Below are 72,089 nucleotides of genomic sequence, written 5' to 3'. Positions count from 1 at the left end.
GAACACTGAGTTGGCGTAATAAATGACGTGGCGTAAAATCCCGCTTAAAATGCGTTTGCACGTCATCCGTCAATGCCGTGATTGATAGCCCGATGAGAAAATGTGGCGCTGTTAGAATTACCACAGCAGCCCAAGCACAATTAGTGCGACAAAGCTTTCTCGCAGCTTTTCCATTATTGATGTATGTAAAATCCGATAGGGACAATTGCACTGTGTTTGGACACCAGAACTCACTACAAAGGTAATTAAAGTTTAATGATTTTTCTTTTTTATATAAGCAAGCAAGTAGGTAAGAGGTCGGTCTTCTATTCGGAAGTTTGGGGGTTCGATACCGAGTAATCTTTAGCTTTTCGGAGTTATGTGCGTTTTAAGCAATTAAATATCACTTACCTAATATGATATCGTGTATAAAAATATGGTGAGGGAACTTTTTTACCTGAAAGTTAATGTTCTCTAAGGTGTGTGAAGTCTGCCTATCCACACTTGACTGACGTGGTGAACAATGTTCAGATTTTAAGATGGAAGTGGACTAACCTGGAAGGGATATGGTGGTTTTTATTAAACCCATACCCCTTTGGTTTTTACATGGCATCATACTGGATCGCTAAATCGCTTGGCGGCACGCCTTCGTCGGTAACCAGAACCAGAACTAAGATTTTCATCGTCAAGTTTTACACAATCGCACTGCAGGTCAAAAAGTTCTTGGGCATACTCCAAATCCGTGAAAAAGATGTGTCACGCCGATTGTGTTTGGCCTGCAATAATATAATTGGAGTGTACTTAATGGGTTTTCTTTTTTCAGGGAAAGGTTAAGGTCATAAAATCGTGGGAACGTCGCCTATGTGATGGATCGGCCAAATCAAATTGACCACAGACGGTCCCTAACACGAGTGTATAAAGATATCATGCAGGAGAGGGGAATAATCGTCATCATCACTATTCAATGCCTGGCTCACTACTGAGCACTTGAATTATAGCTAAGAACACTCTCGATGAAGCCACCTTTTAAACAAAAAAAACTAAATTAAAATCGGTTCATTAGTTTAGGAGCTACGATGCCACAGACAGATACACAGATAGACACGTCAAACTTATAATACCCCTCTTTTTGGGTCGGAGGTTAAAAACATATATCGCCGTTACATATGTATACATTTGTAAGTATATAAATATTTCACGAGACAAAACATTCCCCTTTAATGAAGCAGAACGACACAAAGACGACACTGGAGACAATGCAACAATACAACAAAACAACAATAACACTCGTTACTGAGTATAATTGTGTCCGAAATCGATACATTTATTGTCGTAACAACAATGCAAACTCGTATGTTGTATGACACCGTATAGCAGTTCTACATTGTACTTACTTGACTTTACTTACAGTGGGGCATCTAAGGCTGCTTTTCACCAGAGATGTGCTATGCAGCTCTGTGAGGAGTTCAAAACTAAACTATGAAACTATACACGTACATAACACTTCCTCGCGATCTTTTCCTTCGCCGTTAAAGCAAGGGATATTTAATTGCAGAAAAGTAAACCCCTTTTTTCTCTTATGTGCCCTATCCTTAAATTATACAGGGTGTAACCAGGACGCTAACAAAAACTTAGCGTTATCATTATTCATACTAGCTTAATACAATCCAATGCCAATAAAACAAGTTGCCTTATCTTGTAGTTTTGTTGATTTAGTATAGTTTTTCAAACCCGCATTGTATAGCGTGCAAAACTCGGGTCAATGCCCCACCTACGACGCGGCGTTGACTTCGAGTGACCTATCTACGGAACTTTCATTGATTTCTAGCGTTAGTCAGATCTTTTATTTGCAATATATTGTGAACTATTAAAACATACAGGATTTAAAAAAAAATTGTAGTTTTTTTATGGTACCTTATCAGTTTTCATCAGTACTATCACCTGTTTTCGTTTTTGCTAGTGTTCTGGTTATAGCCCTGTAGGTATATGTTCCTAGAGTATCAAAAGGGTTTATACACAGCCCCTTACTCACGTATCGGTTCAGGAAAACCCACCTCGTTTTAAATTCTGCTGATACGCTACAACGTGCCCGTATGCTAATTTTACGGCGGTGTTTCAACGCTTAGGAGAGGATGTAAATGACGTAGCTAAAAATTCGCATTAATATGCGTTCGCACGTCATCAATCATTGATAATAGGATTAAGAAAAAGCTTTAGTAGGTATTTTCAGTTTTTACTTTTAAACCCGGAAAAATTGAAATTTCATATTAAAGAGAGAGTAAGGTTTTTTTTTAATGAAAATAGCGAGCAAATCGCCTGATGTTAAGTGATTACCGCCACCCATGAACATATTTTGCGTACCAGAGGAACCGCTAATGCGTTGCCGACCTTGCAGGAATTTGTTGTCCGCCCCTTGAATAACCCCATGTTATTCAAGGGACGGGCAGATAGAATTTTTTTATTGAATATTCTTAGATTTCTAGATGGATCTTCACCGCACTTTCTTGCTCGGTCTGAATCCAGCAGCTCCCTCCAACTCTAAGTACCATAATCATCTATCATCATCCAAACCACACCACACACGAAAGCAGAAAATTCAGTTACCGATTTTGACGATATGACAACATAATATTACATGAGCTAGTCAAACTAGTAAAAGCTTTTAAACAATTTCTGTAAGTAAGCTACAATACTGTCGAATATAAACTACAAAGTTATATTATTTGCGTCAGATAAAACAGAACAATACGACTCCCGCATTCATTGCCAGTTTAATCAATACCTACATTTGCTGATGTAAGAACAATGCTATGCCGAATATTGACACCGATGAGTTCTGAAAATTGCGGGAAATGTGTAAAAGCTGGTATATTATACCAGCTTTTACACATTTACCGCAATTAAAAATAATTATAACGTTGAAACGTGGACACTGACAGTTGGCCTTGTCCACAACTTCAAAGTCACTCAGCGTGCTTGGAGCAAGATCATCTATCATCTATCTATCTATCTGTCATCCATAACGGGGAAATCCACAGAAGAACCAAAACCAAGTTTACGCTGGCGAAACATGAGTATCTTCTGTGTATATAAAAGGATAAGCTGACTGACTGACTGATCTATTAACGCACAGCTCAAACTACTGGACTGATCAGGCTGTTTGGCATGCAGATACGAGTACCTAGGCTATTATGACGAAGTCGTCCGCTAATAAAGGTTTTTTGAAAATTCCACCCCTAAAAGGGTAAAACAGGGGTTTGAAATTTGTGTAGTTCACGCAGACGATGTCGCGGGTATAAGATAGTTATTAATATGCGAATTAATTTTTCGTACAAAATTTGGCGCACGTCCGATCAATATGGAGCATTAATCAAAAAGTTTGGTGACATCCTTCTTATTAAATTCCCAAAAGTTATTATACCAAGAGGCGTATCGTGGTGTGTTGTGCTAAAGGCAGAGTAGCGTGCATCGCGAGGCCTTATTAGGGGGGGCTTATTCGTAGTGAGCTCCAAAGATACGTAGTTTGGCTCTGATTTGAATTTTAACCAATCAAACTCAATGAAATTTTGTATAGAAGCAGGCGTTACCTACTTTGCGGAAGTCCATGATCCAAGGAATCAAAAGCGTTATTTGTGGGGGTTGAACCGCCGATCTTCCGGTTCCAGTCCGCTCCGTAACCGTTGGGCTATTGAGGCTCTGGTTCATTACACTATGTATGTATGTTTGTATGTATGTATGTGAGTTTCTTTATTCCACCATAACTATCTCTGGTTTATTTCGTTTAGCTGTTTATAGCAAACTAAGCTTTAGGTTGCTTGTCAATGAAATTTAGCAGGTAGGTACGTTCTAGAAACTAATATTTAGGTTTACAGTTTTCCTGATTTCTCAACAATCTTCCTTTAGCTTACCGTCACGCGTCATGTGTTTTGTTTGTTTAATTTTTTTTTCCTTAGATTGTGTTGCGTGTTTTAAAGTTTCCACTTTATGCTATAATTTGTTGGGTTCGTTTCGCGTGGTCCGCAACACTATTCATTAATATGGAGATTTGAATCATATTAATAAGTTAATTAAACAGGTTCAGATACCTGGTAACAAGTTAATTAACAGGAGGCCTGCTTATTATCATGATGAGGGAGTACACTTATCAAAATCCATCTTAATATTGTACAACTGCTAATAACCGTGAATTTTGGCATTCTCATGTGGTCGACATGTTACTCGCACGAAACGTTTCTGATACGAACCGCTAAAGTGTGGAATGCCTTTCAGGCGTCCGTGTTTCTCGCAACGTATACTATAACCTAACTATTTTCAAGGCAAGAGTGAATAGGCATCTTCTAGGCAAGCGCGCTACAAACTAGATCTCATCATTGCTTTTTATCGGAGGATCCAAGATTTGATTCCGGGCACACCTAACTTTTCCGAGTTAGGTAGTTGTGCGTTTTAAACAATAAATAAAATATTATATCACTTTCTTTAACAGTGAAGGAAAATCCGAAAAAACCTGCATGCATGCCTCTCTATAATGTTTTGGTAGTGTGTGAAGTCTGTCAATCCGAACTTGGCCAGCGTGGTAGACTATGGCCCAACATTTCTCGTTCTGGGAGAAGTAGTTCTGAATAACATTCGCTAAATACAATGTATTGTAGGTTACAATAATGTATGCTGTAATGCCGTCAGTGCCCCGATCCGCAAATGTATTTCCCTTGTCGACTGTCAATAACAGCTGCAGTGCTACTTTGTGGTACTTTATATTACTCACCGCGCCAGTAGTTTACTGCCGAGTGCCAACTCTGCTGCATTTATACAAGTAAAACATTACCTACGTTTCTTCATGCTTCATTAGGTTTTAAACGCTCTCACTTAAATAAAGATTCGCTCGCCAAGAAAAAAAAAGCTCGCTGGTAAAGAAGGGTACTCAATTTCAACATGGGACTACTCAAGGGGCGGACCAACAAATTCCTGTAAAACCTTTACTTTACTTATTTAGTTTACTGCCGTGTGCCAACTCTGATGCATTTATACAATTAAGACATATACCTACACTTATTTTTTGTGTTATTACTTTTTAAAAGCTTTATTATATTATATTATGCTTTATTAATTTGACATGTGATATATTTAATGTAGTTTAATGAATTCAAAGAATAGTTTAAATAATGACTTTGTACAAATTTTGCATGCCTCATTATGTAAGGTGAAACATTTCTACTGGACAATATGTACTTAATAACATCTCACTGTAAAAAATGTTTCTGCAAATAAAAAAAATCTTGAATCTTGAATCTATACCAACTTCCCACGGTGCGTGATATTACGGACCAGCCCGCACCGACGCGACGTGCGTGTGCGTGTCCGTGGTAGCGCAGATACGTCGTCGTGGCAGTCCATGGCTGTCAGTCCTGCGTGATAATCCGTACAATCACGCACCATGGAAAACAGGTGTTAGTTTAACTTGTTCATATTATGTTGTAGTTCCGTCAAAATTGGTTATGGATTTTCCGCCTACTTCCTACTTTCGGCCAGAATTGAAGTATGGGTTATTAAACTGCCATACCCCTTCCAAGATAGTCCGCTTCGTTCTTAGACTGCATCATCATTTATCACCAGCATATTGATTCGCTGACTTAGTGTCTAACACTAAATGATAGTCACCGAGCCCATTTGACATTTATTTTTAATCCATTAAAGGTTTTCTACGAAAAATTAATTTAATATCACGCATGAAGCAGCAATGTAGAACCAATAAACATCAAATGCTCTCTGGCTCTGTGGCTATCACTCAGTGTTAGACACTGACACCTGGCAGATGAGATCGCAATCAGGGGGTAATGACATTTTTAAAATCCCACTCGAGCAAAACCGGCATGCGTCAGAAAGTCTCGTAATAATTACGTTAGAAGTAACGAGGCGCCGAGGCACGAGGCATCAAGCACAGATAAGTTCAATTTGCCAGTGTCACGTACGACATAGGGGACGTTTTAGAATATAGTATTAGAGCCGATTCACACCAATTGCTGAACTGACGACTGTTACGCGTAGTTACGCATAGCACAGAGCTGTGCGTGTTTGAAGTTTGAACTTTGAACCTGTTTGGTGTGACATCCAAAAGAAAATTACATTGAAAACAACGTCATCACTGCACGCGTTACGCAGCGGTTTGTCTCATGGGAGCTGCAATGCGTAACTGCACGCATTACGCCTACGTGTACGTTCACGCCACGCAAGCGGTGTACCATGTCTCATACAGTTCAATACATTACAACGCAATGGTACCCGCTACGTCTACGCCTACGCAGCCGGTGTGTTTTAGCTTTCATTATCAAGACTTCATAAAACGCTCTTCTTAATCGACTTCAAAAAGGAGGTTCTTTTTTTGGTGGTGTCACTCCATAGCTTCGCCAAATCTGAACCAATTTAAATTATTCTTTTTAGGGTATTTTGTGGGTTTACCCCAAAAGGAAATATAAGGAACCCTTATACGATCACTTTGTTTTACCTTTGCATTCTAAAACTTATTTCTATTTAATTTTATGCAAAATAGTTTTTTATTTATTGTGCAAAATGTCCAAAATAATCCGTTATAGAAAATATATATTTTAGCGGAACAATTAAACCAAACTCTATCATAGCCTTTTTAATATTAACTATAAACCTCTATAAAATAAGTTAACAAAGGAGATCCTATACCGTTTTACTTCTTCTGTAGTACGGAACCCTCGGCGCGCGAGTTCAACTCGCACTTGGCCGGTTTTTTAATTTGAAAGGACTATAAAATTTGAAAAAGAATGAACCTGAAAGTTACTGACAAACAGAACACCATAACTTAACCGAACCTAACTACATCTACGTGATAAGTGAAGCCTACAAAACTACGATCAAATTACTCGAGATTAGTTTATAACAAGACATTGGAGGGGTTTACTGCTTGAACAAGTTTGATCTAAATTATTACCGGTATTAAATTCATATAGTATTACCGCAAATTGAGTAAGTTTGATCTAATAAAAATTATTACCGGTATTAAATTTATATACCTACCTAATACTACCCCAAATTTAGTTCTTTCCTGGGTTCTTCGTTGATATCACTAACTGATACACCCCGACTTTGCTCGAGTTGAGTTTTTTAAAATCAATGAGGGGAATTTTTTAAAAACAATCTGAATCTGTATATACTTTACTAGCCGATGCCCGCGACTTCGTTCGCGTGGATGTAGTTTTTTAAAAATCCCGTGGGAACTCTTTGATTTTCCGGGATAAAAGTAGCCTATGTGCTAATCCAGAGTATAATCTATCTCCATTCTAAATTTCAGCCCAATCCGTCCAGTAGTTTTAGCGTGAAGGAGTAACAAACATACACACACACACACACACACACATACAAACTTTCGCCTTTATAATATTAGTGTGAAGTGTGATATTAGTGTGATTGCACCACAACACAAATGGCCGGTAACGAAAAAGAAAACTTAAAATGTAGGTACAAAAGAAATACGTAGGTTTTCATTTTTGCCCGTAAGCCCAAACCAATCATGTTTCATAGATATAACTTTAAAAACATTCATCCCACCCCGACCGTGTCGGTGAAATTTTTGAAATCCTGAAACAAATATTTTCTTCATTTTTAACAAAAACACGAATACCTTTCAATTTTCATGGATATCTATAAGTTGAAAAATGACGAAATTTCTTACAAACTTTCACTTTCACTCGAATTTCCAAAAATCCTTTATTAGTGGATACTTATAATTATGGTGCCTACGTTATACTCGTATGAAAGAAACCTACTGTCAAAATTTTAGGTGTGAGGTTTGTACGTTGATAGATCAGTCAGTTAGGGGTACAGTGCTCATCAAATAGTGCTGATAAAATAGTGCTTAGAGCCTCGATAGCTCAACGGTTAAGGAGCGGACTGAATTCCGAAATGTCGGCGGTTCAAACCCCACCCGTTGCACTATTATCGTACCCACTCCTGGCACAAGCTTTACGCTTAATTAGAGGGAAAGGAGAGTGTTAGTCATGATTAGCATGGCTAATATTCTTTAAAAAAAAGTGAACACAAAATCTTGTTCTTAGAAGAATAAGCAACAAAATGAATTCACGTAGCAAAATATTTGACTTATTTCACGTTGTTTAACAGGGCTCTCTCCGTCACTCATTTCATACAATCGTAGTTCCAATTTCATTTGAATATTAAGCAACCAAAGTCCATGAAATTTTGCAGACATATTCTAGAAACTAATATCTGTGTCTGTGGTGTTTTAGATTTTTCTAAAAATATGTAGTTTTAAAATTACAGAGGCTCAAAGATTTGTATGAAAATTTTTAAGACCGCGTAACTTTGAAACCGAATATTTTAACAGAAATCTGGAAAACCACAGACATAGATATTAGTTTCTAGAATATGTCTGCAAAATTTCATGGACTTTGGTTGCTTAATATTTAAATGAAAATGGAACTACGATTGTATGATACGAGTGACAGAGAGAGCCCTCTTGAAAGACAAAATCTTAATTATTTTGTTCACTTACAGAATGACTTCACTGGTGTTTACCGGATTTAATAACAACTAAGTAATGGAATGTAAGAAAGAACGTTTGCATTTTGCACTCTGTATGGCGCACTGTCGGAATAACTAATGTGCATACATTTAGACCAGCCAAGCAAATAGATACATCCTCTCAAAGGGAGAAGCTTTACGCCACAGTCTACCCTGCCAAAATGTACGACCACTGGGTCTAATCTGTGAGCAGTGGCGTGCATAGATTTGAAGATTGGGTAGGCATTTTGTAGGGACTTACTGGCAGGTCATAACGAAAAAAAGCATAGAGTTATTACAACTAGGATAAGCAGTGATTTTATGACTTGTAAAGTCTAATTGAATAAAAATATGTTGAATTTGAATTTGAATTTATGAGTTTATGACCTGTATGCCACTATGACATCCAGTGCGCTTTGAATATTACTTTCAGAATAATATTGAAACTGCTTTCCAAATTACTTTTAATGAATTTTAATTGAAACGATCTTCTTTTGTATGATTGCGAAGAAACTATCAACACGATTGTCTTTACAAATAGAAAAAGATCTTTATTCAAATAAACTTTTACAAGTGCTTTTGAATCATCAAGTGAATGTCTATGTCAACTTCTAGACGTGTTGGTTGACAATTTAAACCCAGTACTGAGAACTGCAGCTTCTTAAATGTAACTCGCGAGAAAACCTTCACTGCAAGAATTTCTATCTGATTCTATTTTTGGCTTTCCAACAAAAGTAGTTTCCCAGACAATTTCTTTTAGTAAAATAAAAACTCTCTACATTAATTTTGTACCTCTATATTACAAATGTGATATTGCGGTCGGAATTCTGTTCGAAAATATTAACTTAACGGGTTTTTCTTTTTATTTTAACTAATATACATTACTATCTAGGTACTTACCTACATGACTTAATCTTATAAACTGAATATTAGAAAAGAGCAGCCGCTGAGTTTTTGCTGGTTCTTCTCGGTAGTGCGAGCATTCCTAACCAGTGCGTGGTAGATTAACTTGGCCATTCAAAAGCACCTTTTAAACTTTAAGGGCGACTGACAGGGGGTTGCCACGACCCTAAGAGCTAATTCGCACGAGAGCTTTTTTAACGTCCGTTAAAAAAGCGTTTAAATGGAACTTCCCATTCCCAAGTATCTGTTCACACGTCAACGCTTTTTTAGCGCGCACTTTGTATTGTCAGCGCAACTTTTTATCGCTCGTGCGAACTAGAGCTAAGTCTCTGGCAATGCATGGCGTGATTTCTAATAGTATTTCTAAGAAAATATAAAAACTAAGACTTTATACTTTGACGTAAAATTTTTTACATCCTTATAACCTGTTATCTCCCAAAGCCACCATGATCCAAGGCTTCATAGTCGCTGATCGTTCCTCCCTGTGTTGGGAAAATACGCAGAGAAACTTTCAGCGTTTATAAAATAACGAAGGTCTGGCACGCGCTGGCTCTCTCTCTATAAAGTAAAACAGACAAGATAAATCGCCAAGCAAACACAATTCAGTGAGAAAGTTGTGTCAATTTTTAATCCGTTTAAAGTGAACCGTTGCCAGTACCCTCTGGACCGAGTGGCTGCATATTTCATTCCGCCCAGCATCCCGCATCCTTGATTCACTTTGAGCCATTTTGAGCTACGGTTTAAATATTAACACGAGCGTTCTAGCGTTGAGAAAGTACCTAATCTAGTTTGTTTTGGTGCGAATTATTATTTTCACAAAGTTTAAAATAGTGGATGAATAGTACAAGCGACTATGGCCGCCCCCCTGCTACTACACATACAGGAAAAGCAATCAAGCAAGCTAACAATATGCACCACTACCACGCGACAAGACACAAGCCCTCCAAAATACAATCTTAGAATGTATTGCTTTTGTACGAGTAAGACCTAATCGTACTTTTGACTTGACATTTTTTGAACATAAAGTTAAAATGGCACGTGAGAAGTCATTTTATTCACCCTCGACCCAAAAAGAGCGGTGTTATAAGTTTGACGTGTGTATCTGTGTATCTGTCTGTGGCATCGTAGCTCCTAAACTAATGAACCGATTTTAATTTAGTTTTTTTGTTTGAAAGGTGGCTTGATCGAGAGTGTTCTTAGCTATAATCCAAGAAAATCGGTTCAGCCGTTTGAAAGTTATCAGCTCTTTTCTAGTTACTGTAACCTTCACTTGTCGGGGGTGTTATAAATTTTTAATTTACACTTGTACCCTATAGACGGTTTTACAACTCGATGAAGTAGCCTCCTGCTGAGTTTTATTACAACACATTACACAACCTTCATTGTTCACACCACAGGAGGTTGTAATTATTCTCATGCTCTAATAAAACCCTCTTTTATTGCTCAACCTACGTTGGAACCACTTACTACGTCCTAAATTTCGTTCTTCTAGAATCTAGATCTATCGGTTTAAGCTGTGCGTTTGTCTGTGAGTCGGTTGTTAGTTTTATTGAGTGGATAATCCATCCTTCATACTAATATTATAATTACGAAAGTGTGTCTGTTTGTCTGCCTGTCTGTCTGTCTATCTGTCAGCTAGCTTTTCACAACTCAACAGTTTAACCGATTTTGATGAAAGGTACACAGTTAGCTTTCACCCCGGGAAAGGACATAGGCGGTTTTATATCCTGAGAAATGACAGTTACTTATCACAGGACTCTTAAAAGCCCATCCGTTTAAGTCCGAGGTAGGTAGCTTGTGTCCCGGAAATTGACATAGGCAACTTTTTATCCCGGAAAGCAGAGAGTCCCCACGGGATTTTTATCAACAAAGTTGTGGGCAGTGTGGGCATCATTTATCTAGTATTATTTATTAATTTACTTATAGTAAGGAGCATGGCAGCTTAATTTACCCAAAAAATTAGCACAGCTACGATCTTAAGGCAGGTTTGTAGAATAATTCCTCTCCCATTCATGAAATAGCTGAAACCCTGTCGCATAATTATTCGGCGCGGCCGGGAACGCTGTTTCTTGACGAAGGCACCGCATAATTCATTCTTCCGCCGAGTTCCACCCGCCGACGGACGGTCAACTACATCAAGTTATTTGCCGACCGTAAACTCTTAACTGAATTCTTGGCCCACTTTCAGCATTACATAATTAAAACTCGGAGATTAAAACAGGTTTGTACTTTTCGGTGTTTGTAAAAATATTTATTTTACTGTGTACGACGCTTGAGACTCTAGCTAAAACGTGTAAAGATTTCAAATCACGACATTTTTCGTCCATCAACAGAAGATTGACATTTTGTACACCAGTATACGGGCTAATCTTCGGAATGGCTAAACCTAAACCTACGGGGCTTTCACAGACAAGTATAGGATTAACCAAGGAGTAACATAGGCTACTTTTTAACCGACTTTGAAAAATGGAGTTGTGTTTTTCTACCTATGTACACTGATATCTCCGAGATTTCTGAACCGATTTGCGTAATTTTTTTTAATCGTCAAGGGAACTTAGCGACATTGTTTCATAAAAAATTTGGATTCCAACTCCTCAATCCTGATGCTGCAGGGGATCTGACCAATCCACGCGGGCGAAGCTGCGGGCATGATCTAGTAATTGCATAAAGAGTGATGTAATACTAGCTGTTGCTCGCGACTACGTCGTTTCGGTATCGTGCAGTGTCGTTGCAAGTCGCGACGACACGCTAGCGGAATTACCATTATATCGTGGATATAGTAAGATGGACTCGTCGCGATACTATTGCCCCTTAGAATAAAAACCCACCTAAGATGGCGCCTTAGTTACCGAAGAAAAATTGAGGAATGTGTAATGGCGAAGTAGAAAATAAAATTGTATCTTCAACATTTTAGAGTCACTTCTAAGTAGCTGGAAGTGCCCGCAAAGTGATATTACGTAGGTACTTCTCGCTGTTAACCGCCAACAAAGAACTTCCATTTGCCGTAAGTAGCTACGACTAACTGTAGCTATCTCCAAACTACTCTTTCAGGAAACACTTGAAATTTTCAGCATGTAAACAGTCTTGAAATGAACAAAACCCATCTATTGTTCATAATATCTATAGACAGGTCTGTGCGAGTGTGCGGAACGTCTCCCCGCCTCATATCCCATTGCCATCTCGACCTGGACCGACGCACTATATACATATAATAATATTATTATATCTGTCCTTATCCTGGACATCTTATTTTAAGTACTTATTTAACAATCTCAATATATCAGTAAACACTCTCTGGTAGCTCCAAAACAAAAATTAAAGGGGGCTTTATGCCACCATATTTGAAAACGTGCGGTCAAAATTATTTTTGATTTTAATGGACTGTATTAGCGGTTAATTGCCCCATAAAAACGTAGCATTCGACGAAGGAGAAAAAATGGGTGTGTCCAGGGAGTAAGTAGGTTAGGTAAATTTGGACTCACGTGGCTGGAATGGTTCAAAAGTCTGTTCCGAACTGCAGCTTTATCGTCACCACACTTCCACCATCCCTCATCCCTGGCCAGGGTTTTATGAAACACTGTTGCACTATTGCTTGCATCGATTACATTAGAAGGTTACCACATGGCGCGTCGGCGGTGATTTTGCGGTGGTTTATTATGCACGAAAAATAATGTCTCGCGCCAGCAATGGATTATCTTGCACTGACTTCGGCTTAGCGCCTTACACTTGCGTATGCTTGGAGTCCATGAGTGGGAAAAGGAAAGATATATAGGACAGAATGGGTGAGGAATACCCACATCCCTGTTATGCGATTAAAATGCCATTTGAAGTAGGTGGCGCCATCTATTGAGATTTACCACGCCCCTCAGCATGAAGGCTCTGCTTCATCAAATTATTAAGAAAAAAGGATATAAAGTAGCGTTAAACTTATAAATTAAACCCATATCGCAAGGGTGCGTAATATTGCAGATAACTTAAGACTAAGTAAACTACAACTTAAATATAAATTAAAACTACTGAGTTGGCAACGGACAAAGCTTAACTATAGGCCTGTCGTAAGTTCCAGACTTAGTTCGAACTTGTGCGACACGAACCACTCCGTCTCGGCCAGGCATCACCTTGGTAAGAATTCCAATTGGCCATTGGAGGGGTGGTGCGGTTTCAACAATAAAGAAAACTACAACTCTTTCCTTAACTGGATGCGAAGTGATTTTGAACTTTATGTGAACTCGCAATGAGTACAAGTGTTTAAATTTTAAATGTTTCCAGAAGGACTGAATTATAGTGTACAATAATAGAAACCTATTTAATAATAGCGAATATAATCTCGCATTTAGGTAGCCCTTTAGTAGAACTAGCACAAATGTAGCGGTTTTTAGATAAATAATTCGAACTAAAATTCTTTTATTCAAATCAATTACTGAATTATGTACAAAATCTTGAGCAGTGTTATATAAACCTTTAATCAAAGCGGTTGAAAACTTTTGTAAAGGAAATTCATCGTCGGGTAAATATGAATTATCGTGATGTGAGCGCTTGGTTAGAAGCCATTCTTCCGAAGGTACGGAAATCAATGAAGGACCCTCCAACCTAAGTGCGTATCCTGAGGACTGTGTGGGTATAAGACCACCAGATACACAGTTAGCAGGATTTTGAACCTCTGCGATATGATAAAAATTCACCTTAAGTGGCGACAAATGCGTATGAATTTGTGAAATGCGGTTAGCCACATAAGTATTAAATTTGTGCGGTGACGAGAGTGTCCAGAAGAGGGCGACTTCTGAATCTGAGAATGCGAGAGCTTTCTTTATTTTTACGCGAGAAGATATAAGATGAGTACGCAAAACAATTTCATTTTGGTCGACAATGTGTTGTGGTGGAGAATCATCCCATCCCATATTCAGAAGCCATAACTCTTTTATGATTAATTTAGCGAATAAAATGACTGGACCTACAAGGCCCAAAACATCATACAGGCGTGCGGTAGCTGAGAGGATAGCTCTATTTGTACAAGATGTAGGCGGTTGCGAAACTTTAAAAACAAAATTATCAAATGCGGAAAACCAATGTATATCTAGAAGCTTGAAAGCATGCTCATCTGCAAAAGATATACTCTCAGACTGCGGTATATATTGTATCAGTTCAGAGGGGTTGCTAGTCCGATTGACTAGATCAAATCCTCCAGACTTGAACATCTGGATTGGCTCGTTTGCTGTCGCAACTGCTTCCTCAGTGGAAGAAGCAGCGGGAGCAAGGTCACCCATACAGATGTCCCTTTCGAAAATTGCAGCGGCAAGAGGCCATCTTTCTCTCTCCTTCTTAGCAACTTCGCGCAGAGTGCAAAGAGCCAAAAGGGGAGAGGAGCGCTATTCGAAAGTGACGATTAAATGTATGTTTATAAGGCGGGTTATCACGATCAAATCTATATAAGATTATTTGATGTTTGCGGTGCGGGGAATTTATTTCGAAATATATGTACATTTGCCTCACGGTTTCAAAGAAAGCGATTCTACAAAACCTAACATTGAACAAAGTATTAAGAATCTCAGCGTGCAGGTTACAATATGAACGAAGAGTTCTGAAGAGAGTGGTCGACATAACATCATTAGATATGACAGAGTTATGTGACAATTTAAACCCAGACGCGGTACCTTTCTCAGGGGGAACCTCTGAAATAGAATCCTTCTCCGAACCCTTCTGAATAGCTTCACTGTCTCTTACGCGTAAGTCAGATTTGGAAATTTTAATATCAAGCATCAAATCATTCTCTTCACCTGCGATACAAGTATTGATTGTCTTTGCAGTGGTGTCCTTAGAAAGAATGTTAACAGCGAAACTATCGTCAGAGTTAAGATTAATTGTTGCGGTGTTAATATTTTTACAATCTGGCTGAGCAATGTTCAAGAATCCTATTTCAGGTTCTGTCAAGATCGGAAGGTTTTCTAAATTATTATTTTTATGAAGCGGTTCGCGAGCAAATGCACAAAAAACAGCGGTATGCGGGAGCTGAGGGACGACTGGTGCGTCACCCAGAATTATATAACCTAGCGTGGTTTCAACGGCGGAAGGCGAATTATCACCACCTGTCAATTTATTGAAAAGTAAGATTTCACAATAGCGATTTACTCCCAATAACACGTCAATAGTTCCTGGCTCCGAGAATTCATCGTCTGCGAGAGGTATATTTCGTATTAACGACTTCATAGCTGCTACGTCTACACGCGCATCGGGCAGCTGTGACGTAATCTGCTCGACCACAAGCGGGCGTATGTAATATTCTTTAGTATCATCAAAACGAGATTTGAATTTAAAGTCGGAAATCCCAAGTATCTTTTGAGAAGTGCCACCGATTCCCTGAACTTCAGAGAAGCGGCTTTGCGGGTGAACAGGTAATGATAATCTCTTGCAGCAAGTCATAGAAATATAATCACTTTGTGAGCCGGGGTCAATAAGACAACGCACAAAGTGAGAGCGATTGTACTTATCTAGTACTTTAATTTTAGCGGTGCCCAATAAGGCGGTTGTAGCGGTGCGGTCGTGATGTTCACGAGATATAGTACATAAAGAAGCGGCAATGTTAGCGGATGAATCATTGGACGATTCTGATACATTAATTTTTGCGGGAGAATTAGCGGACGTATAAGCGGACGTACTAGCGGACGTATGCGCAAACGTATGAGCGGGTAAATTACAAGACGTATGAGCGGGTTGATTAGCGGACGTATAAGCGGACGTCCGAGCGGACGTCAAAGCGGACGTCGGACAGGACGTCGGAGCTGACGCATGAGCGGGTTGAATTACATTATTTTCAGAGTGATTGCTCGGCACAGTGCGAGACATATCATCCGAATTAGCGGATTGCGACAGTGAACAATTATAAAGGTGCGGACAGATATGTGACGTTGGCGCATTGACAACGACACTACAGTTTGATTTACTAGATTTAGCGAAACACAAACTTGAATGGTGACGTTTAAGCGGAAAGCAATTTGAGCAGTTTTTAGTGCTGCTACAAGCGGAATATTTATGCGAGGTGCTTAAGCAGTTTGTACAGTATGAATTATTTTTAACAATTTCGTACCTTTGCCTAGGAGTTAATTTCATAAACTCAGCGCACTTGTATAAGTGGTCATGCTTTTCATTTTTACAGACGACACACTTATGATTTTCATGAGAACTACGAGCGCTTTCCGTATTGACAAAAGACTTAGTAGACTTAGTAGACCTCGTGACAGGTGTGGGTATGTGTTTAGAGCGAGCTTTATTTTGCAACTGTGCATTAATATTGCTCCCTCTAGACAGCACCTTGCTCTGTTCCTTCACAAAATCTATAAGACTTTTATATGTTGGAATTTGTTTTTTACGATTAATAAGCTCAAACATTTTAACGGTATCTTCATCTAATTTAAGCGTAGCCAAATGAAGGAATATAAAATCAGTCAAATCAATTTTTAACTGTTTAAGTGCTTCTACCGATGAATCAAAAGTGTTTATGAAATTATCTAGTGCGGTATCATTATTATTAGCAAGTGGCTTAAATTGCAACACTTGATTTAAATAAGCGGAAGCGAGCGAGCGGGGGTCGTCGTACTTCTGTATTAAGGCATCCCAGATGATATTATAATTTTCAGCTGTTGCTGGCAACCCTGAACAAACTGCGGCAGCCCTATCAGTTAATTTTCCGACTAGGTAAAATACCCTTTCACTATTATTTAAATTCGGGTTATCATGAATCATACTTTTAAACTGCTGATAAAACAACGGCCATTTAGTTAAATCACCATTAAATGAAATAAGATCAATAGGCGGAAGATGCGATTTTAATTTAGGGAACTTTGACAAAGACGCCATGTTAGATTCAGATTCTTTATTGCTGTTAGTCGCTAAGACTTGTTTGACATAACAAAATAATTCCTCGAATGACATCCATGATTGATAATTAATAGGATTTTTAGGATTTAATTTTAGCTGTATAGCGTTATATGAATCTAAAGTTTGCTCGAATTCCTTCCGTAAAGTGTCTAGGTTACCTGACTGGCATAAAAGATTAGGTAGTTTACTAGCATCAATTTCTACTTGCAAGGCGGCATCGTAGATTCGTTGCATTCGCGCAAACATCGCATCGCGTTTCGATTCTAAAATTAACATTTGACATTCGTCATGTGTACGCGGTAAATCTGAATCACCCTTTGTAGTCATTTTTAAAACTCAAAGTACCTAAATAAATCGAACACAACTTAATATGGTATTTAACTATGTTGGTTAAATATGTCAATTAAAAAATATCGATATTATGTAACCAATATAGTTTAGCGGTAATTATATACTATAAAATGCGTTGGTTATACTGTGAAAACACACAACTCCTATATTTAGGCGAGCGGTTAAATTATTGCGTTGCAAACGTAAAAATATTATTTACGGAACGCGTATTTGAGTGCATACAATAATCACAATGCTGGTTGAATACCTACTCCGCGCGCAATGGCTCGTACCTACATTAGTCTATTCATAAAATCGACAGCGGAACTTATGTAGGTACCTTATTTGCGTCTTATAAGTAACGACAACTTAAAATGTTAACTACTACGTACCTATAAGTATCGGCGCAATAATGAGACACGTAATTCATAGATCGAATGACGAGTAGAATTCTCAATGACGCATCGTACGTCGTCGACGTTTCCGAACCCCACCGCCACGATAGTATTTAAAAGCGAAGCGGTCCAGCGGAGCGGCATTCTATTATCGACAGTCGAAGTGATAACACGTTGAATTTGTCTACCTTTTTAATTTATTCGGTTTAGTTTGACAGTTAATTGTAACTTTGGTTTAAATGTTGAGTTTCTTAACTTCTTTCAAATTTGTTCGTTTAAGTTTGACGGTTAAATGTAATTTCGGTTAAAATATTGTAAATCGAATCTTATTGTAAATCAAATCTTTGAAAAGAGCAACCGCTGAGTTTCTTGCTGGTTCTTCTCGGCAGGAAAGGCGTTCCGAACCAGTGGTAGATTCATTTGATGATTCAAAAGTATTTGTAAAGGTTTATTTGGATAAAAGTAATATTAAAGATGGTTAAAAGTTTGATAATAAACTGTGATGAATAATAACAATGGCGCGAGTTTTATTGGAGCTAGTTCTCCTACTCTTACATCAGAAGTGGGATGAATCAACGCCAATTACCATCATCGCCTCGCTAATAGCAACGGCATTTCTGGATAATACTTTAGAGACATAGATTGAGAAATAATGAATAGATTTTAGCCGTTTATTTTCAAACTTCAACCCTGATGTGAAAGAAATGAATATGATTTAAAATACAACGAAGTGCGACTGAAAGCAGCTAGCGCTCATTTAGGAGCAGTAAAATCGTGGGAATGTTTGCTTAAAACCACGACACGGAGTACAGTACCAGTTTTAGAACAATCAATCCAAGGAGTATAACCTGAGTGAATTGGCATACGTATGATGTTGGATAAGTGAAATAATGGCTGAAGGTATCCAAAGTCTGGAACGTGATACAAACCTAAGATTTCAAAGATAGTTGCCGACAGAAGATGACGTGCCTGGCGTGGTGTGAGCTGTTTTATTTGTCATCATTTCATTTATTATTATCATAATCTTTATTTATTTTTCCAGTGGTAGGCCGCTATTAGAAGCAGATGTGTTTTGTAAAGCTTCACAGGTGTATTTCTTTGAAAACATTTACTTTACTATTTCGTGGTCCCAAGATGATAGTAGACGGGTTTAAGCAATTTATCGGACTCCTGTTGTGTTTCTGGATAGTTCCGTTTTTTTTTTGTCTTCAAAATCGTTTTTGATTATTCGTAGATTTCGCTGTTAATGGCGAACCGTTGAATATTCTTAAATTTCACAGCAGTCACTTTGAGAGGTCATAATAGCATAGTATTTTTGTTTTTTTTAAGTGATCCTTAATACCGTACTAGATCAAGGGCTTGTTTTATGGTGGGAGACACTGATCGGCAGTGTTCCTTCTTTTCAACGTTTTCTGTTTTATGGTGGAATACTATTACCAAGGACCAAGCTACTGACTGGATGTTGTGTCATATAGAATCGGTTGTTTTCTTCGTAATACAGGTTTATCGAATAACTTTGACAAACTCTGTGGTGAGCTGACGGGTCTGTGCGAGGTGACTCAACGGCTTTGGTGATTTGCTGATCATTTTCCATTTCCGTTAAAAGTATTGGCTCCGTTAGGAAGTGTTGTTGGGAAAACTAAATTGTCTTTCTTGGCCGTTGGTTATGAATATCTTTTGTAGGATTTAATCTCAGAGATTTTTAATTTTTTTTTTTAAGTTAATATTTTAATAGTTGTTCCGCGTGTTTCTCAGACCACTGCCGCATTTGGCGGATTAAACATTTGTGGGTACATGGATTGCTCGATTAGGTATTTGGAGCCCGAATCCAAGCTATCTTAAAGACTTACTGGAACATCTTCGTATTGGCCATTTCTTTCGAGTTTCTCGTTCGGTTCAGACTTATTCTAATTACAAGTTTCGCACTTAAACGTTTCCGTGTGTTGTGCGTGCCAATGCCAAATATCAACGATACGTAGAACCGGTATCCCAGTTTCCTTTTTGTCTTAAATGATAGTAGTGAATAAATTTTTAAGGTTTCATTTTTCAACCAAGATACGAGAAATTTGTTGAATGTTCATAAGTTTGGTTCATTAAGAAGGCCATTATTGTAAAGAATTACTTTAATAATAGAAGTAATTTACTTGGACGATTGACAGACAATTTAAATCAGTTTTAATAACACCATCCCATATTAAGATCAAGCTCAAGCTTTACGAGAAAGCTAAAAATGTCTAATCAAACCTTCAGTGGAATACATCAAATCACACCATAAAGCGATCCTAAAAGAGATGAAAGTACTGACTTAATCACGGCATATCTGAGGTACTTATTGTCTACTGACGAGAAAAGGTTGTCATGGGCAGAATGGCCGAACATGTTCTCAAATTATGTAATTCACCCAAGAAATCAATGAGACCACATCGGTGATGACTGACTGACAGACGTCACTTGTTCCTGAAGTGCAATCTAAATTTTAATTTCAAGGCGATCGACGTGGTTTCATAATTTAACTGTTTTGACGTGTTCCTATTATCAACTAATTATGAAATTCGCCCAATCGGCGATGAGTTGATGACTGACTAACAGACCTCGCTTGTTCCTGTAGTGCAATCCAAATTTTAATTTCAAGGTGTTGACGCGATTTTATAATTTAAGTGCTTCCATGTGTTCCTATTATCTACCAAATAGTACAGACCTCATAAAGAGATGTGTTTGCGAATTCACTTTTTCTCTTCTTATTGTTACAAATTTTTGGTACCAACCAAATACGAACAGATAATAACATTACAATTGTCGTGATTCGATTAAATTTACTGTTTAATAATTCCATAATTATTCAAAGTTTTGAGTAAATCGTGTTTGTCCATAGTCAATATTATTTTCAAGTGGCAACTTTAACAATATTGGCAATATCATTTTTTATGTTGGCAGTCTTGTGATATGTTTGAATCGACCAATAGCAAGTGGCGCGGGTATTTTTATGATAAAATGGCGTGAAGTGGTAGGGAGATTTTTGGGGTAGACACGCTAACCAGCGGCAGAGCGGCATTCATTACGTGTGGTGTTTCGACAGAGTGAAGTAGTGAAAGGACTTCTTGAGTCAGTACTGTGAAAGTGATTTTAAGTTGCAGTTGTAATTGGTGAGTTCGTTCCAATTTGTACAGATAATGTGAATTTACATACGTGTGGATATTGTTGGTTAGAAATGTTGATTAGACGGTTGAGATAGTAGTTACGATGGAGCCAATCTAGTGTAGGGTACCGTCGCCCAGTTACTTGTTGTTATTATAATCAGAGTTCTACAGGTCGGTGACACATATCAGATGTAGTTATAGAATCCCGTGGTGTTTTATGAATTCGTAACGCTGGGTGTTGTATATATCAAAACCGATTCATTATTCTGCGGCTCTGGTCAGAGACACTTCTCAGTAGACACGGTCTGTCGTACTTACTGTAGGTTTTAGAGTTGTGGTTACCTTATGTGGTTTCCGTTGAGGTCATAGTACTAGTTGTGGTAGCTAGGCTAGATGGTCGGTTTGGGACCGGTATAGGGGTGGAAGAGCCGGTCTAGGTAGAGTTGGGGTTTTGTATTTATCAAACAATGATACAAAAAAAAAAAAAAAAAACAATGGGATAGTAATGATAAAAAAAAAGAAGAGGATAAATATTTAAAAAAAAAGGGTAATACCGCAAAAAAAAAAAAAAAAAAAACAAACAAAAAGATAAACAATGCAAAAAAAAAAAAAAAAAGAAAGAAAAAAAAAAAAAACTGATAATAATATTGTATAAAATGTTAACGTAAAAGCTGAAGTAAGAATATCCTCTGAATATGAATATTACTGAACAATAGACGTGAACTTCATCGAAGTAAACCAATGGGACCAGAAGAAAAGTTTGCCACGATTAACGAACGTTTGGAAAGCGTACCAAAATTTGAAGTACAAAGTAATGTGGCCGTATCGGCTATGAGTAAACGTAATAGTACGGCAAAGTGAGGATTTGACGCGCAGACTGACGTGCTTTTATAAGTTAAGTACTTTTCCATTATTTAAGTGTAAACGGCAAGGCCAATATGAGCGCTGAGGCTCTGAGGCTGAACCAATATTAGCGCTGAGGCTTGAGGTTCCGCCGTCATCACTTTTTACTATCTTTCCGAAGGTGTAAACGTCAAGGCCAAAATGAGCGCTGAGGCTCTGAGGCTGAACCAAAATTAACGCTGAGGTTATGAGGTTCTGGCGTCATCACTTGGGGTTTCAATTATCCTTAAAGTCCATTTGATGTGTGAACCAAAATTAGCGCTGAGGCTATGAGGTTGTAACGTCATTTGTGCTTTAAGATAATTGAAATGTGAAAAAAAAAAAAAAAAAAAAAAAAAAAAGCAAAAAATGGTTACTGAACCGAAATTAGCGCTGAGGCTATGAGGTTCTGATGATCACTTATGTGTTTTCAATTGTCTTGTAATTCATGTGTCAACGTCAAGGCTAAAATGAGCGCCGAGGCTCTGAGGCTGAACCAAAATTAGCGCTGAGGCTATGAGGTTCTGACGTTATCACTTATGTGTTCCAAGATAATTGAAATGTGTTTACGTGAAGGCTATGAGTTAACGTGAAAGCTAATATGGGTGTCGAGGCCCTGAGGCTATGAGATTCTTAATGTGATAAAAGTGTTGAGGAACCATTTTTGATTTCGAAATTATAAGGGTTTATGTGTGTGTGATGTTGGTTTACTAATTTATGCACTATATTGCAGAGAAAAAGGACGAGAGTAGGCGCAGGGACGCGCCTATGATCAGTATGGCCGTATCGGCGCAATAATGAGACACGTAATTCATAGATCGAATGACGAGTAGAATTCTCAATGACGCATCGTACGTCGTCGACGTTTCCGAACCCCACCGCCACGATAGTATTTAAAAGCGAAGCGGTCCAGCGGAGCGGCATTCTATTATCGACAGTCGAAGTGATAACACGTTGAATTTGTCTACCTTTTTAATTTATTCGGTTTAGTTTGACAGTTAATTGTAACTTTGGTTTAAATGTTGAGTTTCTTAACTTCTTTCAAATTTGTTCGTTTAAGTTTGACGGTTAAATGTAATTTCGGTTAAAATATTGTAAATCGAATCTTATTGTAAATCAAATCTTTGAAAAGAGCAACCGCTGAGTTTCTTGCTGGTTCTTCTCGGCAGGAAAGGCGTTCCGAACCAGTGGTAGATTCATTTGATGATTCAAAAGTATTTGTAAAGGTTTATTTGGATAAAAGTAATATTAAAGATGGTTAAAAGTTTGATAATAAACTGTGATGAATAATAACAATGGCGCGAGTTTTATTGGAGCTAGTTCTCCTACTCTTACATAAGTAGATCTATACGTTTTATTTTCCAGGTTTGCGGGATTATATCATGGTTAAATCTTATACCGAAATAATAAAGGTGTGCGGGTAAATATGAAATTTTATAAAAAATACTTTATTACTTCTAACCTAGAATATCAAACGATAGAATTACGTAGGTATATCGTAGGCCGTACTTATAATCTAATAATTCTGCAATATTACGACACAATGCAACATTAGGTATCCATAAATCGTGAATGCTACTTGAAATAATTCAAACTTATTGACTCGACGTAGGTAGGCGGTACTAAAAATTATATTACTATAATTTAATTTAACTAAAGAATCGAGTCAATTTTATTATGAAATCGGATGGATAAGCCCATAAAATCCGATTCAAAGATTATGAAATCCGGTTCGAAGGACCATAAAATATGGTAGCTCCAAAACAAAAATTAAAGGGGGCTTTATGCCACCATATTTGAAAACGTGCGGTCAAAATTATTTTTGATTTTAATGGACTGTATTAGCGGTTAATTGCCCCATAAAAACGTAGCATTCGACGAAGGAGAAAAAATGGGTGTGTCCAGGGAGTAAGTAGGTTAGGTAAATTTGGACTCACGTGGCTGGAATGGTTCAAAAGTCTGTTCCGAACTGCAGCTTTATCGTCACCACACTTCCACCATCCCTCATCCCTGGCCAGGGTTTTATGAAACACTGTTGCACTATTGCTTGCATCGATTACATTAGAAGGTTACCACATGGCGCGTCGGCGGTGATTTTGCGGTGGTTTATTATGCACGAAAAATAATGTCTCGCGCCAGCAATGGATTATCTTGCACTGACTTCGGCTTAGCGCCTTACACTTGCGTATGCTTGGAGTCCATGAGTGGGAAAAGGAAAGATATATAGGACAGAATGGGTGAGGAATACCCACATCCCTGTTATGCGATTAAAATGCCATTTGAAGTAGGTGGCGCCATCTATTGAGATTTACCACTCTCATAGAAAATCAAAAATTACTACTTAACCCATTATGGAGGCGAAAATACGTAGCTGTTAGGCAATAAAAGAAAAACATTAGTCATTACACTCTCACAAACAATAATTTGAAACAACGGAACGGGATGGCAACATGGCCGCTTCACCTGTCAGCTGACGTCATCCATCATGGCGGCGCGCGCCAAAATGAAATCCGCTTTGTTACATATTACTTTCATTTGTGCGCTCCGAACAATCTTTGTTTCTAAAATATTTTAATTGTGTAACAAATCTAACATACCTATGTTTCAATTTTATATTTAAAAGTTTTTGAAAATCTGCGCTTTTCGGTTTCCTTTGAGGAAATGGAAAACCCCAAGTGAAGCTAAGTTCCTTTACGAAGATAAATGGATTTGCAGTAAATTACTAGAAGATGCCACAAATGATGGTAATATTTCAAGATGTTGAGCAATAAAAAAGAATTATGCCCATTCGCAGTTCCATAAACATAATTTCCACAAAACAACTGAAGGAATGGCAACATGGCCGCTTCACCTGTCAGCTGACGTCATCCATCATGGCGGCGCGCGCCAAAATGAAATACGCTTTGTTGACATTGCTTTGCTTTGTGCTCTGCAAGCAGTACTTGTTTCTAAAATGTACAATTGTATAACCAATCTAACATAACACTAAAAACTTTCATTTTTTTATATTTTTTGAAAATAGGTAAGTTTCTTCTTTCCTTTGGGGAAACCCTAAGTGAAGCTAAGTCCTTTCACTAATGTATTTGAAGTATGTTTCCAGAGGATTCCACAAATTATGGTAATATTTTATTTAAGGTGTTAAGCAATATAAAAGAAACATTCATCGCAGCTCCACAAACATAATTTCTACAAAACAACAGAACGGATGGCAACATGGCTGCTTCACCTGTCAGCTGACGTCATCCATCATGGCGGTGCGCGCCAAAATGAAATCCGTTTTGTTACATCGTTACATTGCTCTGCTTTGTGCGCTGGAAACGGTCCTTGTTTCTAAAATGTACAATTGTGTAACAAGACTTTTTTTTTTTTTTATTCACTATAGGCAAGCGCTTGACCACAATCACACCTGATGGAAAGTGATGATGTGGTCTAAGATGGGACGCGTTTACCTAGAAGGTGCCTATTCACTCTTGTTTTAAAGATACCCGGATTGTAATTGGTAGGAAACACAGATCGCGGGAGAGTATTCCAAACCTTAGCCATGCGTATGAGGAATGAAGACGCAAAACGTTTCGTGCGTGTAGATGGAATGTCGACGACATAAGGATAAGATTAACATATTTACCTAAAAATGCTTTTATTTTTGAACGTTTTTGAAAATCGGTGTTTCTTTTTTTCTCTAGGGAAAACCCTTAGTAAACCCCCAACGCCTGGTCTCCTCTGGTCGAACTAGATCGAATAGTATGTACCTACACACTTGCGACAAAATAGTCTCAGTAATAGAGACTGCGCACAGGTAAGACTAACCTGTGCGCAGCCTCAAGTGACTAAAGTGTAACGGGTTCGCCCGTAATGGAATCGCAGAGTTTGATAGTTTCAGAGTTTCAGACATAGTTGTTGTTCACAGTTGCGTCCTATCGGCCCGTACCACTTTTATCTCGATTGCTATCATTTGGGCAAATTGGGCGATTCTCATACTGCTACGTTTTCTATGTTCTATCATCGTCAACCTGTCGGTTACTGGATATAGGTATCTTGTAGGAACTTTCTCACGCCATGGTACTGCTGTCTTGCGCCGCCTAAATCCAGCGGCTCTAGTGATATCGTCTCACGTCTATCCACCTAATTAAGGGTCTGCTTCTCTGCCATCAATATGCTTTCCCGTGCAAGGTTGCCATTCTAATATCTTGGGATGTCCATCTATCAGCTTTTTAACCCCCGTTCAAAAAAGAGGGTTGTTATAAGTTTGACGTGTGTATATTGTGTGTGTGTATTTTCTTGCAATGACAGCACATATTTAATTGCCTAACTAGTTCATTTTGAACCTTGTTTGTTAACCCCCGACCCAAAAAGAGGAGTGTTATAAGTTTGACGTGTGTATCTGTGTATCTGTCTGTGGCATCGTAGCTCCTAAACTGATGAACCGATTTTAATTTAGTTTTTTTTGTTTGAAAGGTGAGTTGGTCGAGAGTGTTCTTAGCTATAATCTGAAAAAATCAATTCAGCTGTTTGAAAGTTATCAGCTCTTTTCTAGTTACTGTAACCTTCACTTGTCGGGGGTGTTATAAATTTTTAATTTTTAAACTAATTTTTTACTACGTTATTTTTTAATTAGGTACCTAAACCGATTCCTGAATCTGTTAAGGAAATTCGTAGTAAGGGATGAGCTTTAGCAAAGCCATCGCTTCGCCTTCATCGAAACAAACTTATACACGTTGTTCTAAATGGAGTAAAATTTGAGATTGCCTTGGAGAATCAACCGTTAGTATGGTTGTTACTTACTATCTGTTGGCGGTTAAACTGTGAACTTTGCTGGGGACATTGTATTGAAGGTAACGTTAAAGTGTATGACTGTAGTTTTCTTAATAACAAGTATAAAAAAATATATAACACTCCCGACAAGTGAAGGTTACAGTAACTAGAAAAGAGCTGAAAATTTCAAACGGCTGAACCGATTTTCTTGGATTATAGCTAAGAACACTCGATCAAGCCACCTTTCAAACAAAAAAAAAATTAAAATCGGTTCATTAGTTTAGGAGCTACGATGCCACAGACAGATACACAGAGACTCAGATACACAGATACACACGTCAAACTTATAACACCCCTCTTTTTGGGTCGGGGGTTAAAAAGTCAATTACAGTCAGTAATAATGTATTTATGGCTCTTATCTATCTTACAAAAATGTAACTTCTCCCAAAAATAATTGGTTTTGATTTTTTAATTCCTACTTAAAAACTAGTTATCTTATAGGTATATAGTTAGGCAAGCATATTTAGAAATCTTACCCTATTGCTTTTTTAATTCCTACTTAAATTATTATACTAGTTATCTTATAGGTATATTATAGTAAGCATATTTAGAAATCTTATCCTATAGATCTATACCTAACTATAGCTTATGCCCGCAACGCGTAGACTACACAAATTTCAAGGGATGGAATTTTCCAAAAATCCTTTCTTAGCGGATGTCTACATCATAATAGCTATCCAAATTGCCTTTCAGCCCGATCCGTCCAGTGGTTTGAGCTGTGCGTTGATAAATCAGTCAGTCAGTCGCCTTTTCCTTTTATATATTATCTAGATTCCTGAAATAATTTCTGACATGGAAATCGCATAATTGAGGAAGATAATCCACGAACCTAATCTCAGGAAGACGTTATCAGTGTTATCACAACCGAAAAAATGGGAAACCCGCCGCGATATCAGGATGAGAAAATAACCAAATCGCTTAGCAAAGTGGCGCGTCAAATTAAATGACGGCCAGGGGTGTCACTCATAGGTTTTTACTAGAAAAGCCTCTATAGCGCAATGGTTAAGAAGTGGACTAAAACACAAAAGGTCTCAAACCTAGGCCAGGACCAGTTGCAATTCTGTCATACCTACTCGTTTTTTTGGGTTCCGTACCTCAAAAGGAAAAAGGGACCCTTATAGAATCGCTTCGTTGTCTATCTGTCTGTCTGTCTGTCCGTCTGTCCGTCTGTACGAAACGCTAAATCGTGGACGGCATGGCTTTGCCGGTAGGGGGCCCACCCACAGCCAGAGCCTCTAACCAGACCAGATAGAAAAATATAAAAATTCTAAGCTTCTACCGGGAATGGAACCCGAGACCTCCCACTGATAAAACCGTAGCGCTTACCACTGCATCAGGTAAGTCGTCGAAATAAGACGTAAGGTAATGATTCGGGCGCTGTGGTCTTTGTTTTTGTGAAAGTGAGAAGTCCTGGGTTCGATTCCCGACAGGAGCAATTCGGGAATTTATATTTTCTAAATTTTCTCTGGTCTGATCTGGTGAGGGCTTTGGCCGTGGTTAGTTACCAGCCTAGCGGAAAAGCTGTGCCGCCAACGATTTAGCGTTTCGGTACAATGCCGTGTAGAGACCGATAAGGGGTTTAACAAAAAAACTGCCACATTTCTTCCAAGTTAGCCCGCTTCCATCTTAGACTGCATCATCACTTACCACCAAGTGAGATTGCAGTCAAGGACTAACTTGTATATGAATTTCAAAAAAAAAGCGTCGCTGTAGTGAGGTAAAGGTGACAGCCCTAAATGAGGGCCGTTTAAGGCCGCATGGGGCGCGCAAACTCAATATCGTCCCCTTTCATTTTCCAGGTAGATGCGCTAAAGGTGATTGCCACGTTACTGATTAATAGCTATCTGCTGAACTTAACTACATCAACAATCAGCATACATATACACACGACAGGTCGAGGTGGCAACCGGGGTATGAGGCTGGGGGACGCCCCGCACACCAGCATGTCACCCGCGCAGTATCCCGCACTGGGAGGCTGTGTGGGTATTCGGTGGGTCTCTACTCCGATTGCCATCTCGACCTGTCATGTACTATACATACAATACTATTTTTAGAGTTCCGTACCGCAAAAGGAAAAATGGAACCCTTATAAGATTTATTTTATTTTATTGCAAGATAGGTTGGCACGTGACAACACTTTATTATGATGTATGAATGAGGTAGTCAATGGAGGAAGAAAAATAACTGCCCAAGTGCGAGTCAGACTCTCGCACCGAGGGTTCCGTACTCGGGTATTTTTTCCGATATTTTGCACGATAAATCAAAATCTATTATGCATAAAAATTAATGAAAATTGGTTTTGGAATGTACAGGTAAAGCCCTTTCATATGATAGGCACCTTACGGTTTTCGGATTTTTCCTTTACTTCTGCTATAAGACACCTACCTGCCTTTCCTTTCTAGGTCAACGGGAAGTACCTAAGATGTTTTCTTGACAGACACGACGGGCAGACGGACAGACAGACACAGACAGACAGACAACAAAGTGATCTTATAACGGTTCCTTTTTTCCTTTTGAGGTACGAAAACCTAAAAACAGTCGTTTATTTCTTTGTCATTTAATCATCCTTGTCCAATAACTGCTTCATACATCGTGAGCAATATTTCAGTGATTGACTCGCGCGGTGAGCCAGATTTCATTTGTCGTTATGATTGATGACTGCAGGGCTGAAGCCTCTAGTCCACGTTGGCCTAGCGCCTTTGGCGAAATCATATCACTATAATAGCTATTATAATATTTCTAATATCTCTTTAAGATTGAACTTATGAGATTTTCGAGAGAGGTTTACTAATGAGATTTGAAATCTCACCAATGCTACACTGGACGTACAAGGAGCTATGATGCCACAGACAGCTACACAGTTACACAGATATACCGATACACACGTCAAACTTATAACACCCCTCTTTTTGGGTTCTTTAATAATGACAATTCAATATAGCAGATTTGGGGTTTTAAAAATCGCGTTTGAACTGTTTGATTTTCTGAGATAAAAAATATCCTATGTGTTGACCAGCGTGGCGGACAATAGCCTAAACCATTCTTATTCTGAGAAAAGACCTGAGCTCAGCGTATAGGGGCCGGGCCGGCGCGGTGCAATTTTACTTTGAAGGTTTGGTCTCTTCATAAAACCACCCTCACCCTGGACTACCAGTGGGACCACGCCCCTTGGTGGTAAACCGTAGACTCACCAGAGGGCCGAACCCGACACCCTCATACAGTACAGGAAAAGGAAGCAATCAAGTAAAAATATTTGTGAAGGAAAACCGTGAAAATCCTGCTTATTAATTAAGCTGTCGTCAAGATGAATTAGCCGGTCGAGTAAGCAAATCGCTCTTCCCAAGGTAAACACTGTAAGTGGCCGACACCCATCCGTCTTATGAGGGAATTATGTTTTTAGACCTTCCTAGCCGATCCAGGCTTAGTCAAATCCATACTAATATTATAAATGCAGAAGTTTGTCTGCCTGTTTGTATGTCTGTCTATCTGCTGGCTTTTCACGTCCCACTCCCAACAGTTTAACCGATTTAAATGAAATTACAGTTCAGAATTAGCTTACATACCGGGGCATACCGGGGCAAGGAATTCTAAATTCTATAGACTACTTTTATCCCGGAAAACCAAAGAGTACCCACGGGGTTCTTAAAGGCCCATCCGTTTAACCGATTTATATGAAAGGTACAGTGATAGCTTGAATCCCGGAAATTGATGTAGGCAACTTTTTATCCCGGGAAATCAAAGAGTTCCTAAAACACCGAAATCCACACACAGGCATTATCTAGTTTAAAATAATATTGAATAGTTGATGCCCGCGACTTCGTCCACGTGGATTTAGGTTTTAGAAATCCCGTGGGAACTTCAAGGTGTTCTATGGCTACGGCCAAACCCTTCTCATTCTGAGAGGAGACCAGTAAGTAGATCGTGACATTGTAGATGTCATTCTACCGTTCTCAGTAGTGAGCCGGCAATGGGTTGATCATGATGAGCAGGCACAGGTGTACCTACTACATATCTGTTATACCCTCTCACTCATAATATTAGATATTAGGCTGGAGAATTAGGCGTGAGATTGTCAAAGTCAAAGTCAATTGTACACTTTCTGATTGTTAAACAGTGATGTAAGTAGTGATAAATAATTACGTTAACTTAAAACTAAAGCTACAAGGGTTCCAAACGCGCCCAAGTCTGAGAAACTGACGGCTTTAAGTGCTCTCCAAAGCACATTAGTATCAACTCCGGGCTATACCCATTATTATGCATTTCTAGAGAAAACAACGGAATAAAATACCTACAGATACCTAGTTCATTTAGAAATACGATGCAGAAATCGTTAATTTAGATTAATATGGTCTTCTCAAGAATCAAGATTATAGCCGGTTGCGCTTTTCCAATATTTGGCAGCCGGTAGGTAAAAAATATTGACCTTTTATCGCCATTCAATAGTTATTCAAAAAATGCAGATTTCAACAACTATTAATTGGTATTTGAAGCGAATCCCAAAAACGTTGGAGTGGAAATAATTACGGAAGCCGGAAATAAATTACAGTGTTTCACAATAGCTAGCGAACGGCTATTGTGGAACGCGATACTCTTGTTGATTGCTGCGTTTTGCTTGTTTGCTAAGCTTTTATGCTATGTCTGCGCCAAACAAACAGTCATCGCTGAACTTAACCGCAAGACGCGTCGCAATAGCAATTTTAAGACGTCAGTGGGGCCCAACGTACGGGGGAGAGGAGCATACCAAACCGCAGCACCTCGCGTTCGCCATCTGCATTAGTGTGAGTGCTACATCCGTACACGAGCACGTGGAATAATACCTGCGCGAGCTCGCTCACGCATTGTAGCTCAGACTCCTATACCTAAATAGTAAAATCTGTTCGCTTAGATGCGGTCGCCTTTGTGTCAAGCAGCACCGCATCTTGTCGAAGGCGCCGCCGCGACTTCAAAGTTCGCCGCGGGGCGTACACCCGCAGGAGAATTTGGCAATTTCATTAAAATTCTCTTGGAAACCTAACTTGTGTTCATTATTTGTTAAAATAGTATTCTATAGTATATAGTACAAAAGAAAAGAAAAAGAAAAACAAATTATTTTTATTCAATTAGACTTTTACAGGTACTTTTGAATCGTCAAAAGCATCTACCGCTGGTTCGAAACTGCTTTCCTACCGAGAAGAACCAGCAAGAAACTCGGCGGTTGCTCTTTTCAAAGACTTGATAATATACATTATTATTCTATTTCTATAAGACGACAGCGCTCTCCACTGCGTTAGAAAGGTCGTCAAAAGCTTTTCTTTTAATCTCTATTGTGTCTGCTTATAGTTTCTTACTGACTCTATACTTCTATTCGGTAGAATTTTCTTTGCGAGACGGTGGTAGATTCCCAGACTTAGCTTAGGTATGTAACAATAGTATAGACCTACCATAATGAATTGAATTGTAAACTTTTAAATAGTTATCTTAGTACGTTTATGTGAATATAGCTAGTACTAGACCATATTATTATGTAGTCAGGACTTCATCCGCGAGGATAGATGATCAATCAATCGCTCACGACTTCGTCTGTGTGAATTTAGTCTTTAGATTTGTGTGTTTAAAAATCCCATTGGAATTCTTTAATTTTCCGGGATAAAAAATAGTTATCTGATCCTAGGCTGCACTTTACCCATTAAAATCGGTTTGGACTTTGGATATGTGCCGTGAAAAGCTAGCAGATAGACAGGTTACTTTCGATTTTAGATATTTAAACCAACTCAAGTTGCCACAACAGCCAACTTTCCAGTGTAATAAAATTACAATCTTCCAAAATTACCAATCACTATTTTGTTGGAACCAAGGAACATAATAAAACTGGGTGGAACCTTGGGTTGGAACTTGGAAAATGGAAATCACGCTAAAAATCACATTGTGAAATCTCTTGAAATCTTCACACAGCGACATCTAGAATGATACAATGAAATAAATTGTCGAAGTGATTAGTGATTACAAAGAGAGCTCTACCTCCACCATTCCTCCACCGGCACCGACCAGACAAAAATTACCTCAGTGCTAAAACTACAACGCCATCTATTTTTTCTTCAGTACACTACTAAAGAAGTCTTATTAAAAAAACCGAATGTTTTTTTTACAATTTTTAATAAAGCATTTTATAGGAAAAACATTTTTTCAAAGGTATTTTTAGGTACTTAAGTAAGTCTTTAAATTATGAAATAATTAAAAAAAATATATATTTTTTTCTTCTCATTTGGCTTTACATAGATTAGAAAAAACAAAAAAATTGTTTAGGTAAGTTAATTATTTTAATCTGTGGGATTGTGTCTGTGTGACCAAATTTTGCAATAAAATACTATTTAGTAGTTTTCATTAGATTTAGAATTATCAGGTAGGTATATAGTAAACAATTATTATTATAATATTAGAACGTTCAGTACATGGTACCATTTCTTTGCATATTTTTGGATTGAATGATCCCGGCTTTTCGGAAAGGTTGAACCAATTTCGAAGGGATTTTCACAAAATGTAGGTAGATCAGTCTATCAGCTGTTGGTTCATGAGGTTATTGATACTTCCTTAATATTACAATATTATTTACCTGTAAGAGAATTAATTATGTCTATCTGTCGATCTGTTACCTAGCTATTTACGGTCTATCCATCTAACCGATTTTGACAAAAATTTTACAGAGAAGGCTTGCAGCCCGAAGACATGAATTATGCTAGTTTTATTCCGGAAAATCAAAGTTTCCACGGGAATTTTAATAAAATAGTAGGTATGGCACAACTATTTTCTTTGTGATTTTGGTAGTTTTAGCAAAGTTGAGTATGGTTACACTAAACTTTGACATTTCATTCATTTGCATTTCCTTCAAAACGTTAACGTTCTTCCGAGTTCCGGCCGGCATTTGTCATTTTCACGCCGATTAACGTGGTGCGTTTCGTGAATTTCTACAAAACCTCCAGTTTTTTTTCACGTAAGTATTTTTAATTTATATCTCTTAAATTCGATCCTTGCAATGTTTAATTAAAACATCCTTTTTAACATCTCTGAAAAGTCTTAACTTCATTTCCTCTAAGACAATAAGATTCATCTAGAAACATTCCGTGTCCACGAATTGTTTTATGGGATTTTTTATGCCGTAACAATACCACAATACCACAAACGTTATAAGTAACTGTAAAAGGTTATCATTCTAAAGTATTGACCTTTGAACAATAGGTTATCTGTGCTTCTTGCTTATTTCAGATATTTTTCAACCTCCTTTTTAACTTTCGAAAACGTTAGGGAGTAATTTTATGAATAGGCATAGTGCTAGTTTCTTGGTTGTTTCGTAACATTGAAGAATCGGTTTAGGGTCAAAGGTTAAGATGGCGCAAGAAGTATTGAATAGGAAAAGAGAGCGAAGTGATTCATGCAATGAAGGGAATGAAAGTATTGCGAAAAAGTTACAAATGGTCAGGTCAGTTAATTCTTCCTAAAGACAAGTCTATGTTCCTAACAGTGTGATTATTGCTAATTTTTGGTGCTTATTCAATGTAAGTATACAAATGTCTTAACTAAACAAGCTCAAAGAGGCTAAAAAGTTAGAACCTAGAGCAGAAAGTCTGTCTAAAAATATTCATTAAATTGACAGAATACTTACAAGATAAGTTAAATAAAATGAAAAACATGTGACACATCTTTCTTGTCTCTGGGCTGGTTTCCCACACTTAAATATTTCTGCCTGTTGTGCGTTGTGTGGCACATGCAATAGTTAAGTAATAAGTACTTTCCTACAGATGTATGTACCTATATAAGTAAGTAAAGAGTGTAGAAACTAACTGTCCTTGAGAAAGTCACACAACAGTTCATATCATTTGCAGAGGAATAAAATTGTGGCTTAGGTGTTAATCATGTAACAATTATATTAATAATAGCTGATGCCCGCAGCTTCGCCCGCGTGGATTGGTCAGATCCCCTGCAGCATCAGGATTGAGGAGTTGGACTCCAAATTTCTTAGGAAACAATGTTGCAAAGTTCCTCTATCAATTTAAAAAGAAATGACGCAAATCGGTTCAGAAATCTCGGAGATTTCGGTGTACAAAGGTAGAAAAACACAACTCCCTTTTAGAAAGTCGGTTAAAAAAGTAGCCTATGTTACACCCTGGTCAATCCTCTACTTGTCAGTGAAAATCCTGTCAAAATCGGTTCAGCCGTTCCAAAGATTAGCCTTTTCAAACAGACAGACAGACAAAAATTTTAAAAACGTGTGATTCAGTTATAGTATCGTTCAAATAACCATATGACCTTAATATTCGGTAGTTATTTCGAAATTACAGACAGACACTCCAATTTTATTTATTAGTATAGATTGTGTGTGCCCCACGTTTTTACTTTTAAATCTTACCAAGTGTTAAACCAACCAAAATTACTGACTGGCTGACACAGGTTAAAATGCATTGTAGCAACAAGAACATCAGAAATTGGTCATTGGGGGCTGGTGCATGTAAATGGATGAATTAAGAGTAACATGATTGTAGGTGAAAGCTATTTAGTAGGTATTTACTTTGTGTGTTACTAATATTGTCATGGTCATAACTTTATCCTTCACAATATTTTCCTTCCTGTAACTATTGGCATGTCAAAAACCCACACCGTTCAGGTTATAACAAGTTATACAAGGAATGAGTGAATCCATACTAATTTTATAAATGCAAACGCTCTGTCTGTGTCTTCTTCATTCTTCTTTTTCTTTGAGGCTGTGCGTGTCTTTGGATTTGTTGTTGTGTGAATGTTGTACCTGGGATCTACCTCTAGAGTCTGGACCCCAAAATAGGAAGCTGAAGCCACTTGGTTATTTCTGCTTAATTACAAGTGTAAATTAAAAATTCATAACACCCCCGACAAGTGAAGCTTACAGTAACTAGAAAACAGCTGATAACTTTCAAACGGCTAAACCGATTTTCTTAGATTATAGCTAAGAACACTCTCGATCTAGCCACCTTTCAACCAAAAAAAACTAAATTAAAATTGATTCATTAGTTTAGGAGCTATGATGCCACAGACAGATACACAGATACACATGTCAAACTTATAACACCCCTCTTTTTGGGTGGGAGGGTTTAAAAATAATTCCTTGATATTTACTTAGTTGAAATTATCAAGTGTGAGCGGTGAAGATGTCTATGGATCACAAGTGTTACTGTCGGGGTGATGAGATCACCAGCATGGACCTGGAGAAGCCAGAGCACCTTGTACCCATGATGAGACCATTCTCCATGAGGTTTATTGCCTTTTCTTTGTGTATCATTGGAGAAGTTGTTTGTATTTAGAACTCTTGTAGTGTATTTAGTCAAATCTGAGTTTCAATATTCAATCTATAATCTGTCAATAAGTTACTTATTAGCAATGTTGTTAGTTGTCAAACATTGTATGGTTTTTTTAGGGTCCAATACGTCAAAATGAAAAAAATAAACCCTTATAGGATCACTTCGTTGTCTGTCTGTCTGTCATGTCTGCTAAGAAATACCTATAGGATACTACCCGTTGACTTAGAATCATGATATTTAGCAGGACGTAGGTAGGTCTTATACCACAAGTGAAGGAAAAAATTTGGAAACCCTGCAAGTGCAGACCAAGTGCAAATTAGCAAGTTCGTTCGCGTGGATGTAGGTTTTTAAAATTCCCGTGGGAACTCTTTGATTTTCCGGGATAAAAAGTAGCCTATGTGCTAATCCAGGGTATAATCTATCTCCATTCTAAATTTCAGCCCAATCCGTCCAGTAGTTTTTGCGTGAAGGAGTAACAAACATAGGTACGCACACACATACAAACTTTCTCCTTTATAATATTAGTGTGATTAATGTAGTAGGGGCTATTGAATCGCATACTTATTATTTAAAAGCACTTGGTGGATACATAAATGTATTATCTATTTATCATTAACTAATGCACTCACATGCAAGTTTACATAACAATGTAGACACAGATGCATAAATTGTACATATTTCAATATGTATGACGGTTAATTTGATTCTTAATTAAACAAAATTTGAATTACTTGCATATTTTTGAATGATAATAATTTCCTAGCACTGTCTTTTGTGATAATGGTTTATTAAGAACCAAATTGCATATTTAGATTTTACAAAAAAAAAACTTTGAAATAGTCTTGAATTTTTTCAAGGCGCACAGTTGAGGAACACCCCAAGTTCTTGATGATATTTTGATGTGGTCCAATTTTAATTCAAGATATCAATCTTTGACAATGCGCACAGTTGTGTGGTGGCCCAAGTTAACACATAATATTTTCCTAATGTATGATTCTCATTAAATTACTGTAGGTAATAATTTGTTTAGGACAAACTATAGTAAAATTTTTGAAGTTAACTAAGTATATCATTTTGGCCTAAAGTTAACTTATGCAACCTGTTTTTCTTTTATTCACGGTCAAAAATGGTAATCTAAACGTAACTAACCGCTTGTAATGCAACTATACCTAAATAACAGATTCTCGTATGAATCTCTCTTAGCTCTTGAAAAATTACATTCATTGCTCTGAAAAAAGGATTTTAGGCTTATTTTTACAGTAGTTTCAGTTTTTGACTTTAAACTTTGCTTTACTTTTTTAGTTTAGTAAAACTAACGGCATATTTTATTTGTAGGTAATTAAAACTTAGTATATACCACTATCTATCAGATATCGTGGTTGTCACGTTACATGATTGTGTAATTTTTATTGATAAATCATTATCTTAAAACTGTCTACTAAATACAGATTAAGATAATGTTCAATGAAATACAAAGATATTTCATATCTCGGTAGATTATGCACTTGATACTACATGTGTAATGTCTGTGTTTTTAGGGTTCCGTACCTCAAAAGGAAAAAAGGGACCCTTATAGGATCACCTCGTCTGCCTGCTTGTCGTGTCTGTCACGAAAAGGGAATCAAAACCGATAACTTCCCATTGACCTAGAATCGTGAAAGACAGGTGGGAAAAATACAAAAACCGGGTGGTTCCGTCATTAAAAAGATTAAATGTGATCACGAGCAAATAATTATTTAGTTTAATTAAATCGCATGTAGATGGCGCTGTCTGTTATTCACTTGCAGTGTTGCACATATAAAATGTTATATCTTGTACGATAGTGCGGAACCCTTCGTGTGCGAGTCCGACTCGCACTTGGCCGACTTTTATCGGAATGTGCAAATCATTTTGCAAATGAATCACAGAGATAACTGGCTTAAATGATTGTAACATAATTTAAAAATCATGAATAATAATCTATCTTGGAATGCAAAGCTGAATGCTTTGATTCAACTTTGTCATTACTCATTAATGTTAATACTCATACTACAATAATAATATTATTAGGCGCTATGGTGGAACATATAATATAACAATACGTACATAGTCTGCTAAAATTATAACCCTTCCTTTTGGCTTTGCAATAGTCGGTTAAAAAAGTTAACTGACTAAAACTTGAAACATTATCCAACGGAACTACTTATTCAAAATGGCTGCATTGTAACTAATTTTCCCAGGGTCAGTAACCTCGAGGCGATTTTAACCAACATGCTAAATAGTGGAATATTAACCGATTACCTGTACCACGGGAACGGGAAGTTACTTGTCGAGTTATGGAAGTCCACAGACAGAAATAAGTATCAAGTCCATTTGCTGAGAGCTGAGTTTCTGACTGAAACCGATTTCATTGAATCTAGGTTTGTCTGTGGAAAACTTCATATCTATAAAATTAGCTTTTGTCCTTATGTTGTTATCAAGAGACTTGGTTCACCACTCTGGCTGTATGCGCTAGCCTTTAGTTTCCATCGGCAGAAACCATGGATACAGTTCACGACTGTTAGGGAACTTCTAACAAAACGTCGAGGCTTCGACGTCACTGGCAAACGTCAAATGTTAGTACATTTGACGCCGCGCAGGTAGCCCTAAAGTAGCCTTATTTTTCTTTGATTTTACTTCACCATAGTCTAATATTTGACATATATATAGTCGATTCAGGGTCAAACCGAGAGTAACCTTTTTTTTTATTTTTTTTATTTCTTTATTTATTTAAGGGCTTTTATACATTTAAAAGTACATGTCAGCCCTATAATAATCTAATTAAGTACAATAATACAACAAAATTCTTAACCTAACAAAATAAGTCTTTCTCACTACCCATAATTTGATTTAGAAAGCAGCCATGTGCAGATGTCATTATCCCCAAACCAAACTGAAATATACTTCATAATCTCCTCAATAATAAAACCAATAAATGCTTTAACGTACGTACGTAACAATATTAGAAACGTACGTAGTAATATTGTATTGAATAGGTATGTTGTTTACGTAGGTACCTACCTAGTCCTATTGAATTAAATTAGTTTATCATATCTGGGTGATAATTACGTAGTTTCAAGTTGTATATTATGTACTAGTGTTTTGCTCGGTGCGCGAGCTGCTAAAGCAGCTCGCGTGACGTGGTAAGGTTAACTTTATTATATAAAACCAAATTGATTTATTAAGATACATAATTCACCCCGAAAAAACCCATAAAATGACAGGCATTTCTATTTTTTGTAGAAAATGTAAGTCCGCCATCTTGGATTTGAAAATAAATGTCATTATCAAAATCAGCACCCTGGAAAACCCTGAAAACGATATCCATATTATTTTTTGTAAATTAGGATAATATTTTAGTAGGGTGCGTGGGTGCGCGGACCACTAAAGTGGTCCGCGAGCATGCAGAGTTTGTTTCACCGAGTAGACCTTCCGATCCTGATCATCTTTTGCCAAGAAACCACTCTTCTATCTTTTATACCTTCCGAGATGGACACCGATGAAATTTGTATGGCGGCCATCTTGTTTTTCCAAAATTTTCCACTTTTTCTATTAATCGTTTGGTACTTTCTTCAAAGATTGCTAGTTTCAACGAAATCGGTTGGAAAACAAAAGAGTTGCAAAAATTACGTCGGCCGCCATCTTGTTTTTCTGAAATGTGAATTTTTCCCGACTCCCGTCCCGCACCCAAACATATCTTCCGAACATCATCGTATCGTTTCTTGTCTCTTTCTAGGAGAATGAGGCATTCAATATTCGTCATACAAAATGTATGAAAAAATAAATTCCGCCATTTTGTTTTTTTTTCTATTCATCGAGTAGACCTTCGGATCCTGATCCTCTTTTGCCACGAAACCACACTTCCATCTTTTATACCCTCCGAGCTGGACACCGGCGAAATTTGTATGGCGGCCATCTTTTTTTCGCCATTTTGAATTTTTTTTCAGCTTTTTGGCAATTGGATGTCGTCATGAATGACATTTGCTCGAGCACCCCCCACCCATCTTCAATACCTTAAGCGGGCCCTTCATCCGTCTCCGATATCCTCGATCATCAGCTATTTCCAAATTTTTCCTCGATTTTTTTTTTGTTTTCTATACGAAACCATCAGTGGAAAAAAAAAATTTCATACAAAATTTTACAGGAGGAGTTTTTGGGGAGAATCTCGAAAATCTCCCCAAATGTGGCAACACTGTTTACATATTTCGATACTGCTGGTTGAGTCACACAATCGATTGATACATGTCGACTTTCCAAAATGTTGCCAACTGCCTCAAAAACGTGATCAAAATTTCGGAAAATTTGAAGAAAATACAAAATGGCCACCAACTCTTTTTGCAGAAGCAAATTAGATAATTTTACAACTTTCCTATTAACTACAGGATATACCGCTCCCGATGACGTTTCAATCTCTCCTCTCGCTCGCACCCACGCGAAATGATCGTCCCTGAAAAAAGACAATGACGAAAATCACTTTTTTTTTGATAAATTCCAGTGTTGCCAGTCTCCGGCGACAAAAATACCCAAATGTCATTTGTACGAGCAAAACACATAATCGCTCATACTCGGATTTTGCGAAAAGTCCGTATTTCGATTTTTTACATTTTCGCAAAAATCTTGAAATTTCCCGAAAAATGGGGTAATTTTTCCCCACCAATCTATACTTCAAGTTCATATGTACAATCGCTTTATAGAAGCCGAATCGCTCCGATGTTGCCAACTTTGAGATATTCGAGTTTTAAAATTGGGATTTTTGGTACCTCTAACTTAACGGCCGTCACGACAGCCGCCATCTTGAATTTTTAAAAACCACACCCATTCCGTCAAAATTCAGGATAATCGTGGGCGAAACCAGAAAAAAATTATTAGTTTCAATTTCCCGTTTCGGATCTGTGGCGCCGCGGTTCGAGGTCGAAAAATCAAAAATTTTAAAACGCTACGGCTCGGCCGCCATTTTGTTTTTCCAATTTTTTCCACATTTTCTGTTAACCATTTACTACATTCTTTAATAGTTGCGAGTTTGAACGGAGTCCCTTAAAAAACAAAGGAGCTGCAAAAAACTTGACGGCCGCCATCTTGTTTTTCCGAAATGTCATAATTTTTCCCCAGTCATCTCCCTCACCCAAACACATCTCCCCTACATCACTATATCATTTTCCGTCTCTTTCTAGGAGAACAATTGTATCAATGAGTCAGTGAGTCAGTGAGTGGTAATCGAGCTATATATAGTATAATTCGCTTATCAAAGGCAATTTAGAATAATGTATTTTTAATGGTAATTTCAGAATTTCAATATATTTGTAATTTTTTGATTTTATTTTTTAAATATTGGTACTTGAGTCGCCGAATTAACTTTAAATATAATAAAAAATCTTCGATGAAAGCTACCCAGTGTCTTTCCACTTCATGGCGTGTGGAAGTCCCACGCGCCATGATTTTGCATCAAAATCGGCTCATTAATTTAGGGACTAAGGTGGAACATAATATATTACAAATATATTTGTATGAATATATTCATACATAGACTTATAAAAATATCATAATATCCTAATACATACAAAGAGAAACTCCGAGCATCGCTCTCTCCATCGCCCGCTGAGTGACGGAACTTTCCTATGAGGCCCATAGTTGATCATGTCTTGGATCCATAAATTATGGCATAACTGACAACGTGCAATTTACTAAGAATATTTTTACTAATATAAAAAATAACGAGCAAACGAGCAGGCGGGTCACCTGATGTTAAGTGATTACCGCCACCCATGAACATCTACAGCACCAGAGATACCGCCGATGTGTTGACGGCCTTTCAGGAAATTTGTGGTCTCCAAGCACTTATTGAAGACCCTATTTTATACAGTGAGTAAAATCCGTATGTGTAATGTTGCAGCTTCAACAAGATGCCACTTCAGCTGACTAAGCCGGCGCCGCAGTTCAAGACCACCGCGGTGGTGAACGGCGAATTCAAGGACCTCTCGCTATCCGACTACAAGGGAAAATACGTTGTGTTGTTCTTCTACCCCCTGGACTTGTGAGTACATTTTGTTATGAGTTGTAACCAACTCATCGCCTTCCTACTACAGGAGCATTAGGTCTCCTCTCAGAATTAAGCCAAGTATCCACCTAAGCGGAGAGGAGAGAAGAGGAGGAGAGGAGTGTTCAGTCTACCGATCAGATTCATAATAGATGACTTTATCACATCATCTTTTATTTAAAAATGTGATTGATTGACTGTACACTCTACCTATCCGCTCCGCTTAGGTGGATACCGAGCCTGAGAAGAGCTTAGGCTGTAGTCCACCATGTTGATAATGTGGCAATTGGCAGACTTCGTACACCTTTGAGAACATTATGCAGAACTCCATGTGGGTTTCCTCACGCGATGTATTCCTTCACAATTAAGGCAAGTGATATTTAATTGAATGGGTGACCTTCCTCTCTTTCTGGTACACCTTGCTCTTATTATGACCCTTACAAAAATTTTTTTTTAATATAAGAACTGTTAAATTCCAGCACGTTCGTATGCCCGACGGAAATCATCGCATTCTCGGAACGCGCGGACGAGTTCCGCAAGGTCGGCTGTGAAGTTATCGCCGCTTCGACCGACTCTCACTTCACTCATCTGGCCTGGATCAACACGCCGCGCAAGCAGGGTTAGCTTTTTTTTAACTTCCGCTCGGAACGAATACGAATTTCCGCTCCGTTCGGCTTCAGCGCTCAGGCACCCTAATGTGTGAAGATCTTTATACTCGCTCTTCACTCGTGCGAATTACAAAAACAGTGAACTGGAGTGAGGAAACTTGATGTGATCCTGAATCGACATCAAGTTATTAAACGACGCAAAACAACTGTACGCTACTGTACTGCAAGCGATTACTTACTATCAGCAAGCCTAAGTTGCAGTTTCAACGAGCAGATAGATGGCGCCACAGTACATTCAATCCCTCACTTCGATGCCTGAATCACGCTAACGGAATGTTAATCCACGGAGATTATATTGCTTGTATTATGCTATATCTAATACCTTTTAGCAACATTATTGCATATACAAATTTCCAAAATATATCTATAATCTATTTGTGAGTGACTTAAAAAAATTATGTCAACTAACCCACTTAGTTTTGCCTGAATTTTAAACATTACAACTTACTGTTTCTGTGTATAGTTCTATTTAATATGTGTATAGTTAACATGAAGTGTGGCTTTTAGCTGACATAGTGCTGTACAATGGTACCAAGGTTGTTAACCCAATGAACGACAGAGACAAACGCTCGTCTCTCTCGCTCTGCCTGTATAAGATAGCTCCATGCTGGCGAAGGAAAAGCGAGCCGAATTTACGGCAGATTGTGAGTCCTAAGCGAGACTGCAGCGATGGTATTATTAATAAATTTTGATACTATATTGACATACTTGGTACATTATCGTGTGTTTTGAATTCACATTTATTTGGTACATCATTGGGTGCTTTGGATAATTTGTGGGCATTGACTAGGCTGACCAATGTTAGATTTCTGGTTGAAGCCAATTACGGTAATATCATATTTATACTCGCATCGGAATAATTTTGCGCAGAAATGCACAGAATAATGCGGACAAAAACTGACTGTACACCGATGAAATACATGAAAATGAATAATGAATACCAGACTTTATTGCTTCACGTTAGAATTTTAAATTCAAGAACAACAAAGACTCGTGCTATCTCGCTCATAATTCGCGCGTACAAAACATGGCGACTAGACAACAATCAATGGTGGAAAGACGCGCGGTATAATTGTCAGATATTTTCGCGCAATTGCACTTTCGTGTATACGTTCTATTTCCGCGCTTGCTATAAACCTTCGGCTTCGGCCAAAACTGCAGTGGTTTTTATACCACCGCGCGATTATTTCACCAGTCAACCCTTCGCTTTTCGCGTAGTAGAAAAGTATAGTATGTGCAGGCAGATCCCCTCCAGTATTTTTTTTTGGAGTTCTTTTTGCCTGACTACAACTTTACTAAAACTATTCAAGTAACGAAAGGTGGGGTCTATAAAGCGTATTTTGACTTTAAGGCTTAGGCTTAAGTTTCAGTTAAAACGAGACACATAGAAGATAGAGACAAAATCTGAGGTTGGTTGGTTTTTAGTTCTTGTTTAAGCAGGGGTTGCTTTGTAATATTTTTTTTTTCAAAATAAATTTTTTATCCGTCTTAATAACTTCCTCATCTTTGGGTGTATATCTGGGTGTGTGAAAATATTGGGTGAACATTGGATTGTGTGAAATTGTGTTGTTGTTTGGGTGATTCTTTGAATAATTTTTTTTTGTATCTGAAGTCAAAAACTTAGTACAGTCCCAAAAACGTCTACCTACCTCGTTGGAGATAAAGCGTGATGCATTGTAGTCCCTGGTACCAGGGGAACTTTCAGGGATACGTATGTAGTCGATCAGTCGGTGGCAAAAACCAAAATACAAAACTAAAGACACTGACTTCCAAAAATAAAGTTATTTTGTAGTTTAAAGTTTTTATAATGTTCATATGTATGTATAGTTGTTCTATTTCACGAAGACCGTACAGCCTTGGTTGTAGTGAGTGTATTGATAAGCGTTAGTGCATTTGAGTCCGTAACGTAAACCACGTTCCGGTCGACACTGAGTGCCACACGCTATAGCATTGTGTTTGTGTGCACTCACACAAACATAGCCAAATGCTCTTAGTGAAATAGGACATAATATGTACTCTAAGATTGAAATCTATAGAGCGCACTTTGACTTGCTTAGACATAAGTTTCAGTTTAAACGAGACAGATGTATACCAGCGGTACAACGCTGTCTCGTTTTAACAGTGTCCTAAGTCTGAGCGCTCTATACATGTCAGCCTTAGTTACAAACTGAATTCCACGCGGGCAAAGCTACTAAATAATAATTGTGGCACGCAAATGCCCATACTAATAAAATAAATATGGTGTGATGGTGTTTGCAGGTGGACTGGGCCCCATGAACATCCCGATCATAAGCGACAAGTCGCACCGCATCGCGCGCGACTACGGCGTGCTGAACGAGGAGACCGGCATCCCCTTCCGCGGCCTCTTCATCATCGACGACAAGCAGAACCTGCGCCAGATCACCGTCAACGATCTGCCCGTCGGCCGGTGAGTAGCTGGGCCCCATGAACTGTGTTATCATAAAAAATATCATCAGCCTGTGGACGTCCACTGTTGGACAAAGGGCTTCCCTAAAGAGCGCCACCACACCCGGTCCTCAGCCTTCCTCATTCAGCCACTTCCCGCTAGCCGCTTTACGAGTATATCGTCAGTCCATCGTGCTGGAGGGCGTCCCACACTACTAGGTTCTCCTGAGGATCTCCTCATTTCGAATCTTATCCCTCAGGGAAACTCATAAAATATTTCTCACCGCTCGCTGAGCAACTTTGAATTTGTGGACAAGGCTGTTTGGCATAAAAAATACAAAAATGTAAAATGTTAATTGTTTTCGTATCCATTCCAGCTCAGTAGAGGAGACCCTCCGTCTGGTCCAAGCATTCCAGTACACGGACAAGCACGGAGAGGTGTGCCCGGCCAACTGGCGGCCTGGCGCCAAGACCATCAAGCCCGACACCAAGGCGGCGCAGGAATACTTTGGCGACGCCAACTAGTGGCCAGCGGGCGGCCAGCTCTACAGCGTTGTGTGATTAGTGCTTTGTAATGTGTGATTTTGGTGCTCTTCATCAATAATAGTTGATCACAAATTTTAAAACTACATGAATTAACGGTTCCGTATCGTCGTACAAGAAATAACACTTTTTGATTTTCGAGGCGGTCATTTTGAAATCTTTATTATTTGTTGTTATAGCGGAAATTTCACTCACATTCTCTGGAAATTTCAAATGTACATCCTACAGTTGACGAGCAGACAGACGGACGGACAGCGGAGGCTCGGTAATAGGGTACCCTTTAGGTAGGAACCCAAAAAAAATGATGTTAAAAGAAATATTTCATAGTAGCCGTCGTCGCGTCTTATGATTCAAAATAGCGAATCGAATAAAGTAACCAAAAGGCCGGCAACGCATTGGCAGTTCTTCTGGAGCTGCAAATGTTTATGGGCGGCGGTAATCACTTACCTTCGGGTGACCCGCCTGATCGTTTGCTCGCTATTTTTTTTAAAGTAAACTAAATTAGTGAGCGTTTTATTGGTAAATAAAACAGGTTCATTATAGTGCATAACTAGGCGGTGCCCGCGTTTGGATGGATTTTAAAATGGCTGACGCGGACTTAGTTCCAATTTTGCCCACCTGTCAGATAAATTATTGGTGGCCTGTATTAAAGCATGGAAATCAAATTCAAAATATTTTTATTCAATTATACTTTTACAAGTAGGTACTTTTAAATCGTCAAGAGCATCTAAGAGATTTAGCAAGTAATAATACTAGGTAATAATCCCTAAAATATATTTGATTAACAGTAATACTTGAGCACTAATGTCACACCTTCAAAAGCACTAATTCATAGATGGCGCTGGAAGCCAACTAAATTACAAATAGTTTTAAATTGCATATCTAACATAGAATCGTTTCCTAACCATTAAATGTACGCACCTCTGTGATAAATTGTTAATACAGACAATATAACTTTTTTGTCTTTATTATGAGCATTTTCATATTATCCGATCCGATTCTGATACGGTCAAAAATAATTAAATAAGAAGTAAATTCGATTGCTAAATATTCCAACATATCAATTATGTATCATATGAAAATCTAAATATCAATAATTTCGTATTATTGTACCTAATGTAAAAAATATCGATATTTTTATTTCGATATTATCAGTGAACCTAACTGAATCTAAACGGCGTATTTTCTGAAAAACTTTCCAATCGACAATCAAGTCAATTGCAAACGAAAAACACTGACATTATCATTTTCATGTGTCATTTTAATTCAATGCTAAATCAATTCGTTCTTAATATTTCAATTTTGACTTCATTATAGAAGAAAATACGTCCAATTACCTTTCGGAATAATTTCGGATACGGCACGATTTTCCAACTGAAATTATGCGATATCGGATCGAATAATATAAAAGTGTTTTACTATTATTTATGCATTTTTGGTATCGAATTGAAGTATGCGAATCTCAGTATAGCATACTATAGTAATAATATTATGCATACTTATATATAGCATTTTTGTGTCAACCTGTAAACTATCAGTATTGGACGGGATATACAAACAATGATGGATTGTTTATATTTTAAATCGAGGCTGTAATAAATGCTGTAATGAAATGTGTGTTTTATTTTAATCCAATAATGATCTCTTGAAGCTCGGATCCATAAGGGCCGGCTCACATATGGCGGAGCGCAGCGCAGAACATTTTTCAGTTTTTTTACTATCGACATTACCCTCATTGAAATCACACTTCACACTAATATTATAAAGGCGAAAGTTTGTGTGTATGATTGTTACTCTTTTACGCAAAAACTACTGGACGGATTTGGCTCAATTTGGAATGGAGTTAGATAATATCCAGGATTAGCACATAGGCTACTTTTTATCCCGGAAAATCAAGAGTTCCCACGGGATTTCGAAAAACCTAAATCCACCATCTAGTAATATCTAAAATCAATTGTGCATCCGTGCGGATACTCGCGCAGTCCAGTGCGTGCTCGCGCATTTTCTGGTAGAAGAAATTCGCGTAATGTGTCACGCGATTAGAAAACTTCGCAGGTATGCTCTGCGCTGCGCTTCGCCATATGTGCACCGGCTCTAAGGTCTAGCCCGCCCAACAAATTATTTACCTAGAGCTTTTTTTCCTTTATCTATGCATCTATGATGCCTAGCACGCACTGCGAATGCGGTGAGCGCCATACTGCAGAAAATATTCGCGCGAATTCAATTTGCACCGCACCGTGTGAAAGTATCAAAATACAGGTCTTTTTCTCTGCCCATCATGCCCTGTCCATCTCCATTTCGACCTGGACACTTTCCAAACAATATCAGTTAGTCCCGTCTTTTCCCGGGTTGTGTCGTTTGGCTCACGGTCAATGAGCGTTAGGATGTGTAGGTATACAGGGTGGTCAAAAAGTCGTGGATCAAACGCAATAGGGAGATAGAGGAGGTCATTTCCAGCAAAAAAAATTCTACAGCATGGCCATATTTAAATTGTCCTAAGAGTTGTGAATATTTTTGGGTTTTTAAAAAAAATACCAGATTCTCTTACAATTAGACTAATTAAAAAAAAATGAGATAAAAAAAATAAAACAAACGATGCTGTGTCATTACTAGATAATGTATCAGTACTACAAACCTTCTATTGAGGCTCTGGCTACCAAATTACAGGAGCAATTAATTTTTTTCCAAAACTTTTAAAGCGTTACCAAAAATTAAATGTCACTTTAAAAGCGCACTGTGAAAAAAAAATGTACTACGGAAAAATGACCCTGTATTAGAAAAACTTGCTGATTTAATGCCAATTTAAATGAGGTATAACACATTACTCTCTGTTTCGTAATTCTGGTATTATAATCGTTTTTGCATATCAAGGTGCAAATTTCAGTAGATTAGTTTACTTCAAAATAATTTTGAAGATTATCATGCTGCTAGTTAAACTGTTAGTTTTTTGTACGTTCGAATGCTAGAAACATCACTGTGCTTGTCACACTTAAAACTGAAAAGAACAGAAACTCTTCACTACCACCACGTGCCAAAACTACCCAGAACGGTTCGAGAACGGAACCCTCGGTGCGCGAGTCTGACTCGCACTTGGCCAGGTTTTTTTTCGTAAGTATAAAAATATATAGCCTATGTCAACCGGGCCTTTATAATGAATCAATTGACAGCTCATTTATCAAAATCGGCCCAGTAGCTTAGGCGCTACGGTGGAACACACAGAATCTGGATACATATACCTACACATACATACATATACTGCTAAAATCATAACTCTTCCTTTTGGCTTTGCCGTAGTCGGGTAAAAATAAGTAATAACTATGTATGTCACCCTGACCTTTACAACGAATCAATTGGCACCTCATTCATCAAAATCGTAGCTTAGGCGCTACGGTGGAACACGTAGAATCTGGATATAAACACATACATAGGTACATAGACTGCTAAAGTCATAACCCTTCCTATTGGCTTTGCCGTAGTCGGGTAAAAATACCCGAGTACGGAACCCTCGGTGCGCGAGTCTTACTCGCAATTGGCGAGTTTATACCTACTAATTATTTTATTTTGTTGCAATCACAGCACATATTGAATTGCCAAACTAGTTCATTTTGAATCTTGTTTGTTAACCCCCGACCCAAAAAGAGGGGTGTTATAAGTTTGACGTGTGTATCTGTGTATCTGTCTGTGGCATCGTAGCTCCTAACTTAATGATCCGATTTTAATTTAGTTTTTTTTTTTTGTTTGAAAGGTGGCTTGATCGAGAGTGTGCTTAGCTATAATCCAAGAAAATCGGTTCAGCTGTTTGAAAGTTATCAGCTGTTAATCTAGTTACTGTAACCTTCACTTGTCGGGGGTGTTGTAAATTTTTAGTTTACTTACACGTGTTTATTGGCGTCACTCAGAAAAGCAGGTATTATTTAAATATTTTTATCGAATTATTGGAATGTCCTCTCCGAAACCAACACAAAAAAACACAAGTTTAATGTGCAAGGTTATCCGAGAGTTTTAATCTAAACAAACTAATGCCAAAATAAATAATTTAATTAGAGCGTGATTGCTATCACAACATCTAATTATCCAGTTCACAACCCAAATACCGAAAATATGCGATATCGCCCCGAATCTCGGAAGGAGACTGAACTAAAACCTTCGAAACACCCGTATTTATGCAAGTTCAATCTTGTTGGCCTCCTAGCAACAGATTGTATGACATCGAATGAGCCAAATATCGATTTTATCAAACTACCTGCATTAGATAAATTAATAATTTTATATTATTTTTGACAACTCAAATCAATTTTTAAAAATAACCTTACAGTTCGGCCGTCCTGAATTTAACACGTCCTCGTGTTTCTAATCAATCTTGTCATGTCAGTCGCGGGCTTCCTTGCCCTAAGTCAAATCCAAATCATGGGCTATCCTGCCCTCCGTCAAATCATTAAAACCTACCCTTGAACTGCCGAACTCTCAGTTTTAATATCAAGTCAACAATAAATCCAAACGACTAACTTCTCATTCGATGTATACAAAATCTGAACCACTTATTGCAAATTACTTTCCACTTCACAAAAGACTAAATTCTTAAAAAAAAAAACTAAAAATTTTAATCACCAAATCAAACTCAATAAAAATTTTAATCAAATGTGGGTTGTTTACAAAAAGATACCAAAGCGAAATTAAGACAACGTGAGACACGTCCCGCTTCTGAATTATTGGCGTCACTCAGAAAAGCAGGTATTATTTAAATATTTTTATCGAATTATTGGAATGTCCTCTCCGAAACCAACACAAAAAAACACAAGTTTAATGTGCAAGGTTATCCGAGAGTTTTAATCTAAACAAACTAATGCCAAAATAAATAATTTAATTAGAGCGTGATTGCTATCACAACATCTAATTATCCAGTTCACAACCCAAATACCGAAAATATGCGATATCGCCCCGAATCTCGGAAGGAGACTGAACTAAAACCTTCGAAACACCCGTATTTATGCAAGTTCAATCTTGTTGGCCTCCTAGCAACAGATTGTATGACATCGAATGAGCCAAATATCGATTTTATCAAACTACCTGCATTAGATAAATTAATAATTTTATATTATTTTTGACAACTCAAATCAATTTTTAAAAATAACCTTACATGTTCATGCAAAAATACAAACCATCCAGGGAGAATTACAATAAAGGAGCAACAACTCGTTAATTTCGTGAATTATGTATTTAATTCTAGGTAGGTACCTATGTAAAATTTAAATTGTCACCTCGATGTACCATTGTGAATCGACCCGCGGTAAGTAGGCACTCAAACAAAGAAATTATAACACCTAAGTCTATTGATAAACATAATCGTCGTCTTTGATATTTGATTCTATGTTTAAGACTATTTAAATGAAAGAACTAACCTTTGTTTTGGCTTGTTAGTTGTTAGGCAGATACCTACTTATACCCATATACGTCACACAAGTTGAGGATAAAAATAATAGTCGATATAATATGGGTATTGGGTAGATTTAAATAATTTTATAGAAGGAGGTACTTCAGCACTTCAAGTTGTTTTCAAGGTTCAACGGATCATAGTGTAACGCCTTCAGTAGGACCACTCACGTGTAAAATAGGTAATACTGATAATTAATAAAAAATAATTACTTACACCTACCTCTACTTGATGAAAACCCAAAATTAATATTATTAATCATTAATTAATATTATTACCTAATTTTAAGACTGACTCTTTTGTAAGGTTATTTTTAAAAAGTTGATTTGAGTTGTCAAAAATAATATAAAATTATTAATTTAGCTGATGAAGGTAGTTTGGTAAAATCGATATTTGGCTCATTCGATGTCATACAATCTGTTACTAGGAGGCCAACAAGATTGAACTTGCATAAATACGGGTGTTTTGAAGGTTTTAGTTCAGTCTCCTTCTGAGATTCGGAGCGATATCGCATATTTTCGGTATTTGGGTTGTGAACTGGATAATTAGATGTTGTGATAGCAATCACGCTCTAATTAAATTATTTATTTTGGCATTAGTTTGTTTAGATTAAAACTCTCGGATAACCTTGCACATTAAACTTGTGTTTTTTTTGTGTTGGTTTTGGAGAGGACATTCCAATAATTCGATAAAAATATTTAAATAATACCTGCTTTTCTGAGTGACGCCAATAATTCAGAAGCGGGACGTGTCTCACGTTGCCTTCATTTCGCTTTGGTATCTTTTTCAAAACAACCCACATTTGATAATTTTTTTTAATGAGTTCGGTGGTTTTGGTAATTTAGTGATTAAAATTTTAAGTTTTTTTTAAAGAATTTAGTCTTTTGTGAATTGGAAAGTAATTTGCAATGAGTGGTTCAGATTTTGTATACATCGAATGAGAAGTTAGTCGTTTGGATTTATTGTTGACTTGATATTAAAACTGAGAGTTCGGCAGTTCAAGGGTAGGTTTTAATGATTTGACGGAGGGCAGGATAGCCCATGATTTGGATTTGACTTAGGGCAAGGAAGCCCGCGACTGACATGACATGATTGATTAGAAACACGAGGACGTGTTAAATTCAGGACGACCGAACTGTAAGGTTATTTTTAAAAAGTTGATTTGAGTTGTCAAAAATAATATAAAATTATTAATTTAGCTGATGAAGGTAGTTTGGTAAAATCGATATTTGGCTCATTCGATGTCATACAATCTGTTACTAGGAGGCCAACAAGATTGAACTTGCATAAATACGGGTGTTTTGAAGGTTTTAGTTCAGTCTCCTTCTGAGATTCGGAGCGATATCGCATATTTTCGGTATTTGGGTTGTGAACTGGATAATTAGATGTTGTGATAGCAATCACGCTCTAATTAAATTATTTATTTTGGCATTAGTTTGTTTAGATTAAAACTCTCGGATAACCTTGCACATTAAACTTGTGTTTTTTTTGTGTTGGTTTTGAAGAGGACATTCCAATAATTCGATAAAAATATTTAAATAATACCTGCTTTTCTGAGTGACGCCAATACTTTCATATAGTAGACAAGTACCTACTTACTTATTTAGATCTACCAGTAAAGTAGACCTGTTTGAAATAAACGCAACTGAGAAAAGATATGAATCCTAGGAAAAGATTTCGAAATCGGTTCAGTCAAAGAATGTATTTTACATAGATATTAAGTCAATTAAGAAAGTTTTCTATACTTTAGTGTTGAAATGAAAACTGCTTTTAATTATAATAATAGGTAGGTAGATGGTAGGTAGTTAGCTACTTAGCTATTAGGTGCATTGGGGTAATTTCGACAGGAATTTCTTAGACCCGGGCGCGTTTAGAACCCTCATTGCTTTAGTTTTAAGTTTACGTAATTAATTATAACCACTATAGGTACATCTTACAAATCTAACAATAAAATTCTGATTTCTGGCCATCAATTGGTCATACAACTCGTAAGTACTTCGAATTTTGAGATTTTTGAGTTTATGAGATGATCTAATCTAAAGTATTTATTTCGGTTAAGTAATTGAACAATTCTAATAATTAGGTTGATTTTTGATTTACCTATCTTTACAAAGGTACTGAAAGATATTTTGAGCAACATTATATTATGGGATACCTAAATACTCGTAATGTACATAGTTATTTTTAATTTTAGCACTTGAAAAATTGGGTTATTTCTTCTTGAAATTAGGGCAATTGCGATCTGCAATGGGCTTTTCATGATGATGATGGTAGTACCTATTATCAAATCAAATCAAATTCATTTATTCAAAGTAGGTACTGTTGTACGCCTTTTGATCGTCAAAACTCAGAATTTTATTGTTAGATTTGTAAGATGATAATAATATAGTGGTGATAATTAATTACGTAAACTTTAAACTAAAGCCACAATATTTACATGAACATACATATCATATAATATCATCTACAAGTAACTAAGCTTTAACACCTGAAAATTAATGTAAATTAACATACTGGCTACCCTACTACCACCTACTACACTGTGGCCCTAAAAACGTAATATTATTTTGTTTGTACAATCCAGGGCCGGCCGGAGGCCCGTTAGATGAGCGCGAGCCTGGGGATTCCATTTTGCATTATGCTAGGCCCCCAATTGATTCCCAGTATGTAATTTTTTCCCCATTTTTTTTTTAAAGAAAGTTTTTTTTGCCGTATTGGGCAATATCTGAATAGATTTGATTGTAAGTTAGGCTCCTTACTTCGTACCGAGTGCCACTGGCTTTAACTATTTTGAAAAAAGTTAAAATTAAAACATCATGAACTTGATAAAATAAGTGAGTAGTTTTTTGATATTTATGCAGAAAAAAAAATAGGTAGGTATAGTGTTATATAAATAACGCTAGTTATAACAACTTACTATAGGTACATAATAATATTGTAATATTAGCATGAGCAAAGTGAGCGCTATTCTTTTGCAATATTTTTTACTAAGTACATTAGCCGCTAGCCCGGCTAAGAAGTGGTTGGATGAGAAAGGCTGAGGACCGGTTGTGGTGGTGCTTTTTAGGGAAGGCCTATGTCCAACAGTGGATGTCCACAGGCTGATGATGATGATGACGATGATATTAGCTGAGTTAAAGATCAATAACATTCCTCTTTCGCCTCGTACTAAGCGTGAAGCTTGTGCTAGTGCCAGCCAGGCAACCTCCCAGTGTGCCTGACTGTTGCAGGGTCCCTTTTGGATACGTCTGAGGGGAAAAGCAGTATTAATATAGGAAATAATATATTAATATAGTATGGCTAATAATTTCTCTTCGGGGATATTGTTGGCTATGACTAATGACCTGGCAGGACTTTGGGGCCCCTCCACGTGTCCCCTCTGCCCAGCGATAAAAAATAAAAAAGGCACTACAATAATGCAACGGCTGGGATTTGAACCGCCGACCTTTCGGATTTCAGTCCGCTTCTATAACCGTTGAGCTATTGAGGTTAATGCGCACGGGTGCCTCGGTCGCTTGCAGCACGGTAATATTATCTATTCAGTATTCTAACTCGGCAGTATCTTTGAAATAAATACCTACAGCTGCGCGGTACGTAAACATGCGGTAGGGCTGCCCGTCTCCAGCAGTTTAATTACATTTGCCTACTTTGTGTTTCCATCTAGTTTTGTGATTGTAAATATACTTTTTTTTATATAAATCCGCATTCTAGTATAAAGCTTTTAATCAAAAATTGTTTTGGGCAACATGGACAAGATAGAGAAAATGGAATATCTTTTCCTTGGTTATAGATACCTGCAGCTACTTTACAATTTATATATTTGGTTTTAATGAAGTTCGGAATATTTTCTCCATTTTTTGCATATATTTCATAAAATCATCGCTGGGTACAATCAAAAAAGTTTGCGAATTAATCTTATTGTAGTCCCGGTACCTTAAATACCGACATTCTAAGCTGAAATTGTGGCTTCTTTGATCGGGTTTCACATACAACGAAAAAATCGCGTGGTTATTGTTAGAAAAACAAAAAACCGCTCGTTCGTCACTGCGGCACAGTCGCGACTGTCTGCGTGTCGAGCGCCTGCCGACATCGAGGTGCGTAGGTATAGCTCGCGTTTCGTCCATTTGTATGAAGTTGGAATACTGTATACATACCATTACCGTGCTTGCAGTTTGCACCACCCCTGAGCCGGCCCTGTTACAATAGTACTTATTTTTTTCAACTCGTTTGTCAGCGCAAGCGCAATATAGGCAGCCATTATAGTTTTAGAAGAATTAACCAATGAAAGATCGCCTTTCGGCGTAGCACGGCTTTATCGTTTAATTTTGTCATCACTCATCCGAGAGTAGGGATATAGGGTGGACGCAGTATATTGTTGCAGTTTTTCTGCAGTCGCACGCGCAGTCATATCCTTGAATCCACTTTTACAATTAGCTTCATAATGGAAGATCATTTTTCGGAAACGGTAAGTTTTTTCTTTGTTTTGCGGTTTTTTGTGCTTTCTTGGTTCGATATAAAGTTATTTCATTAGTAGGTACCTACAGTCAGTAGGTGTGGTTGAAAAGCGAACAGTGCCACCGACGTATTTGTGACAGCGTTGCCGCGTTGCTAGTGACAAGGTATTGCTAATTTATGAAATTCACCAAGAAAACATGGAATTCTTTTAACATAGCGAAAATTCAATATACTTACCTACATAGTTACTTAGCTTAATTTCATTTCAATATTAGCTGATATCCGCGACATCGTCCGCGTGAATTTCAAAATGGCAGCTGACGCTTTTGCTCACCTGAACAGATATGTTGGCGGTACTGTAGGTAGTTATGTATTTCACTATACTTTCAAGTTCCAACTGAAAAGAGCGCCGCCATCTTAGACTAAAAACCCAGGCCGCCATATTGTTGAGAGATTTCTTTGCTGTCGATTGTTCAATATTGCTATAGGTAGGTATTGAAAATGTTTAAAATATTAACTGATTCGTTTAGTACCTACTAGAATATTCTTACTTTCTGTTTATTTTTCGAGTTTGTGTTCTGACTTTTGGTTTATATTTCGAGTTTTTGTTCTCACTTTCTGTTTATTGTTCGAGTTTGTGTTCTCACTTTCTGTTTATTTTTCGAGCTTATGTTCTTGCTTTGTGTTTAATGTTTATATTACGTCAACATTTATGAGGTAGGTGTTTAAATAGGTCGATCTAGTTTAATAAAATTTATGCTTAAGTAAGTACGTAAAACGAAACGAGAATTTTAGTTTGTTAGTGTTGCTAGTAGTAGGAACTAGGAAGATACTTTTTTTTCTCTCTCGTGTGGCTTTACAAAGATTAGCCAATGTCAAGTTTTTAGTTATTTGTAACAAGTTAGGAAGCTAACACCTTAACCACTATGATATCCCGGCTCTTTGTACAAAGGTAATTATTTTCAGTTCGCGCTGTGGGGAAGCCAGGCCACATCCTGGTCCAATGTCCAGTCCCAGCTGCAGGGCTCTGACCTCAGTGGAAGGCCCAAGTCTTCTAGCTTGAATGGGTGTAAGTATGAAGCTCATTATTTTTTAACAAACTGATGCCCGTTGTTAAAATTTCCATGGGAACTCTTTGATTTTTCGGCAGAGATGTACCTACCTACCTACTTACTAATTCTAGATAGGTAGGTATATCAAAACCGGGATAAAACGTAGCCTGTGTCCGTTTCCGCGGCATTTCTAAAGCCCCATCCGCTTAGCCGATTTGTATACATATTTGGTACCGAGGTAGCTTGCGTCCATGTAATTGACATAGGTAACTTTTTATGTCTGATTCTGTTATGATTTTGAATACCCCAAATCCACGCGGACGAAGTCGCGGCCATCATCTATAAAATAAAGGAACTTTTGAAGTCCACGTTGAGGCCATCCATGTACGTACAATCAGCAGTTGCTAGTGGTCCGTAACTCGGTATATTTGCAGTGGGGTCCATGGGGTCCATCGACGCGGTGAGGGAGGAGTTCCGGAACAACGGGATCGACTCCCCGTACGACCCTGAGGAGGAGCAACACTTGTACTCGTCATTTGTGCAGAACACGGGTATGTCACGAAGAATTTTTTTTATTGTTTTTTGTTTTGTATTTTGTTTCCAAATTTTTATTTATTTTTCCGCAATTGGGGCCTGTTTCACAACCGCCAGATAAATTCTTCTTCTTCTTTTCTTGTTTTGTGTTTAAATTTTCTCTGACGAATAAAGACGTTTCGGTAGTTTATGTACCTATTTACTTGGGAATTTGTCAAAATGTTGACACCCAACCACCTTGAGACCCAACATTTACCGGTTACCGGTTACCCGGTCATAGGGTTATATACCCTGCCACTTCAGCTTCGCAACCCGTTGAGCTATGTCGGCCACTCTGGTTTCCCTACGGATCTCCTCATTTCTGATTTGATTACGTAGAGAAACTCGAAGCATATCTCTCCATCGCCCGCTGAGTGACTGAGCTTTCTTATGTATATACATGTACTTATCCAGGACTAGCGGGCATGGGTCAGCCGGCCGTGTACCTGCGCCAGAAGTCATGGCCGGCTCCAGACGCGACCCCCGCGATGCCCATACCGCGTCCGAGCGGCCCCAGGAGGCAGAGCATGGAGGAGATGACGGCTCCAAGCGTTCCAGGTAACATCCAGGACTAGCGGGCATGGGTCAGCCGGCCGTGTACCTGCGCCAGAAGTCATGGCCGGCTCCAGACGCGACCCCCGCGATGCCCATACCGCGTCCGAGCGGCCCCAGGAGGCAGAGCATGGAGGAGATGACGGCTCCAAGCGTTCCAGGTAACATCCAGGACTAGCGGGCATGGGTCAGCCGGCCGTGTACCTGCGCCAGAAGTCATGGCCGGCTCCAGACGCGACCCCCGCGATGCCCATACCGCGTCCGAGCGGCCCCAGGAGGCAGAGCATGGAGGAGATGACGGCTCCAAGCGTTCCAGGTAACATCCAGGACTAGCGGGCATGGGTCAGCCGGCCGTGTACCTGCGCCAGAAGTCATGGCCGGCTCCAGACGCGACCCCCGCGATGCCCATACCGCGTCCGAGCGGCCCCAGGAGGCAGAGCATGGAGGAGATGACGGCTCCAAGCGTTCCAGGTAACATCCAGGACTAGCGGGCATGGGTCAGCCGGCCGTGTACCTGCGCCAGAAGTCATGGCCGGCTCCAGACGCGACCCCCGCGATGCCCATACCGCGTCCGAGCGGCCCCAGGAGGCAGAGCATGGAGGAGATGACGGCTCCAAGCGTTCCAGGTAACATCCAGGACTAGCGGGCATGGGTCAGCCGGCCGTGTACCTGCGCCAGAAGTCATGGCCGGCTCCAGACGCGACCCCCGCGATGCCCATACCGCGTCCGAGCGGCCCCAGGAGGCAGAGCATGGAGGAGATGACGGCTCCAAGCGTTCCAGGTAACATCCAGGACTAGCGGGCATGGGTCAGCCGGCCGTGTACCTGCGCCAGAAGTCATGGCCGGCTCCAGACGCGACCCCCGCGATGCCCATACCGCGTCCGAGCGGCCCCAGGAGGCAGAGCATGGAGGAGATGACGGCTCCAAGCGTTCCAGGTAACATCCAGGACTAGCGGGCATGGGTCAGCCGGCCGTGTACCTGCGCCAGAAGTCATGGCCGGCTCCAGACGCGACCCCCGCGATGCCCATACCGCGTCCGAGCGGCCCCAGGAGGCAGAGCATGGAGGAGATGACGGCTCCAAGCGTTCCAGGTAACATCCAGGACTAGCGGGCATGGGTCAGCCGGCCGTGTACCTGCGCCAGAAGTCATGGCCGGCTCCAGACGCGACCCCCGCGATGCCCATACCGCGTCCGAGCGGCCCCAGGAGGCAGAGCATGGAGGAGATGACGGCTCCAAGCGTTCCAGGTAACATCCAGGACTAGCGGGCATGGGTCAGCCGGCCGTGTACCTGCGCCAGAAGTCATGGCCGGCTCCAGACGCGACCCCCGCGATGCCCATACCGCGTCCGAGCGGCCCCAGGAGGCAGAGCATGGAGGAGATGACGGCTCCAAGCGTTCCAGGTAACATCCAGGACTAGCGGGCATGGGTCAGCCGGCCGTGTGCCTGCGCCAGAAGTCATGGCCGGCTCCAGACGCGACCCCCGCGATGCCCATACCGCGTCCGAGCGGCCCCAGGAGGCAGAGCATGGAGGAGATGACGGCTCCAAGCGTTCCAGGTAACATCCAGGACTAGCGGGCATGGGTCAGCCGGCCGTGTACCTGCGCCAGAAGTCATGGCCGGCTCCAGACGCGACCCCCGCGATGCCCATACCGCGTCCGAGCGGCCCCAGGAGGCAGAGCATGGAGGAGATGACGGCTCCAAGCGTTCCAGGTAACATCCAGGACTAGCGGGCATGGGTCTGCCGGCCGACCCCAACTTTTAATATGGGCACCTTCAAGTCAAGAGTAAATAGGCTACTCCTAGGCAAGCGCGCTTCATCTTAGGTTGCATTATCACTTGCTAGCAGGTCTGATTGCAGCCAAGCGCTAGTGTATATAAAAAAATCGTGTGGGTAGGTTAAAATGATAAAACAACTTTTCGCATTATTTATTTTTGAAATCCGTTTTATCCTTCAGCTAACGGCGAGGGCTTACCGCAGCATTGGACGCATTACGACATGAGTCTGCTGAACTCGATCCCGAGGGAGGTCATCCACTTCTTGCTGGACGCAGTCGTGCAAAAAAAGCGTTCGAAGTATGAGGTGAGCTTATTTTTTTTAACCCCCGACCCAAAAAGAGGGGTGTTATAAGTTATCTGTCTGTGGCATGGCACTTAGCTCCTAGAAACTAATGACTGATTTTAATTTAGTTTTTTTTTGTTTGAAAGGTGGCTTGATCGAGAGTGTTCTTAGCTATAATCCAAGAAAATCGGTTCAGCCGTTTGAAAGTTATCAACTCTTTTCTAGTTACTGTAACTGGTAACCTTCATTTGTCGGGGGTGGTGTTATAAATTTTTAATTTACACTTCTTGTGTTATGTGTTCATTAGTGTTTATAATACGGGGTGTAACCAGAACGCTGGCAGAAACATAGCGTTATTATTATACTACCTAAACACAATCCAATGCTCATAGCCTTAATAGATAAATTGCCTTATTTTGTAGTTTTAGTGATTTAGTATTTTTGGAACCCGCAATGTATGGCGTGCAAAATTTGATTCCATGCCCCACCTACGACGCGGCATTGACTCCGAGTGGCTTACTTATTTGAACACATTATAGCTTTTGAGGGGGTTTTGTGTACGCATAAATCAGGGGGCAAACATTGTTGAAGGTGATGGAGTGCCGTTTCTGTAAGAAAAACGGGGAGAAGGAGTCGTACTACCGCTCGCACCGCCTGCGCTGGCAGGGCCGCATCACGTGCCCGGTGCTGCGCCAGTACCGCTGCCACCGCTGCGGCGCGCACGGCGATGACGCGCATACTTTGAAGTACTGCCCACTCGTCACTGACGATGGTGAGTATGATGTCGTGGTGTCCCTCTCAACATTCTGTCGGGGCACTGGCCTCTAAGCCGAACCTCCTTGCCCGAGCGTCTCCTCACAGTACAGGCTACCTACCGGGACCATTTATTTTAGCCCTTTTGGAAATGGACTAAGCCGCGCCTGTATTCGGCGTCAGCCTTGAGGTAACTGGATTCATCTCTATGTTGGAGCTTGGTGTAAAGTCTAAACTAGGGTGTCCGGTGGGTGGGGTATCGTAGCGTGGGCGGAGTGTCCGATGCGTCCAGTCCAGTCCGGCGATCCCGTGCGATGGGATTTAACTACATAATATTTCTTTTGGCCAAATTAATCCCGGGCAGCTAGTCCTACTAATATTATAAATGTGAAATTGTGGATGTTTGGATGTTTGTTACTCAATCATGCAAAAACTACTGGACGGATTTGGCTGAAATTTGGAATGGAGATAGATCATACCCTGGATTAACACATAGGCTACTTTTTCCCCGAAAAATCAGAGAGGATTTTGAAAAACGTAAATCCACGCGGACAAAGTCGCGGGCACCAGCAAGTATAAAATAAATTTGTTGTTTTGCAGAACGTATGAAATCCATCAACATGATGCGAAGCATGCGTCAAAGCCGCCGCCGCAACTGGTCAGCGCCATCTAGCGACGTCGCCGGCAACTACGGAGCCGTGAACCCCGTCGTGATGAGAGATGGTGTCGTGTACACGCCTGCAGAGCCTCTGCCTCTTGACCCGCTATGGGAAGCTTTGATCTCAAAATTATAAAATCGATATTTTGCATTTTTGACTTATATTTAGCATTACTATATACCCTAATCATTGGGAAAGTTTTGTTGATTTTTTTTTTTCATAAAATGTTTATGTGCCAAATAGTCGATAGATGGCGTTATTTACTAGTTGATTTTGTATTTTGTTTATTTTTAGGGGATGTTTCACAACCACCCCGTTAAATTGTAAAAATAAACTTTGCCTATCTGTTGAATAGATTTTACAGTTTGACCAATTGAAAGCTGTCAAAATGTCGTTATTCGTCGGATAAAGTTTATTTGGAGGTTGTAAAACAGGCTCCTAAATTATTAATCAGAGATTATTTTCAGTTTTTTTTAATTAAGTTTATATTATTGTGTTAGCTATTACTTCAATTGCTATTAAATCGTTGACTATCAATGTAATAATAATTATTTTTGAACTTGTTTGACGATAATTTGCCTTTGCGAAGAAATAGCGAAGCGGTTATACTATTTTGCTTTGTAATTTTTATAATAAGACGAAGTACTACTAACCACTAACCTAATCAATTTTTGATATTATCAAGCGTTTTTTATTATTAATGCGGTGCGGACGATGTTGGGATGATGGTACACTATTTGTAAAACTTTTAACAAATTACAATCCAATCCAGTATTTCAGTGCGCAATTTTTCAAATTGATCACTGAAATGATGCCATGGTAACACCTATACTTACGCCAATGAAATAATTCATCCCAACATACAATAAAATAAGTACTTATACTTTTTCAATAAAATATCATTTTTAACTTCCCGTCATAATGTCCAGTTTTTTTGTTTTTTGTAACTTTATTACTAACCAATGAAAAAATACAGTCAGTTAGTGAGTTAAATGACTGTTTTTTTTATTTTTGAGATCAAATAAATAAATAAAATCATAAATATAATTGCTGTTTTATTTAAGACTACCTACCTTATGTCCACGACTTCGACAAAAACCGTGAATTTGTGGTTACATTCCAAAAAGAAAGTGTTGAGCAGGTTGAGCACCTATTTTTTTTTTTGCATTCGATGGTACAGAACCCTTCGTGAGTCCGACTTGCACTTGACCAGCCAAAAGGAAAAAAGGAACCGTTATAGGATCACTTCGTTGTCTGTCTGTCGTGTTTGTCAATATCTACATATACAGGGTAGGGTAATATAGCGTATTTTCCGTTGACCTAGAACATTAGAATCATGAAATTTGGCAGGCAGGTAGGTCTTATAGCAGAAGAAAAGGGAAAATTTCGAAAACCGTAAATGTCTGTCATGAACATATAATTAATTAGTATTTTCAAAGTAAGATTACTATACCAAGTGGGGTACCATATTATGAAAGAGCTCTCTCTACCTGTACAATCTACATTCTAAAACAGATTTTCATTTATATTTATGCGTAATAGTTTTCGATTTATCGTGCAAAATGTCGAAAATAAATACCCGACGGAACCCTCGGTGCGCGAGTCTGACTCGCACTTGGCCGGTTTTAATTATTCGTGGGAAAATTAGTGCTCGCGCGTGCTCGCACAATTTTCTTGACGTTCCACTTTCGACTTTAAAATTGTACAACTACGCGATATTTTGCTTTGTCATCACCTTCTTGGGCATTAACCTTTATTTATATTTAGATAAGGTTGAGATTGGATTGGCTAGTTTTCCTAAATATCTAGGTTACAATCCGGTAGATTTGGGAATGTGTGCCACAGAAGTGGACCGCGGGGTCAGGTGTGAGGAGGGGAGGAGGGATCAGTTAATGTTATGCAGATGGGTATAATGCCTAATGAGATAAGTTCTTGTGCGCTTGTTTGTTAGCTGCTGTTAGTTAAGCCCGGTCTCCACCTAGCTGAGCGGAGCGGAGCGATGTGTACAGTCAGCCAGATTTTAGGGTTCCGTACCTCAAAAGGAAAAACGGAACCCTTATAGGATCATTTTGTTGTCTGTCTGTCTGTCCGTCTGTCGTGTCTGTCAAGAAAACCTAGATACCCTACCTCCCGTTAACCTAGAATTATGAAATTTGGCGGGTAGGTAGCTCTTATAGCACAAGTAATCCGAAAACTGCGAATTCGTAGTTACATCGCCACCGTTGTGGGCATGCCCATCATGCATCAAATACATTGTGACGTGACACTTTCATGGTCGGCGTTTACTTTAATTTGATATCCTTTAAAACTTGTAAAAGATTCATCAAAATCAGTTTAGTAGTTATTGAATCTAAATGTGACACTGCAATGTGCAAACCAACACACATTTGCCTTTGTAATTTTTGTGAGCGAAAAAACTAACATTTTAGAGGTTTATTAATTTATACTAGTTCGGCCCGTGGCTTTGCCCACGTGGAACTAGATAGGTATCTACGAGTACACTACAAAATCTTGGTCTGGGTGTCATATATTTTAAAATCTCTTTTGTAGGAATGCACTAAGTATATCGATTATGAGTGAGTTCATATTATGCCGACTCGCACTTGGCCGATTTTCGGGTGATTGCCCAACACCTTTTTTGAGGGCTGGATCCGCGCCTGTACCTACCCACTGCCACTTCAGCTGGCTAATTCGTTGAGCTATGTCGGTCATTCCGGTTCTCCTACGGATTTCCTCGTGGAAAATGCTTTATCGTTAAATTATTGTACTAACCCTATATCTACTAACCGCATTATTTATTTTGTATTCACTTATATTGCATCCTATTTAACGTCCAAAACTTTTGGCTTCACGGAAGACCAGCGCTGTGCCTGCGTTCCCGACACAGGCGAAGCAAATGCTGAGTGGAGTCCATTTTGGCACGTGTGTGGTGCCCATTTCATATGATATTTATTTTAAGTTATATTTTTGTTGGTACCAAATAAACAGTTTTTCTTTCTTTCTTTCTTCTCAAATGCAAAATCAACCAGAAGTTCGGAACTTTCCGACTCTCCGTAGCATTAGTATGTACCTAGTCACGCTGTGCCCGCTAAGCTCTCAGCGTTCGCCTACGCCGCGTCGGAGCAAGCCGGCGAACCAGCCCGGCGGAGAAATGCCGCGACCTTGTTTGTTGACCTACTGGCGAGCGACGTCGCGGCCGAGCACCGACACACACTGAGGCAAGCTCATTGAGTTTTCCGATGCAACACTGTATTAAGCTGTTAAGCATTAGCAGAGCCTAGGGCCTAGGGCTTTGCGATAAAATATAGGGTGATGGATAGAGTTATACAAGGAACCAAAAGCTTAATTTGCTATAATCCGCCAAACCAAAGAAATCTGTATGGTACGAACCACCACACAAATCCCAACACCACTCGACGCGGGTTTCGCCCCGACACCGGAGCATCTTCAGGAGATGTAGACCTTACAATGTCTAATTGCAATGAGGAATCGATTTATGTTCGGAGTTTCTCTACGTGATCAAACCAGAAATGGGGCGATTCGTAGGAGAACCAGGAGTCACCGACATAGCTCAACGGGTTGCGAAGCTAAAGTGGCAATGGGCAGGGCACATAGCTCAAAAACCGGTCATGTGCGAGCAAAACCCGCGCATCGAGGGTTCCGTACTTTGGTATCTTCCGACATTTCACACGATAAATCCAAAACTATTATGCATATAAATCCGTTCTAGAATGTGCATGTAAAGCCTATGCATATGATACCCCACTTGGTATACTTATCTTACTTCGAAAATACAAGAATTATTTGTTCATCAACACATTAAAATTTTTTGTGATGTAAACACAAATTCACGGTTTGCGGATTTTTCTCTTTACTTGTGCTATAAGACCTACCTACCTGCAAAATTTCATGACTCTAGATCAACCAGAAGTACCTTATAGGTTTTCTTGACAGACACGACAAACGGACAGACAGACAACAAAATGATCCTATAAGAGTTCCTTTTTTCCTCTAAATGTACGGAACCCTAAAAAGGGCGCTAGTCTTGTTCTGTTCGCCAGGTCCTCTTTCGATCCTGTACACCTGTGACCTTTCATCTGATAGACGGTAATGGGCAGCTCACAGCTGTCGCAAAAACTGAGAGCAGCAAAAATTCGCTCGTTAACAACATTATCAACGGCGACAATTCCTGGTTTTCCAGTGTACTCTACATATTTGGTGCTAAGACCTCATAAAGCTTGGAGTAAGCAATTCATACTTAATTAACACATTCCTTGAATTTATTTACATTGATATAACTGATCCCCTTCCAGCTTATACTTCGCTATGAATGAATAAATAAAACCACTAATTCACGGTTTTCGTATTTTTTCCTTTACTTGTGCCATAAAACCTACATACTTACCTCCTTTCAAAAATTTCATGATTCTAGGTCAACGGGAAGTACCCTAAAGATTTCTGGTTAGACACGAAAAACGGACAAACGGACAGACAGACAGCAAAGCGATCCTATAAGGGTTCCGTTTTTCCTTTGACGGAACCTTAAAGGTGCTCAAAAACATTAACTCATGTAGCAAATCAATCATTTCAGCACTGATATTCTATAGATGGTTGCTTCTTCGAATTTTGTATACTTAGTACGCCGATAAAATCTAAATCTAGACTTGAGCCTAGCACGTGCTACCGTGTGTAGGTGTGGGTATAAACTGTTGTTATTATACCTAGTACCTACCCACACATGGCGTTATTATGTGTGTTGACTTCGTATGTCTTTAGGGGATGTCTATGTGTGAGATTTAGAAAAGCAACATGAAGCGTAGGTAATCTACTCGTCTCAGTATGATTTAGTGTTTAGACTATAAAGTATATAGTATTGGCGTCACTCAGAAAAGCAGGTATTATTTAAAAAAAATTATCGAATTATTGGAATGTCCTCTCCAAAACCAACACAAAAAAACACAAGTTTAATGTGTAAGGTTATCCGAGAGTTTTAATCTAAACAAACTAATGCCAAAATAAATAATTTAATTAGAGCGTGATTGCTATCACAACATCTAATTATTCAGTTCACAATCCAAATACCGAAAATATGCGATATCGCTCCGAATCTCAGAAGGAGACTAAACTAAAACCTTCGAAACACCCGTATTTATGCAAGTTCAATCTTGTTGGCCTCCTAGCAACAGATTGTATGACATCGAATGAGCGAAATATCGATTTTATCAAACTACCTGCATTAGATAAATTAATAATTTCATATTATTTTTGACAACTCAAATCAATTTTTAAAAATAACCTTACAATAGTATGCTATATATGACTACATAGTACCTATGCTGGTTCTTCTCGGTAGGAAAGGCATTCCGAACCAGTGTTAGATATGCTCTTGACGATTCAAAACTACTTGTAAAAGTCTAATTGAATAAAAATATTTTGAATTTGAATTTGAATTATAGACGTATTTTTGAATTTATGAAGGGTTCGCGTTTTCAAGAAGGTTGAAAAAGGCTGATTCGGAGGTTATACCTACATAGAATTTGTGAATCCTAAGATCCAGGAGTTAAATTGAAAATTGAAAATGACTCTGATCTTGAGTGGGCGATTTATTTGGCTTGGGTTTGGCCATTTTGGCTTTTGGCACTTTGAGTTTTTATGAACATCACTATTTACTTCCTATCCATATTATTTTAATTTATTTCAAAAACCATAAGCTTATAAACTAAATAACTTAAAGCTAATAATAGGTTTTTACCCACAGTTACCTATAAATGCGAATATGTGTCTGTTTATTGGTTTGTCCTTCTATCAGGCCGCAACGGCGCAACGGATCGACCTGATTTTTTGGTCACAGAGGTTTTTGGTGACTTCATTCATACGGGACCTGTCAGTTAGTGGGAGGCCCTACTCCGATTGCTCAATTTTGCAAAAAAGTTTGGAATCCGCACAGTTATAATAATATCAATGCGTATTATGGGTCCACATCCGTTTGTGGTGACGCAATTTAAATAAAATACACGTTGAATCGATGTTGAATCATCCTTATGAATGGCTTTCCTTAAAAATGGATTTTTAAATGAGTAAAAATTTGAAAATGTTTAATTTTTTTTAGGGTTCCGTTCGTCCGAATGAAAAAGCTGGGTCCTTACAGGATCACTCGGGTGTCTGTCTGTCTGTCCGTCCGCTCACAGCTAATTTGCTCCAAATCTACTGGACTGTTTAGCTGGACTCTCAGGCATGCAGGTTTCTTCACGATGTTTTCCTTCACCGTTAAAGCAAGTGATATTTAATTGCATAAAACGTACATAACTGAAAGTTAGAGATGCGTGCCCGGATTGAACCCCCGACTTCTGATTACTAGCTGGACGTTCTAACCACTAGGCTATCACAGCTTCACACCTATCTAGGTTTATCAATAAGAATTTAAGATGTATCCTTTTTGAAGACGTGTAACCTAGACTTGTGAAGTAGGTCGTTGGCGGACGGATCGTAAGGGAATGCCGGTAATTATGACGACTGCTTTGCCGCCACCGATCTAGCCGCTCGTCGCTCGTCGATGTCTCATCAATAAGACAGGGTTGTCACTTGAACAATATTGTTTCCTAACTGCCCCGTTGTCGGTCTAGTGAGACGTGAGTCACTAGTGGCACAGTGGTTATGCTAACTTAGCCCGACTGCGGTTGACGAGATCCTGGGTTCGATTCCCGGGTCGGGCCATAAATAGTTATCTATTATTTTCCGCGCAGTTGGCCAATATCTATGTAGCTCAGGCGATTTATATGCATTTCAATGGAAACTCAAAATAAATGACGTAGCTCTTTTCTAGTTACTGAAACCTTCACTTTTTTTTATTTTTTTAATTTTTTTAATTTACGCTTGTTAAAAACAATCTTATAAGTTTTATTAACCTTATTGTGGTAGGTAGACGTACCTACCCGTTATTTTAATATGTCTAACCACGAAATACCTGAGCCTAAAATCATTATTTTATGATTCCGAGCAATGATAACCAACTAAGTACAAACTTGCTACTATTTTTTGTAACTTCAAGCTCACAGCGATACAGTTACCGTTAGCGGTGAAACAAAAATAACGCAACGCAAAAATTTAGCGAACAACGGCGAAGTGTGTCACCGGCGAGAGCGAATGCGGGTACAGTTATACCCGAGACTTTTACTTTTCTAACCTCCCCCCCTTCCCTACCCACCTCCCCCCTACTCCACTCTGCAGGCAGGCCCGCTGTGGCCTCTGATTTACACTGTGCTTTGAAAAAGGCTTTGTATTGAGGCAGTAGTATGACTACTGGAAGAGGAAACATAATAGGCAGGAGCATAATAGACGGCATGATGAGTAGTGAGACGAGCTTGAGCGTAATGGTCTTCTTCTGTCATACTGTCGGGACATTGGTGGTGGCTATAGTTATCGTTATCAGCCTACCGGCAAGCCGTTCCGCCAAGCGATTTAGCGTTCCGGTACGATGCTGCCGACTTAGAATAACCACCCGGCCGCCGATACCCAAGGGGTATGTATAGGTTTAATTAAAACTGCCATATTTCTTCCAGGTTAGCCCTCTTCCATCTGAGAATGCATCATCATTTACCACCACGTGAGATAGCGGTAACTTGCTTCAAAAAAATGTATCAAGTATGTACTTTAACTTACCTACCTATTTGTAATTTGAAGGCCAATTTCTTTGAATCATTCATTTAGCAAAGCGCCGCATGCCGCATGGCATGTTCAAGCATGTCATATTCCCAAGCATGCTCAGTGTTTACGGATGTAGCACAGTGGTCCGCCGCGCGCCAGCGGCCCACTTTCGTGCCCCTCCCCCCTCCCGCAGTGCCCCCCGGCCCACGCCCGCGCGTCTCTCGCAAACGGAAGTTCCGAAGTTCCGTTTTAAGGTTGCACGGTCAAGGTTATGCTAGATTTGTGAGAATCCTGCCTTATCTTTCTTATCTTGGTGACCTGCTCATCTGTTGTTTGTATGTAGCACACGATAAGATGACAGTTCCAAGCATACATCCATGGGAAAACTTTCATTTACTGTATTTTGCAAACAACACACGACCTTTTGGATTTTAGTCGCCTCCCAAAATCTGAAGTATTAAGGATTGCTACAAACTAGGTTTTTCTATTACTTATTTACTCAAACATCTTTATTGTTAAACTAGCCGATGCCCACGACTTCGCCCGCGTGGATTTAGGTTTTTTGAAATCCCGTGGGAACTCTTTGATTTTCCGGGATAAAAAGCAGCCTATGTGCTAATCCAGGATATTATCTACTAGCCGATGCCCGCGACTTCGCCCGCGTGGATTTAGGTTTTTTGAAATCCCGTGGGAACTCTTTGATTTTCCGGGATAAAAAGTAGCCTATGTGCTAATCCAGGATGTTATCTATCTCCATTCCAAATTTCAGCCAAATCTGTTCAGTAGTTTTTGCGTGAAGGAGTAACAAACATACACACACACACACACACACACATACAAACTTTCGCCTTTATAATATTATAGTGTGATACAATATTACAAAGAATAAAAATACAGTCGATACTCTTAAAAACAAAAGGTGACTTTATTACTACAGTGATCTCTTCCAGACAACCCTGGTATGATGATTTTAAGATCCTACTTTTCATTTTTAGGATTTGGAATTTTTGAATGAACTTCGCTAACAGTTCTTGCGCCTTGGGATCAGGGGTGTCTTGCATCGTCTGATGCCTGCATGTCTGCAACCCTTGTTCTTTCCAGTGCGAGGTCGCCATTTTACAATTTCCAACACCTTGGGACCCTAAGTCTATTACTTCTTTAAACTATGTACCCTACCCATTGCTAATTTACCTTCGTAACCCGATAAGCTATATTATTTCGAATAATCTGGTTCTTAATAATCCATAAAATTCTAGCGTAAGTTCAGATAGGTACTATTATATCAGCTTAGGGAGGCTTTGGTATCCAATATTTACCACCCTAACCAACATTGAAAAATCGGTCAGGTGCGAGTCGGATTCGCACACTAAGGGTTCCGTACGATCATACAAGGAATAACACTTTTTAATTTTTATGGCGGCCACTTTGAATTTTTTATTATTTGTTGTTGTAGCCGCATTCTGTCATTTCAACCCTCTGCCTAGACAGTGGAGACTAGTAATAGGGTCCCGACTACTGTTGGTATCCGTCGCGTATGGAACAGTAAAGATGATGGTGAAAACCACATTCACATTTTGTACCTACTCATACAGACAAGGCGATTCAGTTAGTTATAACTGGTATTTAAAACAACGATAACTATAGGTAAGTATAGAATCTGTGTCAACGACCTGTTTTACATGTACGAAATGAATGAAAGGTCAGAGTGACCTTTACGCGGTGAAATGCCTTGCCCTTCATGCTTGAACTTGCTATTGAGCGCCCGTGGAGTGAGGACGACCTTTCGCGGCCGTGCGAATGTTCGCCGTGCAAACTGTGGGTCTCATGTGATCGGATCAGACATGAGGTGATCCTAGATGAGCCAGAGTAACTGACATAACTTCATCAACGACCTTATTGACGCAGTGGTAAGCGCTGTGGTCTTATTTGTGGGAGGTCCCGAGTTCGATTCCCGGTAGGGTCTGGAATTCTAAATCTAAAGCACCAAAACCACCGAAGCATCCCAAAAGATTGAGATGCTTCGGCCGTGGCTAGTTACCACCCTACCGGCAAAGCTTGCCGCCAAGCGACTTAGCGTTCCGGTACGATGCCGTGTAGAAACCAAAGGGTTAAATAAAAAACTGCCATACCTCTTAGGTAGCCCGTTAGCCCGTTTCAATCTTAGACTGAAAAATCACTTACCACCAGGTGAGATTACAGTCAAGTGCTTACTTGTCTGAACAAAAAAAAACATTATTAACCGATAGACGCCCACTACTAGATAAGAACATAGGGACTTCCACACGCTACGGTCATGCGCCGCCTGAATCCAGCGGCTCTCCTGTGACTCGTTTGATGTTGCCTATCCACCTAGTGGGGGTAGAGAGAAACTCCAAGCATAGCTCTCTCCATCGCCCGTTGATGGAGTATCTCTATCTCTGATCCGTACTGATCTGATCTGAATTAGACTGACTAACATAGTTCAAAGAACCGGGGAAAAGGTCAACTACCGAATTAAACTTTGCTGGGAAGCGTCTCTGTTTTCATTTTGGTGTAACACTGACATCTAGCATGTTACGCGATTGAAAGTAAAAAGTAGGCAGATACCTATCTAACCTTTTCAAAGTAATAAGACTCATCTTAATTGTTTATCAGATATCGCGTAGCAACCACAGAATAGAATGAGACCTCGTTCACACACAATTATGTATCTACCATTATAGTGCGCTGCGTGAAAAAGTTAAAAGCTATAAAAACTAACTCGCGGAGTTTCACATTTGCATTAATAGGTTAAATGGTTTTTGGTCGGATTCGGTCGCTATTGTTTTAAATCTGACCAATTCATCATGATCATCATCAACAACCCATCGCCGGATCTCCTCTCAGAATGAGAAAGGGTTAGGCCATCACACTTCACACTAATATTATAAAGGCGAAAGTTTGTATGTGTGTGTGTGTGTGTGTGTGTGTGTGTGTATGTTTGTTACTCCTTCACGCAAAAACTACTTGACGGATTTGGCTGAAATTTGGAATGGAGATAGATAATATCCTGGATTAGCACATAGGCTACTTTTTATCCCGAAAAATCAAAGAGTTCCCACGGGATTTC

At 39.0% G+C, this 72,089-nt stretch overlaps 2 protein-coding genes across 6 annotated transcripts; both read left to right on the top strand.

The window, feature by feature from the left end:
* Positions 1-33,678: 33,678 nt before the first annotated feature.
* LOC123864512 (peroxiredoxin 1) lies at positions 33,679-47,435 on the top strand. Of its 3 annotated transcripts, none has more exons than XM_045904999.1 (6): positions 33,697-33,818; positions 34,199-34,304; positions 42,062-42,202; positions 42,685-42,824; positions 45,133-45,301; positions 45,657-47,435. In XM_045904999.1, exons 2-6 carry the CDS (start codon positions 34,213-34,215, stop codon positions 45,802-45,804), a joined length of 690 nt encoding a protein of 229 aa, XP_045760955.1. In that variant the 5' UTR covers positions 33,697-33,818; positions 34,199-34,212; the 3' UTR covers positions 45,805-47,435. The 3 variants fall into 3 exon arrangements, with proteins under 3 accessions (XP_045760956.1, XP_045760955.1, XP_045760954.1); XM_045904998.1 differs by lacking the exon at positions 34,199-34,304 and adding an exon at positions 35,976-36,107 and having other exon boundaries at positions 33,704-33,818; XM_045905000.1 differs by lacking the exon at positions 34,199-34,304 and having other exon boundaries at positions 33,679-33,818.
* Positions 47,436-55,468: 8,033 nt separating this feature from the next.
* On the top strand, positions 55,469-62,280 carry LOC123864511. Of its 3 annotated transcripts, none has more exons than XM_045904996.1 (7): positions 55,469-55,718; positions 56,675-56,777; positions 57,204-57,311; positions 57,748-57,891; positions 59,842-59,966; positions 60,537-60,717; positions 61,299-62,280. In XM_045904996.1, the coding sequence occupies exons 1-7, from the start codon at positions 55,695-55,697 to the stop codon at positions 61,490-61,492; spliced, it is 879 nt and encodes a 292-aa protein (XP_045760952.1). In that variant the 5' UTR covers positions 55,469-55,694; the 3' UTR covers positions 61,493-62,280. The 3 variants fall into 3 exon arrangements, with proteins under 3 accessions (XP_045760952.1, XP_045760951.1, XP_045760953.1); XM_045904995.1 differs by having other exon boundaries at positions 55,470-55,718; positions 57,195-57,311; XM_045904997.1 differs by lacking the exon at positions 55,469-55,718 and adding an exon at positions 56,178-56,196 and having other exon boundaries at positions 57,195-57,311.
* Positions 62,281-72,089: the final 9,809 nt, after the last annotated feature.

The sequence above is a fragment of the Maniola jurtina genome, chromosome 4, assembly GCF_905333055.1.
Source record: "Maniola jurtina chromosome 4, ilManJurt1.1, whole genome shotgun sequence".
Classification (NCBI taxonomy): Eukaryota; Metazoa; Arthropoda; class Insecta; order Lepidoptera; family Nymphalidae; genus Maniola; species Maniola jurtina.
The sequence above is the reverse complement of the archived record's forward strand: the minus strand, read 5'-3'. Positions and strand labels throughout refer to the sequence as shown.

Bases quoted from the DNA above. Each gene is read 5' to 3' on its own strand.
- LOC123864512 (XM_045904998.1), top strand. From the start codon at position 36,004: ATGTCTATGGATCACAAGTGTTACTGTCGGGGTGATGAGATCACCAGC. The intron at 36,108-42,061 runs GTTTATTGCCTT...GTAATGTTGCAG, and splicing joins ATGAGACCATTCTCCATGAG to CTTCAACAAGATGCCACTTC. The intron at 45,302-45,656 runs GTGAGTAGCTGG...TATCCATTCCAG, and splicing joins AACGATCTGCCCGTCGGCCG to CTCAGTAGAGGAGACCCTCC.
- LOC123864511 (XM_045904995.1), top strand. From the start codon at position 55,695: ATGGAAGATCATTTTTCGGAAACG. The intron at 55,719-56,674 runs GTAAGTTTTTTC...AATTATTTTCAG, and splicing joins AAGATCATTTTTCGGAAACG to TTCGCGCTGTGGGGAAGCCA. The intron at 60,718-61,298 runs GTGAGTATGATG...GTTGTTTTGCAG, and splicing joins CCCACTCGTCACTGACGATG to AACGTATGAAATCCATCAAC.